We start from the raw sequence: 67,705 nt of genomic DNA on the forward strand, positions 1-67,705 counted from the left end.
GATATGCTGGGTCCCTGGTCTGGGCTCCAACTTTCTTTCCTTAATTGTTAGTCACAAAACCAAACCAAACCAAACCTAATGATGAACTCAGCATGCCTGTACTGAGGATGAGCATCCTCATATATATTCAGCTTCATAAACTTTTTATTTCTTCAATACTGTTGACTTCAGGAGACAACTGTCTTAACAAATCCAGGCAGGCTCTTGGGTTCAGTGAGACACATCATTCAAATAATATGCTTGTAGACATGTGGCAAGGCTGCTCTGATGTGCTATAATTACAGCACATCAGAGCTAATTAGTGCGTCTTCAGCAGCCTCTGCGTCTCATGTATCAGCAGCCCTGCACTTCATAATGGTGGTGGGGGTGCTTTAGCTAAAGCTCATTCAATAAGCTTTAGTTAAAGTGCCCTTGCTGTCATTTTGAAGCAGGGGGATTGAGATGCTGTGGATGTTTTAATTAGAATGGCTCTTGGAGCCACTCTAATTACAATGTCCCCTACCCAGGCACATGTAAAACCACCCTATAGCTTCCTATTTTTGCCATGCTCCATGTGAGATTATTGCATAGTTCAATAGTTTTGCCTGGTCAGGAAATGTTCTTCAGTCTGTAAGTGCATTTCTTGATGGGTTTTCTTGTATTCTCTTCTATCCCACTTGCTCCCACTGATACCCTCTTCCAAGCACCCTACCCTGTTCCATTCCCTCCTATCTCTTTCAATCTGTGCAATATTTTGTAGCTGGTTTGGACAGAACAGCCACTAATCAACTCCCTCCAAGTTTTCACCTCAGACTTGATGTTAAGCAAACAGCTCTTTGGGAAAGTCTGAAAAGGGATTTAGATGTGATTTTATCTGAGATATGCCAACTTTCATGCTCCCTCTACTTCTTGTGAAATACAAGCAAACTGCCCTGGCATGCTTGCCCATTGGCTTTTCACTGGACACAGACCACATGGTCTCTTCTGAAGGGAGAGGCTCAATGATATAGGTTTTTCCAAAGGCAGAAACTGCCTCAGATAACATGATAACCATAGCAAAAATTCCCCAGCAGAGATACAGTTTATGACTTTGTGCAGCAATTTAGTAAACAAGGCCATGGATGATGCCTGGCAGAAAGAGTCACCATCTTCTCCTCTCTTGAGTAGTGCTGGCTCTGCAGAGGGCTAAATGGCTGGGCAATCCATGTCTTCTCTCCAGGCAGCTGCTCTGACTCTGAGGAGTTACAAAGACCCGTGCCTAAAAGGGATATTCTTGCCTTGTCACGTCTTGCAGATCAGAATCTCTCTTCAAGGACCTGACCTGTCTTCAGCAAAGTAAACAGTTTTAGTTTTGACTTTCATGGGTGTGCCGCCAAGAGTGGGAACATGCATTTCCCTAGGGACAAACAGCAGCAGCATAGCTGGTGTTTGTCCCTGGGAAAGGCCCATGCATGCAAGCTCTAGCACACAGCATGTTGCCCCAGGTAGAGTAGGGGAAGTGGGGGCCAGTACCTGGGCTGGCCCCAGCAGAGTTACCTGGGGTCCTGAAAGCCTCCAGGGGCTGCAGCCACAGCAGTTCAGCAGCATGGAGCGTGGCTGGCAGCCAGTGTGACTCTAGCTGGCCAGGTTCTGGTTTCTGGCAGTGCATGCTGCCCTCTTTTTTTAAGGCACAGCAATCCTGGTGTCAAAACCCTCCCCCATGCTCAAAATGAGCATTGCAATGAATGCCTGTATGTGCAGCACGTGCGATGTACAGTGTCACAAATGGATCTGTAGTGCTGCATACCACACATCTGCGTTTGACTGGATGCACCCCATGAGGGCAGATTCTAGGCTTAAAATGGGTTGGCCAAAATGTTCAGACACAGCCACTTATTTTAGGTATGTCATTTTATTGGAGAACCAAAAATGACATGAATGCCTCTTTTTCAACTCTGAGATGAATGGCTGCTTTTAAAACATTGGCCTTAGTGTCAGAAGGGCTTGTAACCTCTGCTTTTTCCTGGTGTGATCCAGAGAAACCTTCACTCATAAATATTCCCCCATCTCCTTCCCCCAACATTATACAACTTCTAATGGGAGAGCACAGGAAATCAAGGCTCCTGGTGTTGGAAAGGACCTTAAGGCTGATTTAGTCCAACCCCTCAAGGACACAGGATATGCTCTTCCTATACTGTCCCAGATCAAAACCTCTCTCAGCTTTTGAAAACCATCAATGCAGGATATGCCACAACTCTCCTTTTGCTGTCCTAGTGTTCTGATAGGAAGATTTTTCTGAGCTTTAATGCTAAATCTGCTAGGGCTGCAGTGCAAGTCAAAAAGGAGGGTGACCTGCCCTCCAGCTACCTGGGATCAGCCTTTTGCCTGCAAGCCAGTGAAGGAGGTAGAACAGGAATTTCCACTTCCTGCTGTGCACAGAAAGGTGGGAATAGGTTTTGATTGCTATACCTGCCACAGGCAAGGCGAGCAAAGGGCTCAGGAGCCAGGCTCCCTTCAAGCACCTGTAGTTGCTATCCCCAGGCTGTTGCTAACCAGCTGTACTTTCCCTCTCCCCCCTGCACTCCCTAATAAGGTAATTCTCCTTGTTCTAGGATGGGAACTGGCCAATAGGAATGCCCCCTACCCAGGCCCCAGGTTTTCTTTAATTAGAGGAGAGCATCTATGCACCATAGTGCTTGGCTGCCTTTTCTTCCTGTTGTATCCTCTTGAGAGGCAAGCTGTTACTATGCTGAAGACAATGTTGTTTCTCCTGGCCTTGTTGGCTTCAGTGCTGGCTTTTCCAATGGGACCTCCAGGTAATTTTAATGCCTTACAAATAGGGTGGGGTGGACAGAAAGAGACAGGGTAGAGGTATAGTCTCAAGATAGATACTGGCTGACCACCACCTAAGAAATGGACCTGGATACTTAATAGATACTGCAGTCTCATCAGGGGCTAGAAACTTAGTCACCAGCATCAGGTTGCTGTTGAGTATGGAAGTGAAGCTGAGCACACGCAGAACCAGAGGAAGTGCCATGGAGATGCAGGAGAGGGATAGAGAAACCTGCAGAGACCCAGCTGGGAGAGGGGAACAGAAAAAGGAACTTGAGTAGGAAGAAAAGACACAACCAATGGAATTGGTGTGAAAGGCAAAAAACCAGGATGCAAATTAAACTTCTTCTAACATACTTTTCATCTTAACTATTGTAGTCCTGTTGCCTAGTGTATTTGGAACCATTTTGTCCATTTTCCATATGGAACCTGATCACTTGCTGCTAGTGTTTGACAAAGGGCTCATGTAACTAGATAGGGAGTTCGTTAACTCATGGTACAGAAGCACACTGAGAAACAGATATGTAACACTGCCCCAACAGTGTGTGACCATGGTAAAAAGACTCTCCTTTTGTCATGCATATGGATGAGGCAGGTTTAAATCTTCCATAGGAAGTAGTTCTGAGTGAGCTTTGTTTCTAAGGATTCACAAGTGACCCCCCCCTACAGAGCTGTGCTTTAAAACCAGGTCTGTTTTTATTGCTGCATTTCTCTTCTGTCTGCATTCTTTCTCCCTCTTACCTCCTGTGGCCTTAGCATAGTTGCAGTGTGGGATGGGAAGCAAGGCAGCCCTCAAAGAGCAGCTCTTTCTGTTTCTTCAGAGAAAGCAACATGGATTCCTAGAGCCTGAATAGGGGTGTGTGGGGAGCCCCCCATATTGCCCCCTTTCTCTACTGGCAGTTAAGTACAGTGTCCCATCCACCAGGGAGAAACTGTATTGAGTCCCAAACTGAGAAGGAATCTGTGCGGTGTTTTACCAGCCTTTCTCTTGCAGACAGCTGTGTGCTGTGTCTGACCCTACAACCTGTGTCTGTGAGAAGGGGATAGGACAGGGGGAAGATCTGGCATAGGAGGTGGTCTCTCGGTGTCCTCCTTAACCTTGCAGGGTTGCATGTTGCACTGTGATGTCAGTTCTAAAGAAGGGTTTTGAGACATGACTGGCTAGTGTGATCCCTACCTAGAGTGTGGGGTACAGTTAGGACATTGGTTGAAGATGGTGTGTTGGCCAGAGGTGATTTTAGCAGCTTTAGAAAAGGGAATGTAGCTGGCCTGTATTCTGCAAAGGCATATGTATCCCTATTACATCAGGGATGACTGGATGAGAGGCACCATGCTGTTTAGAAATGTTAGTGTAGACAGTAAAAAAAAATAAATAAAAAAAATCAATCTTGCCCCTTGCTGCCCAAGAACACTTCGTGTAGGCCCCTATTCCCTTTGCCTGTCCCCTTGAACACTGCCAATGTGGGGATGAAAAACCCACTATGTATTTAGTTGTTATCCATAGCCAAGGACTGAGTCCATTTTCCACACCCCCCATGAGGTCTTTAGGGGAAAAAATTTTCTGGTGTAGCCAAGTCATGGTGAATAAAGTGATGCATACCCTCATTGACATGGCTATGGTGACAATGCCCGCTGTAGACATAACAGTGCCAAATGGAGACGGCATAGTCCGCTTAGTGGATACTTGAAGGTAAGGTGAAGGAATAGAAGAAAGGCTTCTACAAGCATATGCTGTGTCTCCACTAGGGGTTGATAAGAGCATCCCTAGCTTGCAGTGTGATACAGAGCACTTCCACATGCATCAGGTAGGCAAGCTCTGAGTAAGGAGCCCTACAGGGAGAAACAGGTGATTTCCAATGCACATGGATGTCAGCTTGTAACTGCAAGGATATCCTGTTGGGCTTGGCATCTTCTGTACCTGGGTGCAGGTGGCCAGGAGGGGGCAGAATCTCTGTGCAGAGAGAACATCTTGGACAGCAGGTCCTTCACACAGAATGGGTCAGAAAGCCAGGCAACTTGCTGGAGCAATGATGCTAGATGGGAATGATTTCATCTCTCTCACACCTATGCCAGATGTGCAATGGCTTGTCTTGGTTATTTTTCCTAGATGCTGTCACTTCCACATGGGACACCACACCAGGTCCTACTGGTGAGTCCCATTCTCATGCTTAATGACCTCGGCTGTAGAATGGGGCAGAGATCCAGTGCGTAAGTGGTGGGTGGGTAGGAAGAGGGGAAGGGGTGAGGCATGGCTCTGCCTTCATGCCCTGAGTAGGCGATTAATCCAGGAAAGATTTTCTTGCTCTAAAGAGTAAGCAAGTGGGACTGGCAAGGTGCTCCACCCACAGCTCTTGGTCTGTCCTGAAGCATGCATGATGCTTCTACTTTGCCTCTCTGGTAGGGCCCTTCCTCCCCATTACTAGCCCCTCTGTGGCTGGTGCCCAAAGCTTTCACAGAGCCCTTGCCTTATGAAGAGTCTTGAGTTGTGGTTCCACCCACCCTGGAGAGCTTCTCTGTTAGTGCTTGGGGCTGGTGGGGGCATGTGCTTATCCTCTCTGACTGGAGCCAGTGCCAGGTTAGAAATTTGTTGGCTCCGGAGCACACCAGTGCATAAATTTAACCCCACTTCTGAGAGTTGAGGGAGGGCTGTTTGTGTGTCTCCATCAGGAGCAAAGCTGTTGCAGGCCAGCTATGCCTTCAGTGCCACCTGAAAGCCTTGTCCTCTTCAGTGAGTTAGTGCAGGTATCACAGAAGGAAATCTTGATTATATTGCTGATGCACACAAAGATGTAGAGTGTACCTCCTTCCCTCTGAGCCCTGTTCACTCTAAGGGTCTTATGTGATGCCAATCACTGCAATACTTTGCATCTTGCAGAAAGGATCTGAGGTACTGGAAGGCTAAATGACTTGCCTAGTATAGGAAATTGGTGGCGGAATAAGGAAATTGACCCAATATCTCAATTCCAGAATAACTTCTGGACAGCTTGCTGTGTCAGGCATTAAGACTAAAAAGATACAACCACATATATCACAGAAGTTGGCAAATAAGCTCTGAAAGCACCCAAGGAGGTAGCAGGCAGGGGAAGAAGCAGCCAGACTTACTTGGTCACTTAAAGCAGATCTGTACTTTAACAATGATGGTGAGACCATAAGAACATATCCTGGATCTGTCAGCAGGTAGCCATTATGGTGAGAAGAACTCCAGAGATGTGTATGTTTTAGGAATAAAAGCTGAAGGCTGATGCTAGTCAACTCACTTTGAAGTGAATGCTGGATCCATTAGATTCCAGGGCCAAAGTGGGTAGCCACGACGCCAGCCATATCACTACCTTGTATGTCAAAGGTTGTAGGATCTGGTGTGCTTTAATTGCACTGTTCCAGCATGCCATTGCACCTGGGGCAATCTTTTGGTTTTTCCCCTGTAGAAAGATCCCACTGCTCATTGGTGGCTGTACACAGCAACAGCACATTGTACTTGCACCCAAATTTTTGAAAGGGGTCACTTGTTTTTGATGCCTCATGTTGCCATGCCAACAACTGAGTAGTCAAAGCTAGCAATCATTTACATATTGGCTTTGCCATCCTCTGAACATGGTAAACATTACTCTAATGAATCTTCCCCCACAGCTCTTGAGGAGCTAAACCAAACAGGTGGAGTCTGCATTGAAATATTCAACAAAATCACATCTCTACAGTGATGCAGGTCTGTTCTCTGAGAGCTTCTTCAGCTCTCATGTTTCTGCCACTTGGTTTCTCCAGGTTTTGCCACATCTTTCAAAGTGGAAACAATATCACCGATGGAGGGAGAGAGACTGAGATATAGATAGATATACTATACCACGCACACACACGCACACACACACAATCCTCCCCCCCCATGGCTCGGATCGTCTGCTCATTTTTGGTACTAGGCCTCTTGTAAATTCCCAGGAGCGAAACAGTAGAAAATTTGATCTGAAAAAGACTGGCTGACCTCTGGTGGTCTGTCCCCCATGCTGGGGTTTGGATCACACAGGACAACTCAACTTTATCTTGTCCACATGATTTGAGTAACAAAGCAGCACTGCTTCTGCTGGAGACCTGTTTCATGGTCAGCTAGACACTTGCTGCTTGGAAGTACTCCTGAGACTGTCTTCTCTGTATTTAATTCTATTCTATTCACTCCTGGTCAGACTCAATAGGCGGATATGATGGTTACATTAACAGGGTTTGATTAAGAGGAACTGAGTGTAGTAATGTGTATTTCTGTTTTTTAAATCTCTTGCTCTAACTTTACTAGACTCTACCTGGTCTAACACTGAAGACACTACAGCAAAGATGGGAGGTGAGTCTTTGTTTAGATTACAGAAAATGGGTTTAATTTCCTACATCCCTCAGAGTCATTGCATCCTATAGAAGTGTACTGATATCCTGCAAGTACCCTACTACGCTACAAGGCCTTCAAGGAGAAGCTGGTTACTTCTTTCAACATAGCTGCAGTATCCTTGCAAATTGTCAGCTTACAACTGCAGGGATATCCTGGGTGCAGATATCTGGGAACAGGAGAGATCTTGAGAGGCCAAAATCTTTGTGGAGAGGGGTCACTTCAGATGGCAGGCTCTTCATAGTGAATGGGCCATGGAAAGCCAAGCAACCTGCTGTGGGGATGGAACTGGACAGGTGTGTGATGGAGATAAAAATCATTTGTTTCTATGTAATGCTCTGTGTTGTTGGTAATTTCCCCTAGATGCTGTCACTGTCCAGCAGGACACCACAGCAGGTCCTACTGGTGAGTCCTACTTCCAATGCTTGAATAACTGCTGCTGAGTGACCTTGCCTTTCCTGTGGAATGGGATGACCAGGGGGAGAGACCCAGCACATGTGACTTGGGGAGGCAAATAAGTCTGGCTCTATCCCAAGAGGACAATACTCTGGGAAGTGCAAGCTTCACCTCTTTCAATGACACAGCAAGTGTAACTGGCAAGGTGTGCCACCCACTGTTTTTAGAGGCTTCATGCACTCCAGTACAAACCTAATGCCTTCTCTTCTTGGGCTCTGCCCTCTTCTCCACCCCATACCTCCTACCTGACTCTGGTGCCCAGATCCTTCACAGCTTTCTTTAAGATCTGCCTAATGAACAGAATTGAAGTGCAGTCCCAACTGCACTGGAGAGCTGATTCTGTAAAAGAGCCCCTGGCTGTGGAGGAGGGGAGGGGGCAGGAGGTCCATGTGCTTATCCTCGCCTAGTTACTGTTGAGCCCATGACGGGTAAGACTTTTTTTCCCTCTTGAACTTGCCACCCCCTAAACTCAACCCAGACTGAGATTCAAACTGGGTTCCTTCACAGCCCCTTGGCGGCAACAACAACATCTGGAGGCGAGCTCTGGCCCTTGGTGGCACCTGTGGCAGCCTTGTCCGTCTCACTGACCTGGCACTGTGGGTGCTGAGAGAAGGAGCAATTTTTTTTTAATATGGTCACGCTTTCAAAGCAGAACTGTCCTTTGTGAATTATGGCAGATGTTTATAGGAGTGATTCTCAGCTTGGTAGGCACAACCTCACTTTGAAGGGTGTCTTGAGGTGAGGCAAGCAGTGTGTGAAGAGAAGTGCATGTGCAGACTAGGCTCTGCCTGGCTGCTCCTTCCAGCATCCCTGCTGCCTGGCCCTAGTTCCTCCAGATCAGAGGCTGTGGCATCAGCCTTGAGATGACTCAATACACTCTTAGAGACATTCAGACTTGGGGCCAATGCAACTTGGGCAAGCCTTTGCCTTTCCCTATAGAAACATCCCAGAGCACACTGGAGACTGCACAGCAATGGCACATAGCACTTTTGAAGTCAAATTTTCCAAAGAGAATTGCTTGGGGTATCTTCTGCTGGGCTATCAAAAACAGACTATCCAAAGATGGCAAACATCTTGAGAATACTTGCCTTTTCAAAACATTGTGAACATTGACCAATAAATCCCTCTGGCTCGTCTGGGGAGCTCAACCAGACAAGTGGAGTCTGCCATGAGATTCAAGAAAATCATACTTCTAAAGTGACATCCTTGTCTGAGGGTTTTCTCAGCTGCCATGCATCTGAGCCTTTGCTTTCTCCAGATTTCTCTACCAGTAACTTCTTTAGCTCTGATTGCCCAGAAACAAAATTTTAAGTTGACAACAATTTTGGTATATTTCCAGGAGTAAAGCGATAGGAAAAATTGATCTCAAAGATTTGAGCCTCTGCCTACCCACACTCTGGTCATCATAGCATTGGGATACAAAGGATATTATTCATGGCTTTATCTTTGTCTGCACAATTCAAGTAACGAAGCAGCCACTACTTTTGCTAGCTACTTGGAAGTACTCATGCAACAAACGTCTTTCATGTGTGTGGTTTTTTGTTTTTTGTTTTTTATTTGATCCCATTCACTCCTGCTCAGACTCAGTGGAAATATAATAGTTTCATTAACAGGGTTTAATTAAGAGACAGTGAGTGTCTTCACATGTGTGTCTTTTGTTTTAAATGTCTCTTCCTCTAGTCTCACTAGATTCTACCAGGCATAATGCTGAGGAGTCTACAGCAAAGATGGGAGGTGAGTCTGAATTGTAGAAGAATGGGTTTAATTTCCTATAACCCTCAGAGTTGTCAGACTTTTATAGAAGAGTACTGATATTCTGGAAATACTCCAGTTACAATATTGAGCATTAAAATGCTTCTTCAGGGAGAAGCTGGTGACTTCCAATACATCTGCATGGTCCTTGTGCATTTGGCTTACAGGTGTGGGGAATATCCTACAGGGTTTAGCACCTCCTGCACCTGGGTCCAGAGAGCCAGTAGCAGGCAACACTAGCTCTGAGGGCAGAACCTGTGGGGAGAGATCATCTTGGATGGTGGCTCCTTCAGAGTGAATGGGCCATGCAAAGCCAGGCAACCTGCTGCAGGGATGACACCTAGACAGGAGAATTTCTTCTCCCTCACTTCTATGCAAGATGTGTAATGCTCTGTCTTGGTTGTTGTCCCTAGATGTGGTCACCATCCAGCAGGAGGACACCACAGCAGGTCCTGCTGGTGAGTCTCCCTTCTAATGCCTTAACTGCTGCTGAGTGACCTTATTCTTCCTGTAAAATAGGAGGCCTGAGGGTGGAGACCTAGCGCATCACTGATTTAAGCCTGGGGGAGCAGGGAAAGGAGCAGCATAGCTTGGTGCCCTCATGTATTGAGTGGGCAATACTCCAGGTAGTGCAAGCTTCTTTAGAGAAGGTGAGTGTGACAGGCTGGGTGCTTCATCCATTACTTCTGGGGGCTTCAAGTATGTTTCACGACAGACCTAACCTCTAGCTGGGCCACTCTTCCCCATCGCTTGCTGCCTTTGGCTCTGGTGCCTAGAGCCCTCTTTAGGCCTTGCATAATGAACAGGTTTGGAATGCACTTCCATCCACCCTGGGGAGCTACTCTGTGAAGGAGGCCACCAGTGAAAGATGGGGAGGGTAGTGTAGATGCTATCCTTGCTGTCACTTCAGAGCCAGTGACAGGTTAGCAGGTTCTTTCCTCTAAAACCTGCTACCCCACTCACTCAACCTGGGCTCTGAGTGTCAATCGGGATGCCTCATAGCTCCTCAACAGTAGCAAAATTTTCTTCAGGCCAGCTCTGGAAATCTGAAAAATATTTGACTTGGCTCTAATCATTACAGGATTGGGTCACACAGGATATTATTCGTGGCTTTATCTAGTCTAAGTGACTTGAAGTAACAAAACAGCCACCACTTCTGCTGAATACCTGTTTCATGAACAATTGGGTATTTGCTCCTTGGAAATATTCCCTGAGACAATGCTGTGTCCCCTTTTTTTAATCGTACTCGTACCTAGTCAGATTCAAAGGGAGCACAAACCTTTTAATTAACAGCATTTAAGAGGAAATGAGTGCATTCCCATGCACTGTTCTATTTGTTTGTAATTATCGTGTTTTATCTTGCTAGACACCACCAGGATGACCACTGAGGAGTCTACAGCAAAGATGGGAGGTGAGTGTGAGGTTTCCATTTGATCTTCAAGAGGGTGTTTTTAAGGAAGCTCCAAGAGTCATCCAGTAGTACATAAGCATATTGATATTCCCTAAAGCACTCCAGTTACAATATTGAGTATCTGATGAGACATGTTTGGGGAGAAGCTTGCATGTTTGTGGCTTTAAAGCAGCTGCATGGTCCTCACAGGATGTCAACTTGCACATCTCCTGTAGAGTAAGGGTTGCAACACTCACGCTTACGGTCCCTACATGCCATCACTGTCCAGCAGGAAGAAATCGCAGCATGTCCTACTGGTGAGTCTTACTTCTAGTATCTTAACTGTCTGTAGGAAAAGACAATGCTCCACTGCATATTAATTGCTGAAGTCGGAGTATAAAACTGAATACACTCAAGGAACAGAAAGAGCTAAGGGGGCCTGCTCTACAAGATCACTTCTGAAAGCAGAACTGTACTCCTTGAATAATGTCAGGAAAGGTGGAGCATTGTAAGCACCTGGAGGCAGGTAACTAACTGTACGAAAGAGAGCTCCAAGGGCATGATTTGGAACCCTGCCCCAGTCTTGAGCTGAAAGATGATGCATTTACAGATGGGTTAACTGGCATCCAGAGTCTAAGTTTCTGTGCTGTGGTCCTGGCCTCATCACTCTTGTGTGCCATGGCCCACAGGATAGTGTTCTTCACCACACTATCCCTGTGTGACACTGAGACTTGAGCATACTTTTTGACTTTTCCTGTAGAAGTATCTGGCACAGTGCTGAAGACTAGAGCACTGATATACAGCCCTTGTGGCAAACTTTCAGAAGAGGTCACTTGTTTTGGGTACCTCATGCTAGGCTACCGGTTTTAGTATCCAACACTAGCAGTTATCTTAAAATATTGGCCTTGCAGATTGTGGAGCACTGTCAAAGGTTAGCCAATCTCTTTCAGGGAAGTGAAGCCTGTATTGGGAGACTTGACAAAATCACAGCTCCATGGTGACATGTAATGTTTCCCTCCACCATTTCTACAGAGACACAAGAGATGAGTTTGGCTTCTTGAGGTTCCACCACCTATCGCATAGATGAATCAATCTTCCCTCTTTTTTTGAATCTTTCAAGTTGGCTCAGATTTGTCTGCTACTGTTCCTGGGCATCTTGCAAATACCCAAGAGTGTAACAACAATAGAAACTTGATCTAGAAAAGATTGGCTTGCTTCTGGTCTGCCTTCACTCTGATTCATCTCCACATCTGGTCACTCATGGCTTAATCCAGTCCATGTTCTTCAAAAATTAAGGGCATTTTTACACTTGTATATGCCACAGTGCCAGGCATTTTGAAAAATGCTGGGCGCTGCAGCATCTCCAATTGTATAAGCTGCGAAATGTGTGTAAGAAAATGGTGGTGGTCCACTCTTAAACGCATAGAAGGTGTCATTTTGAAAGTGCACCGTTGAGATGGTGTTGTTTTTTTGTGTTTTTTTGGTTTTTGCCACTTATACAAGTCCAAGAGATGCAGCGCGGTGCATGTTGGTTCACATGCAGAGCAGACTCAGTTTAATTGAGTCTGTTCCAATGTGCTAGATCCCTGGCACGTTGCAGCATGAAAACGTGTGTATGTATGTGCCCTGAAATTCCTGAATACACCTGAAGAAAAGATGTGCTTGGGAAGGAGGAGCTTGTACTGCATAGTTAGTTTTCAAAGCTGAGCTGCACTTTTTATAAATGATGACAACAGTGGGAGCATCTTGTGCAGCTGCAGGCATGTAGTCGGCTACAGAGAGAAGGGCTCCCTACTTCAGAAGTATGCTCTGGCACCCGTGCTGGGGGTTGTCTGGCACGTGAAAGCATTTTGTTTGGCATGTGTGCCTCGGGGTGGATGGTGGGGAAGGGGTAGAGGCTGTGCTGTCCCAACAAGAATTGAGCCCCTCGCAGCTCTCCCACCATGTGCCCTGGCACATCAGCATCTTTAGAAGTTGAGGCTGTAGGTTTTTCTGGCATTCTACCCAAAAATGTTGCTGACCCCTGCCTTATGTGTTTGGTCCCTGCTCTATCATAGTATCATAGTAGCTAGAGTCGGAAGGGACCTAGGAAGATCATCTAGTCCGACCCCCTGCCTTGGCAGGAAAGAGCACCGGGGTCAGATGACCCCGGCAAGGTGCTCATCTAACTTCCTTTTAAAAATCCCCAGGCTAGGAGCCTGCACCACTTCCCCTGGAAGCTGGTTCCAGGCCCTAGCCACCCTGACTGTGAAGTAGCGCCTCCTAATATCTAATCTAAACCTACCCTCCGCCAGCTTGTGACCATTATTCCTGGTCACTCCTGGCAGCGCACGGGGGAACAGGGACTCCCCCAATACCTGCTGATCCCCCCCCCTGACCAGTTTGTAGCAGGCCACAAGGTCCCCCCTTAACCTTCTCTTGTGGAGGCTAAACAGGTTCAGGTCCCGTAGCCTCTCCTCATAAGGCTTGTCCTGCTGACCCCTGATCATACGAGTGGCCCTCCTCTGGACTCTTTCCATATCGTCCACGTCCCTCTTGAAGTGTGGCACCCAGAACTGGACGCAATACTCCAGCTGCGGCCTGATCAGTGCCGCATAGAGGGGGAGGATCACCTCCCTGGACCTGCTCGAGATGCATCTGTGGATGCATGACAGGGTACGGTTGGCCTTCTTGACTGCCTCCCCACACTGCCGGCCCATGTTCATCATGGAGTCAATGACGACTCCAAGATCCTTTTCCGTCTCCGTGCTGGCAAGAGGGGAGTTCCCCAACCTGTAAGTGTGGTGCCGGTTCTTCCTCCCCATGTGCAACACCTTGCACTTATCAGTGTTAAACCCCATCCTATTCTCATCCGCCCACCGTTGCAACCTGTCAAGGTCAGCTTGCAGCCTATTGCACCCTTCTAGTGCACCCACATCCCCCCACATCTTAGTGTCATCAGCAAACTTGAACAGGGTGCTTTCTACCCCCTCATCCAAGTCACTGATGAAGATGTTGGACAGTGCGGGCCCGAGGACCAAGCCCTGCGGAACCCACTGCCCACGTCCTTCCAGGTCGAGAAGAACCCATCCACTACCACCCTCTGGGTGCGGCCCTCTAACCAGTTGGCTACCCATTTGACCGTGTGGGCATCGACACCACAGTCTCCCAGCTTTTTGATGAGGACAGGGTGAGAGACAGTATCGAAAGCCTTCCGGAAGTCCAGAAAGACTACATCCACAGCAACCCCTGCGTCTAATGATTTGGTGACCTGATCGTAAAAGGGCACCAGGTTGGTCTGACAAGACCTGCCACTGATGAACCCATGTTGGTTGCCCCTGAGCATGCATTCCCCCGCAAGGCCCTCCTGGATATGTGCCAGGATAATTTTTTCAAAGAGCTTACCCGGGATTGAGGTAAGACTAACTGGCCTGTAATTTCCCGGGTCCTCTTTTTTTCCCTTTTTGAAGATAGATTTGAGCTGAAGTCTGATGCCATTAGTCCATCCATAAAATGAATTCCAGGTCATTCAGGAAGGGGGAGTAGGGGAAGGGAAGGCAGATAGAGATAATGCTGGCCTTATTGGTACTCCGCATAGCTTTGTAGCGACTGGTGTGCCTACACTACACTGTCCAGCATGCCACTGAGGTGTTACAATATTTTCTTCCAAAGTGCTGTGAACTCTTACTTAAGAGAAACTAGACATTTCACAAGTCCATGGGCCCGAACGGAACGTACCCGAGGGTCCTGAAAGAGCTGGCAGATGTCATTGTATCTGCTTTGGCAGGGATCCTGGGAAGGGATGACTATAGACCAATCAGTCTGATGGATCCCTTGACAGTTTTATCCAGGGATGGCCATCAATGCCAGACTAATGGAAGGCAAGCTTCTGAATGCCAGCCAACATGGGTTTGTGACTGGCAGGTCTTGCCTGACCAACCTCATCCCCTTCTATGACCAGGTAACCTATGCTCTGAACAAGGGAGATAATGTGGATGTCACTTATCTGGACTTCAAGAAGGCCTTTGACCTAGTTCCCCATGATGTCCTCATGGTTAAGCTGGGAAACTGTGGCCTTGATCATCATACGGTCCATTGGCTAGGCAACTGGCTACAGGGTCGGACCCAAAGAGTACTAGGTGATGGAAGGAAATCAACATGGTGCAGGGTTACCAGTGGAGTCCCTTGGGGCTTGGTATTCAGCCCAGTACTCTAACACTTTCATCAATGATCTGGATGTGGGAGTCAGATGTGAACTGGCCCAGTTTGCAGATGATCCTAAATTATGGGGGAGGGCCATCACACTGCAGGACAGGCTGGGAATACAGGCTGACTTGGATGCACTCTTGAGGTGGGCCCACCAAAACGGGATGGCCTTCAATGCAGAGATGTACAAGGTGCTGCACTTCCAGTAGAAAGAACCCTTGGCATACTTATGGGCTCGGCAATGCTATGCTTGCTAGCACCACAACTGAAAGGGGCTTGAGTCTTGATTGTGACCGCGAGTTGAGTATAAGCCACCAATGTGATGTGGTGGCAGGCAAAGCTAACCAAACTCTGGCATGCATCTCAAGCAAAACTAGGGAAGTCATCCTCCTGCTTTACTCTGCTCTGGTGAGACTGCAGCTGGAGTACTGAACCCAATATTTGGGGCCTCCCACTTCAGGAAGGATGTTGAGAAATTTGGGGGTCTAGAGGAGAGCCACTCATGATTCAAGATCTGGAGGGCAGGCCATGTGAGGAGAGGCTGAGGGACTTGGGACTCTTCAGTTTGGAGAAGAGAAGGCTCATAAGGGGACATGGTGGCAGCCTACAATTACATAAGAGGGGTACGTCAGATGTTCTCCCAGGTCCTGTTCACTAGAGCTTCCCAAGGGATAACAAGGTCGAATGGCCATAAACTTCAGGAAGGCCAATTTTTAGACTGGATATAAGAAAAAAGTTCTTTATGGTGCATGTGTCCAGGGTCTGGAATAATTAATTGGACTTTAATAATGGGGAATGGGGTAGGTTGCCTCATGTGTTTCAGTTTGTTTTTCTCTTAAGCCTCTCCTGCTTTGTTTTACTAGATTCTACCAGGTCTACCACTGAGGAATCAATGGCAAAAATGGGTGAGTCTCCAATTGAATTTTACAGGAGAACTTCATTTCTTAGAGACGGCCGAGTCCTCTAGTCCTCAAGAAGTGTAATGATGTCTCAAACCCAGCCCGGCTTATAATATTGAGCTCCAGAAGACCTGTTCAGCAGGTGACTTCTATTGTAGTCAGAAGGGCCTCATAGGATGTCAGCTTGCAATTGGAGGGATATTCTGCAGGACATAGCATCTCCTGCACCTGGGTGCAAATATCTGGGAGCCGGGAACAGATCTGAGGGGCCAGAATCTTTGTGGGAAGAGGTCACTTCAGACGGCAGGCTCTTCGTAGTGAATGGGTCATGCAAAGCCAAGCGACCTGGTGTGGGGATGAAGCTGGACAGGTCTGTAATGGAGATAAATCATTCAAGATGTGTAATGCTCTGTGGTGTTGGTAATTGTCCCTAGATGCTGTCACTGTCCAGCAGGACACCACAGCAGGTCCTACTGGTGAGTCCTACTTCTAATGCCTGAATAACATTATATTTTTTTTTTTTTTTTTTTTTGCTGAGAACATTAGCTAGTAAGTCCCCTTCCTCGGCTCTTCTGAGGAGCTCAACCAAATAGGTGGAGTCTGCATTAAGAGAGTCAAGAAAAAAATCACATTTCTAAGGCTGAACCCAGGTCTCAGTCGTGTTTGGGGGTTTCCTCAGCACTTGTGTCCTTTGAGCCTTGCTGTGAATTCTGGAAATATACTAATTGCCCAGGAACAGGAGTAAAGGAGTAGGAAAACTTTATCTCCAAAAGAGTTGACTTGCTTCTAGCCTGTCCACACTCTGGTCACTACAGGACTGGGCCACACAGGATATTATTTATGACCTTATCTTGTCCATGTGACTTAAAGCAACCACTACTTTTGCTGGAGACCAATTTTGTGGTCAATTGGACACTTATTGCTTCAAAGGACTCCTGAGATGATGTCTTCCCTGTGCTTTTCTATCCCACTTACTTCTGGTCAGACTCAATGGAAGTATAATACAGTTTCACTGCTGGGGTTTAATTAAAAGGAAGTTTTAATGTCTTCATATATGTATTTTTGTTTTTAAATTTCTCATGCTTTAATTCTTCTAGATTCCACCAGGCCTAACCCTGAGGAGTCTACAGTGAAGGGAGGTGAGTCTCTGCTTAATTGCAGAAGAGTGGCTTTAATTCCCTACAGCCCTCAGCACTTTTGTGGGATGCCAGCTTGTGACTTTGGGTATATTCTGCTGGGCTTAGCACCTTCTGCACCTGGGTCCAGAGAGCCAGTAGCAGGCAACACTAGCTCTGAGGGCAGAACCTGTGGGGGGAGATCATCTTGGATGGTGGTGCCTTCAGAGTGAATGAATGGGCCATGCAAAGCCAGGCAACCTGCTGCAGGGTTGACACTAGACAGGAGAATTTCTTCCCCCTCACTTCTATGCAAGATGTGTAACACTCTGTCTTGGTTGTTTGTCCCTAGATGTGGTCACCATCCAGCAGGAGGACACCACAGCAGGTCTTACTGGTGAATCTCCCTTCTAATACCTTAACTGCTGCTGAGTGATGTTATTCTTTCTGTGCAGTAGGAGGCCTAGGGGGCAGAGACCTGGTAAATGATTGATTATGGGGGAGGGGGAAGAGAAGGGGAGCAACATGGCTTGGTGCTGTCACTGAGTAGGCAATACCACAGGTAATGCAAGCTTTGCTTCCTCTTCAGAGAAGTGAGTGTGATAGGCAGGGTGTTTCATCCACTACTGTTGGAGGTTTAAAGCATGCTCTGCGACTGATATAACCCTTGTACCACTCTAGCTGGGTCCCCACTCCCCTGCACACACTTCCTCTCTGGCTCTAGTGTCCAGAGACTTTGCAGAGGCCTCTTTAGATCTTGCATAATGAGCAGATTTGGAATGTACTTCCACCCATGCTGGGGAACCTCTCCATGGGAAAAACAGGCCCCTAAAGGAGGAGGGAGGCAGAGTAGACTTCATTCCTTGCTGTTACTTTCAGAGCCAGTGATGTGTTAGCAGGAACCTGCCACCCCATGCACTCAACCTGGGCTCTGAGTGTCAATCAGGCTGTTTCACAGCCCCTCCACAGTAGCAAAGTTTTTGCAGGTCAGCACTGCTGTCAGTGACACCTATTCTGGCTTCATCCCCTTTGCTGGGTTCATTCTCTGGCATCACAGATGAGAATTTATTACACTGGTGATGTGCATGGAGGTGTGGAATGCACCTCCCTTCTGAGCCTTGTTCTCACTAGGATATTAATGGGACCCCTATCACATTGCATGCCCCGTTAGCAGATAACTGAGGCACTGGAAGGCAAAATAACTCAGCCAGGATCACATAAGAAATCAGTGCTGGAGCGACAAAATGATCCTTGCTGTGTTAGGTCAGTGAGAGGGAATAGAGGAACCAGCACGTGTGAATCTAAAAAGTTGGCAGATAAAACTCTGAATACACCCAAAGAACAGATGCCCTCAGGGAGGAGGCGGCAGTTCTACCTGGTCACTTTTGAAAGCAGAACTGCGCTTCATTAATGATGGCAGAACAGTTGGAGCATGACAGATTTGCAGGTAGGTAGTCAAATATAGAGAAGGGCTCCCTTCATGTTTGGTCCCTGCTGTAGGCTTGAGCTGAAGTTTGATGCCATTAGTCCCTTGCTAAAATGCATCCAGGGTCACTAGGACTTTGTGAGGAGAGGAGGGAAGGGATGGCAGGTGGACATCATGCTCACAACATCACTTCCGTGTATCCTTGAGAGAGTATATACGTGGCTTTATCAAATCCAAATTTGTTGAAGTATCAACACACACACGGGTAGAAGTGGTAGCTGTGTATTCATGGTCAACCAAATGCTGACTGCTTAGAAGTATTCCCTGGGACAATGTCTCCCCTGTGTCTGTTCCATCGCATTCGCTCCTGGTCAGAAACCATGGGAATATAAAACGGTCTGATTTTAACAGGGTTTTAATAGTGAGGAACTGAGTAGGATCCCCTGTGTGTCAGTATTTTTTCTGTAAGCCTCTCTTGTTTTGTTTTTACTAGATTTTACTACGTCTACCAATGAGGAGTTGATGGCTAAGATGGGTGAGTCCATTTGAATTTTACAGGAGGGTTTCATTTCCTATAAACCTCAGTATGCTCCTTTAGGACTAGAGGATGCTGATGTCCCAAACCAAGCCCAGTTATGATATTGAGCACTTCAAGACCTGTTCAGCTGGTGCCTTTTGAGTGCAGTCACAGGGACCTTGCAGGATGTCACTCTGCAATTACAGGGATATTCTGCAGGATTTTATATCTCCTGCACCTGGGTGCAGAGAGCAGGGAACGGGTCTCTGAGCAGCCAGAATCTTTGTGGAGAGAGGTCACTTCAGATGGTGGGCTCTTTGGAGCGAATGGACCATGCAAAGCCAAGCAACCAGGTTACCAGATGACTGGACGTGGATGTGTGATGATGAAGATGAAATCATTCACGATGTACAATGCTCTGTCTTGGTAATTGCCCCTAGATGCAGTCACCGTCCAGCAGAATACCACAGCAGGTCCTACTGGTGAGTCCCACTTCTAATGCCTGAATAACTAACTACTGCTATGTGACCTTACCTTTCCTGTGGAACGAGAGGACTGGGGGAACAGAACCAATACAATTGACTTGGAGGAAAATGGGTCTGGCTGTGTCCCAAGAAGATGACTCTGATAAATGCAAGCTTCACCTTTTTTTTTTTTTTTTTTTTTTTCTTCAATGAGGCAGCACATGTGACTGGCAAGGTGTTCCACACACTGTTCTTGGAACAGGCTTCAGCTGAAGCCTACAACAGGGACCAAACATGAAGGGAGCCCTTGTCTATATTTGACTACCAGCCTGCAGATACCTGTGATGCTCCAACTGTTCTGTCGTCATTTATGAAGCGCAGTTCTGCTTTCAAAAGTGACCATGTGGAACTGCCGCCTCCTCCCTGAGCACATCTGTTCTTTGGGTGTATTCAGAGTTTTATCTGCCAACTTTTTTTAGATTCATATGTGGTGGTTCCTCTATTTCCCCCTCTCACTGACCTAACACAGCAAGGATCATTTTGTCACTCCAGCACTGTGGTTGTTTTTTTTTTTTTTTTTTTATCTTGTGTGATCCTGGATAAGTCATTTTGCCTTCCAGTGCCTCAGTTTATCTGCTAACGGGGCATGCAATGTGATAGGGGTCCCATTTAATATCCTAGTGAGAACAAGGCTCAGAAGGGAGGTGCATTTCACACCTCTATGCACATCACCAGTGTAATAAATTTTCCCTATCTGTGATGCCAGAGAATGAACCCAGCAAAGAGGATGAAGCTGGAGTAGGTGTCTACTGACAGCAGTGCTGACCTGCAAAAGCTTTGCTACTGTGGAGGGGCTGTAAGACAACCTGGGCTCTGACGAGTGTCAATCAGGCTGAGTGCATGGGAGGGCAGGTTTCTGCTAATGCATCACTGACTCTGAAGTAACAGCAAGGAATGGAGTCTACTCTGCCTCCCTCCTTTTGGGGGCCTGTTTTTCCACGGAGGAGCTTCCTGCATACTTCAGTGCATACCCAATTCCTTCACCTCTTTAGCAGTGCCCCTTTCCCCATTCCGACCTCCTTCCTGACTCTGGTGCTGAGAGCCCTCTTTAGAATATACCTAATGAACAGAACTGGGATGCAGTCCCAACCATCCTGAGGAGGTGGGTTGTGAGGCTTTTTGTTTTAAGAGCCTGTGGTTGTAGAGGAGGGGGCAGGAGGCCCACATGCTTATCCTCTCCCATTTATAATACAGCCTATGATAGGTGAGAATTTCTTTCCTCTAGGGCTTGTCATGCCATAATCTAACCCCGACTAAGGTTCAAGCTGGGCTCTTTCACAGTCCCCTGGCAACAGCAGAGCTTCTGGAGGCCAGCTCTGCCCTTGGTGACACCAATAGCAACCTCATCCTTCTCAGTGGGTTGGCACAAATAGCACTAGAAATTTGCATTTATCTTGGTAAAGGACACCAAGGAGTGTACTTCCTTTCCTCTGATCCATGTTCACTTTCTAATGTCTTTTAAGCAAGGTCACTTGAAGTGACTGCAGTTGCTGTAGCCCTCCCATCTTCTGGTTGGGACCTGGGGCATTTGAAGGCTAAATTATGAATTGTCAGGGGTCACAAGTTACAGAGCTTCTTGGTTCCAGGCTGCCCACTGAACTGCCTACTGTACTGAGCTATTTGGAGTAAAAAGACATGCCTTCATATAAGTCTCAGAAGTTAGCCAATAACTCTGAATACAAGCAAGGGGCTGATGGGCTAAGAGAGAGAGCAATTCTTATATGGTCACCTTTCAAAATGGAAGTGCTGTTTGGATGGTGGCAGGACCGTTTTATTGGAGTGACTTCTCAGCTTGGTAGCCACAACATTGTTTTGATTCATTCCTGGTCAGATTTAATAGAAGTATAGCAGTTTAATTAAGAGGAAGTGAGTGCTTTCATATATGTGTGTGTGTTTTTTGTTTTTAAATCTTGCTTTTGCTTTAGTTCTACTAGATTCCACCAGGTCTAACATTGAGGAGTCTACAGCAAAGATGGGAGGTGAGTCTCTGGTTGAATTGCAGAAGAATGGGTTTAACTTTCTATAGCCTTCTGAGTCATCAGGTCCTAGAGAAGCATACTGGAAGTACCCCAGTTACAATATTGAGCAGAAAAAGACCTGTTTAGAGGTAAGTTGGTGATTTCCAACACGGCTGCAGTATCTTTGTGGGATGTTAGTTTATGACTTTAGGTGTATCCTGCTGGGCTTAGCACCTCCCACACCTGAGTCCAGATAGCCAGTAGTAGGGAACACTGGCTCTGAGAATTAGAATCTGTGGAGAGAGGTCATCTTGGATGGTGGCTCCTTCAGAGTGAATGGGCCATGCAAAGCCAGGCAACCTGCTGTGGGGATGATGCTGGATAGGAGTAACTTCATCTCCTTCACCTCTGTGCAAGATGTGTAATGCTCTGTCTTGGTTGTTGTCCTTAGATGTGGTTGCTGTCCAGCAGAAGGATACCACAGTAGCTCCTGCTGGTGAGTCTCTTTTCTAGTGTCTTGACTGCTGCTGAGTGATCTTATTTTTCCTGTAGAGCAGGAGGCCTGGGGTGCAGAGACCCAGCCCATCTGTGATATGTTTGTGGGGGGGAGGAGGAGGAAGGAAGAATGAAAGTGGGAGAACTATGGCTTGGTGCCCTCATGCCCTATGTGGGCAATATTGCAGATGGTAAGTACAACCTCTACATGTTTTAGAGAAGGTGAGGTGTGATGGGCAGGGTGCTTCTTCCACTACTCTTGGAAGCTTTAGGCATGCTCCAGAAAAGACCTAACCCTTCACCACTAATTGTACCCCTCCTTTTCCCCACCCCTCACATTCTCCCTGGCTCTGGTACCCAAAGCTTCCCAGAGCTCTCTATAGGTCTTGCATAATGAAGAGACTTGGAATGAACTTCCATCTACTCTGTGAAGGAGATACTCAATGAAGGAGAGTGAGGAAGAGTAGGCATTGTTTTCGCTGTTACTTCAGAGCCAGTGACAGGTTAGCAAGTTCTTTCCTCTAAAACCTGCTACCTGACACTCAGCCTGAGTGCTGAGTGTCAATTTAGGCTGTTTCAGACCCCCTCAAAAACAGCAAAGCTTCTCCAGGTCTGCCATCAGCGACACCTGTACAAGGCTCGTCCTCTTCAGTGGGATGACTCGCTCTCTTGCACTGTAGATGGAAATTTGATTACACTTGTACTGTGCACAGAGGTATGGTGTACACCTCCCTTCTAAACTAGGGTATTAATGTCATGCCTGTCATGTAGTATGCCACATTTGCAGCTGGCAACTGAGGCCCTGGAAGGTTAAGTGGCTTGCCTGGGATCGTGCAAGGAAGTGACCTTCTCTCAGTTCTAGTCTAACCACTGGGCAGTCTACTGTGTCGGGGGCGGGGTTGGAAAAGATGCACCAGCAAATGTGAATCTGAAAGGTTGGCAGATAACTCCTGAATACACACACAAACCCAGATGTGCTTAAGGAGAAGGTGTTAGTTCTTTGTGGTCCCTTTTGAAAGCAGAGTGGCACTTTAAAATAATGGCAGAACAGTTGGAGTATTGCAGGCATCTGTAAGTGGGTAGTCAACTGTACAGAGAAGGCCTCCCTTCATGTTTGGTCCCTGTTCTAGGCTTGACAATCTGATAGTCCTTCAGTAAAATGTATTGGGTTAATAAGACTTGGAAGGGGTGGGGTGGGGGGGGATGACAGGATGGAGACAGGTGGATGTCATGCTGGCTACATTTTTCTTCTCTGTGTACCTACACTGCACTGCTAAGTATGCCACTGAGGTTCTATTTTCCTCAAAGCACTGTAAACCATTAACTAATGAATACCCTTAGCAGCTCTTGCAGGAGCCCAACCAGTTTCCTCATCGTCATGTGCCTCCAGTTAGGGCCCAAAATCTAGAAACTTAAATCCCATAGGCAGACTTCTAACTTCTGTCTCAGATCAGTTGGATTGTTATCAACTTTGTTGCTGGACCATTTACAATGAGACGGGGACAAAAAAATAGACTCTTTCCAGGTCACAAAAAAAGAACAAAGATTTACCTTTGGTCTGGTCTGCCACTGCAGGATTGGTCTGCTCTGGAAATTATACATGGCTTTGTCTAATCCAAATGACTGAAGTAGTGACACAGCTATCACTTCTGCTGGAGACCTTTTTTTGTAGTCAACTAGATGCTCACTAGTTCATCCCTGGGATGCACAACATCTTTGTGTCTATTCTATCTCTCACTCCTGGTCAGAATCCATAGCAGGAGTATAGAACAGTCTGATTTAATTGGGATTTAATAATGAGGAAATGGGTAAGTGGCCATGTATGGTTTTTAATTTGTTTCTCTTAAGTCTCTTTCTTTGTCTTACTAGATTCCAACAGGTCTACCACTGAGGAATTGAGAGCAAAGATGGGTGAGTCCCCATTTGAATTTTTACATGGGGTGGGGGGGTGTTGCATTTCCTAGAGACCTTGGAGTCCTTTAGTTCTAAAGAAGTATGCTGATGTCCTAAACACAGCCCAGGTACAATATTGAGCTCCACAAGACCTGTTCAGCTGGTCACTTCTAGTGCAGTTGCAAGGGCCTCCCAGGGATGTCAGCTTGCAGTTGTGGGGATTTTCTGCAGGGTGTAGCATCTCCTACACCTAGGTGCAAATATCTGGGAGCAGGGAACAGATCTCTGAGGGGTCAGAATCTTTGTGGACAGAGGTCATTTCAATTGGTGGGCTCTTTGGAGTGAATGGGCCATGAAAAGCCAAGCAAGCTGGTGTGGGGATGACACCTGGGCAGGTGTGATGGAGATGGCCAGAAGGAAGGAACAATTCCTACGTGGTCACCTTTCAAAGCAGAACTGCCCCTTGTGAATGGTGGCAGAACAGTTACAGGAGTGTTTCTCAGCTTGGTAGCCATAACATTGTTTTGAAGGGTGTCTTGAGGTGAGATGAGCAGACCCTGAAGTTGAGTGTTATCGGCCTTGAGCTGTCTCTAAAGTGTGTATAATCTTCTTCTGAGGAGCTCATCCAGACAGGTGGAGCCTCTATTGAGATATTCAAGATGATCACACTCCTAAGGTGACATCTATGTCTCAAGCATGTTCAAGGTTTTCCTCTGTTCCCATGTCTATGAGCCTTGCTTTCTCCAAGTATTTGTACCTGTAACTTAACTTTTTAAACTTGGATGGTTGTCAACTTCGTTCCTCAGCAATTTGGAATATTACTAGAAAGTAAAGCAATAGAAGACTTGATCTGAAAAAGATTTGACTTTACCTTTAGTCCACACTCTGGTCCTTGCAGGATTGGGCCATACGGGGTATTTTATCTAGTTCAAGTGATTTGAAGTAACAATGCCACTACTTCTTCTGAAGACCTGTTTCGGGGTCAACTAGATGCTTACTCCTTGGAAATTTTCCTTGAGACAACACTTTCCCTATGTTTGTTGTTTATCCTACTCACTTCTAGTTGGATTCAAAGGGAGCATAAAAGTTTAATTAACAGAATTTATTTAGGAGGAAGTGAGTAGGTTCCCTTGCACATCTTTTTTTTTTTTTATTATTATTATTATTATGCTGATGATGTCTCTTGGTCTATCTTGCTAGATGTTACCAGTTCAACCACTGAAGAGTCTACTACAAAGATGGGAGGTGAGTGAGGTTACCATTTTGAATTTCAGGAGGGTTTTGTCTTCTAGAGGGCTTCAGGAGTCCTCCAGTCCTATATAGGCATATTGGTATTAGAGGTGCACCACTTATATTGGATTGGCACTGATTGGTGTGTGTGTGTATGTATGTATTTTTTTTTTTTTTAAGGAAAGCTGACATAATCAACTTTTTGGGTTGGTGTAGCCAATAATGTCACCAATTTTTAATGAATACAGCATGCATGTGGCCAGAAATGCTACTAGGCAGTGTGGAGAATGGCATCCAGCTGTTAAGTCCATGTGGCAGGGGGAGGGAGAACAGGAAAGAGGCATAGGGGAGGGATGGGGTGTTAGGGAGGGCAGATCAAGGTCCCCCATAGTGAAGAAGGGAGTGGGGGGTAGGGGGCATGGGATGGAGCTGCAGACATACCAGCTGGACACAAGCTGCTGGGCTGTATATCGGCTATTGGATCGGTATCTGCTGATAATTGGCCATCAGTATCTGCCAAAAAAACCCTTTATTGGTGCACCCCAATCATCCCTAAAGCACCCCAGTTATAGTACTGAATGTGACAAGCCCTGTTCAGGGAGGAGCTTGTGTGTATGTATCTGTGGCTTGTGGGTTTTTTTGCATGGTCCTTTCAGGATGTCATCTTGCAGGGACATTCTGCAGGGTTTAGCATTTCCTGCACTTGGGTATGAATAGCCACTGGCAGGAAGGAGGGAACAGACCTCTTGGCAGGTGGTGGCAAGGGATGGTTTAAAATCCTTGTGGAGAGAGGACTTCTCAGATGATGTGTTATTCAGAAAGAATGGGCTCCTCACAACCAGACAAACAGCTGAGGGGATGATGTGGGTTAGGAATGATTTGGTCTCCCTTAAGCCTATAGGGGTTGTGTAACACTCATGATTATTGTCCCTAGATGCTATCACCGTCCAGCAGGATGTCATCACCATAGCAGGTCCTACTGGTGAGTCCCCCTTCTAGTACCTTGACTGCTGCTGCAGAATAATATTAATGCAGTTAATATTAACTGCATATTAACTGTCAGAGTACAAAACTGAATACAGCCAAAGTGCAGAGATGGCTGCCTTAGCTCATTCTGTTAAGTCACATCTCAAAGCAGGAGACTGCACTTTGAATTACGTCAGAAAAGGTGGGGCATTGCAAGCTCCTGTGGGCAGGTAACCAACCTCCCACATAGTGGACACAACATAAACAGACGAATCTTTCTATTTCTTTGATCCTTCACATCAGCTCCAGGTGATTTGTCCACTTCTGTTCCTGGGCCACTTGTGAATACCTGGGAGTGTAATGACCATATAAATTTGATAATACAAGCTTGCCTCTGGTCTGCCTCCGCTCCATATCTGGCATTCATGGCTTTGTCCAGTCCACATTATTTTATTAATAAAAACTCTGTACACACCCACAGAAAAAATGTTCCTAGAAGGGAGCTAGTTCTGCATCATTACCTTTCAAAGAAGAGCTGTACTTCTTAAATGATGGGAAAACAGTTGAACATTGCATGCATCTGTAGGCAGGTAATCTGCTGCAGAGAGAAGGACTTCCAATGTGTTTGGTCCCTGCTCTAGATTTTTGAGCTGAAGCCTGATACCATTAGTCCACTGGTGAAATGAATTCCAGCTTATTCAGAATTGGGGGGCGGGGCAAGGCAAATTGAGAATGTGATAGCCACATTGTTCCCTTATGTGCCTTGGGCTGTAGGAACTGGTGTGCCTACATTGTGCTGTCCAGCATGCCACTGAGACTTTACAATATTTCCCTCAAAGCCCTGTCAACATTAACTAATGAATACCCTTAGGAGCTGTTTCAAGAGCCCAATCAGTTTTCTCATCTTCACATGCCTACAACTTGAGGTCCCCAGATTTGAGCCCCTTTTCCATAGTGCAAATCCCATTGGCAAATCTTCAGCTTTTTGTCTTTTTAAAAATCTCTCCAATTGTTATCAGCTTTGTTCCTGGACCGTTCACAAGAAGTCCGGAACAAAACAAATAGAAATGTTTTAATCTGGAAAAGGTTGACCTTTAAGTATAGTTTGCCCCTACTCTAGTCATTGCAGGGTTGGTCTACTTGGGAAGTTTTTTATACATGGCTTCTCTATTTAATGCAAATGATTGACCTAAGAATGCAGCTGTGACTTCTACTGGAGACTAGTCAAGTAGATGCTCACAGCTTGGGAAGATTTCCTGGGACAACATATCCCCTGTGTCTATTCCACCCCACTCCACTCCTCGTCAGAATCCATGGGAGTATAAAACAGTTTTAATAATGAGGAACTGGGCAGGTTCCCTTTTGTTTCAATCTCTTTTCTTTCTTTAAATCTCTAGTTTTTGTCCATTTAGATTCCACCAGGTATACCACTGAAGAATCTATGGCAAAGATGGGTGAGTCTCCATTTTTGAATTTTACGGGAGAGTTTCATTTTCTAGAGACCCGAGTCCTTTAGTCCTAAAGAAGCATGCTGATGTCCGAAACCCAACTCAATTATACTGAGCTTCACCAAACCTGTTCACTTGGTGATTTCCAGCACAGTCTTGGGCCTTGAAGGATGTCGGCCTGTAATTGCAGTGATATTCTGCAGGACCTAGCATCTCCTGCAACTGGGTGTAGATATCTGGGAACAGATCTCTGAGGCTCAGAATCTTTGTGGAGAGAGGTCATTTTGCATGGTGGGCTCTTTGTAGTGAATGGGTCACACAAAGCCAAGAAAGCTGGTATGGGGATGATATTGGACAAGTGTGTGATGGAAATGACAATTCAAGCTGGGTAATGCTCTACCTTGGTTATTGCTCCTAGATGCAGTCACTGTTCAGCAGGACACCACAGCACGTCCTACTAGTGAGTCCTGCTTCTAATGCTTGAAAAACTGCTACTGTGTGACCTGTATTTTTTTTTTTTCCTGTTGGATGAGAGGACTTGGGGAGGAAAAGAGGCCTGGTTCTATCTTAAAAGGACAGTACTCTGGGAAGTACAAGCTTCACCTTTTCAGTGAGGCAGCCAGCATGACTGGCAAGGTGCCCCATCCACTGTTTTTGGAGGCTTCCTGCATATTTCAGTACAACCCTAATTTCTTCATCTCTCTGGCAGTGCCCTTTTTCCACCGCTGCTTCCTCTCTGATCCTGGTGCCCAGAGCCATCACAGACCTTTTTTTTTTTTTTTTTGAGACCCTGCTTAATGATCAGAATTGAAATGCAGTCCTAATTGCCCTGGGGGGGGTGATTCTGTAAAAAGAGCCCATGGTTGAGGATGAGGAGGCAAGAGGTCTATGTGCTTATCCTCTCCTAGTTACTGTAGAGCAGGTGGTAGGTGAGAACATCCTCTCCTCTAGAACTTGCCACCCCACAGATTCAACCTCCGGTCTGAAGTTCAAGCTGGTATCCTTCACAGCCTGTGTAACAGCAGAGCTTCTGCAGGCCACTTCTGGCCCTTAGTGACATCTATGGTATTCTCATCCTTTTCAGTGAGTTGGCACAAGTAGCACTTGAAATTGCATTTATCTTGGTAATAGACACCAAGATGTGGAGTGCGTCTCCCTTCCTCTGAGCCTTGTGCAGTCTAATGTTCTCTAAGCAAGGTCACTCGAAGTGGCTGCAATCACTGTAGCGCCTACCGTTTTGCAGTTGGGACATGAGGCACTGGAAGACTAAATGCAACTTGCCTAGGGTCACATTTGTTAGAGGTACTTGGTTCCAGGCTAACCATTAGACTGCCTACCGTATCAGGCTAGTTGGTATAAAAAGACTCGCCTTCACATATATGAATGGAAGAGGTCAGCAGATAAAACTCTGAATACAGGCAAGGAGAAGATGTTATGAAGATAAGAAGCAATTCCTATAGTCACACTTCAAAGCAAAACTACATTTTGTGAATGGTGGCAGAACAGTTATAGGAGTGATTCTCAACTTTGGTAGCCACAACACTGTTTTTGAAGAGTGTCTTGAGGTGAGAAGCAGGGTGCGAGGCGATTAAGTGCATGTGCAGACTGGGCTCTGCTTGGCTGCTACTCCTTGCATCCCCACTGCCTATTCTGCTTCTCCAGATCTGAAGTTGCTATCTGTCTTGAGCTGTCTCTGTGTGTGTATTGGCTCTTTTGAGGCGCTCAACGGGACAGGTGGAGTCTGTCTTGAGATATTCAACAAGGTCACCTTACCTCTTTCTTTTATCCTACACCCCCCTAGTCCAGCTCAAAGGGTGTATTAAAAAAACAAAACGGAACTAAGAGGAAGTGAGTGAGTTCTTTCGTGTGTGTGGTTTTTAATCTCTTGCTTTGTTTTCCTAGATTACACCAGTTTGACCACTGAAGAGTCTACAGTAAAGATAGGAGGTGAGTGAGGTTTCCATTTGAATTTCAGGAGGGTTTTATTTTAGGCATACTAATATTCCTAAAGCACCACAATTACTATATTGAATCGGCTGAGGCTTGTTCAGGGAGAAGCCAGTGTATATATAGTTTCATACCTTCCAGGGTCGGAAGGGACCTGAGTAGATCATCTAGTTTGCCCCCCCGCCCCCGCCGCCATGGCAGGAAACAATACTGGGGTCATACAACCCCAGCAAGATGTTCATCCAACATCCTCTTAAAACCTCCCAGGGTAGGAGCCAGGACCACCTCTCTTGGAAGTTGGTTCCAGACCCTAGCTGCCCTGACTGAAGTAGCGCCTCCTGATATCTAGCCTAAACCTGCCCTCTGCCAGCTTGTGACCGTTATTCCTGGTCACTCCTGGCAGTGCACAGGGGAACAGTGACTCCCCCAATGTCTGCTGGTTTTTTTTTTTTTCCCCCTCCCCCCTCCCCCGACTAGTTTATAACAGGCCACTAGATTTCCCTGCCCCCCCCCCCATATGTGTTTTTGTGTAGTTTTTTGAAGCAGTTGTATGGTCTTCACAGGATGTCAACTTGCAACTGCAGGGATATTCTGCAGGGTTTAGCATTTCCTGCACTTGGGGGTGGATAGCCACTGGCAGGAAGGAGGGAACAGACCTCTTGGCAGGTGGTGGGGAGAGATGGTTTAAAATCTGAGAAGTCTTCTCTCCACAAGGATGGTGCGTTATGCAGAAAGAATGGGCTCCTCGCAACCAGACAAACAGCTGAGGGAATGACATGGGCTAAGAAAGATTTGGTCTCCCTTAAGTCTATAGGGGATGTGTAATACTCATGATTATTGTCCCTAGGTGCTATCGCTGTCCAGCAGGATGTCATCACCACAGCAGGTCCTACTGGTGAGTCCCCCTTCTAGTACCCTGACTGCTGCTGCAGAATAAGACCCCACTGCATATTAATTGCCAGTCGGATTATAAAGCTGGAGTTTTCTCTTCAAGGTCACTTCTCAGAGTAGGACTGCATTTTTTTTTTTTTTTTTTTTTTTTTATTAATGTGGAGCACTGAGGGTGGGTAACTAATTGTATGAAGCTCTCCAGTGGCATGTTTTAGAACCCTGCCCTAGGCTTGAGATGAAGGCTGATGGATTTACAAATGGGTTAACTGGCAGCCTAGATTATTCAGCATCTAGATATGGTCCTGGCCACATCACTTCCTTGTGTGCCAGGTGCAGCATTCCCTCTAAGCCAGGGGTGGGCAATTATTTCAGACAGAGGGCTGCTTACTGAGTTTTGGCAAGCTGTTGGGGGCTGCATTCCCCTGCCTGGTGCCAGGAAGCAGGAACAGCCCTATGGTCCCAGGCCAGAAACCTCTGCTAGGCAGGGGCTTCTGGTTCGTGGGGGGCAGGGCTGGGCAGGCCTTGCTGCTGGGTCCTGCCACCAGCTTCCTCTGGGTCCTACTGTCCCTGGTTCTTGTTATCTTTGACACACAGCTAGGAACAAATAAATACTAATTTTCTAAATTTTTAGCGGCCTTGCAGGCCATATTTGGCTCTTGGGCCATATGTTGTCCACCCCTGCTCTAAGCTGTGTGGCTGCATAGGCGTGCTCATGCCACAGTCAGGTGCAGCTGCACACACCTTAGAGGGAATGCTGGCCAGGGGCTACAGGAACTGGTGTTCTTCACTATACTGTCCCAGTGTGACACTGAGACTTGGCCTCACCTTTGACTTTCCCTGTAGAAGCATCTGGCAGTGTCAGAGACTCCAGAGTAATGGTATACAGCCCTTTCAGAAGAGGCCACTTGTTTTGGGTACTTCATGCTGGGCTACCAATGACTGAGTATCTACCACTAGCAGCCATTTTAAAATGTTAGCCTTGCAGTTCTCAGAGCTCCAGAACATTAGCTCTGGCTGAGCTCATAAAAGAGATTTCTTAGAAGTGAAGCCTGCATTGAAAAAATCAACAAAATCACACCTCCTATGGTGACACACAATTGTTCCATCCACCATCATTTCGGAGAGATGACTGATGAGGAAGCCCTCTGCTTGAGTTCTTTAGACTCCACCACCTCTCATGTAGTAGACACAACAACATAGATGAGTCTGCCTTTTTTTAATCCTTCAAATTGACTCCAGATGATTCTGTTTCTGGGCCATTTGCAAGCATCTAGGAGCACAACAACAATAGAAATTTGATTGGGAAAACATTGACTTGCCTCTGGTCTGCCTCCACTCTGCTCTGTCTCCACATATGGTCATCCATGGCTTAGTCCAGTCCATGTGATTTCAAATAATGAAGCAGTCACCACCTCTGGAGACCAGTCTTATAGTTAACTGCACATTCACTACTTGGAAGTATTCCCTGAGACCACATCCTCCCTCATTCCTGGTCCAAATTACATGGGAGTTTGAACAGGGTTTTTAATAAAGAGGAATGGAGTGCGTTCACATGCATATTTCAAAATTATTTTAAATATTTTCCAAACAGCTTTTGCTTTGCTGTACATTCCTCAGTATTTGATCTGGTGGAATCTAGTAAAGACAGGAGGTAAGTCTCCATGGGGAGTATAGAACAGTTTAATAGGGTATTTATGAGGAACTAGCTGGGTTCCCTTATGTGTCTTAATATTTCTTTTTCTCTTGTTTTGAATCTCTTGCTCTTTCACTAGACTCCACCAGATCTAACACTGAGGATTCAGTAGTAAAGAAGAAAGGTGGGTCTCCACTTGAATGACAGGGAAGTCTCATTTCCTAGAGACCTCAGTCCTGTAGTCTTATAGAAGTATAACAAACTCATGAAACCAGCCTTGGCTGCAGTATTAAGTACTATAAGACTTCTTCAGGGAGAAGCAGGTAACTTCCAGTGCAGTTGCAGGGTCCTCGCAGGATGTCAGGTTGTAACTGTAGGGGTGTCCTGCAGGGCTTAGCATTTCCTGCATCTGGGTGTGTGTGCTTACTGGCACAGGGCAGAATCTGTGAATGGTGGACATTTCAGATAGTGCGTCCTTTTGGGCAGAATGGGCCACCCTACTGTAGGGATGACACTAGACAAGATTGACTTGAACTCCTTTCCCTCTACATGAAATGTGTAATGCTCTGTCTTGGTTATTGTTCCTAGAATCCATCACTTTCCAGCAGGAACATACCACAGCAGGACCTACTGGTGAGTCCCTGTAGAAAGACCACAGGGTTTCCTCTGGTGTCATGTCTCCTGCTGGTTTGGTTTCTTCAGACTCCTTCACCTCCTCACATAGCATAAACTATATAATAGATTAATCTTCTCTTTTAAATCAGCTTGGTCCACTTTTATTCCTGGACCATCTGCAAATTCTTAAGAGCAAAACAATAGAAATTTGGTCTGAAAGATTGTGTTACCTCTGGTCTCTCTCTACTCTAGTTATTATTATAGGAGTGATCCACAAAGGATATTTATTCATGGCTTTATCTAGTGATTCAAGTAAGTGGCCACCACTTCTTCTGGAGACCTATCTCATGGTCAGCTACGCATGCAGTGCTTGAGTTATTCCTCAAGACATTTTTCCCTGTGTTTTATTCCATTTCAACCACTCCAGATTCTATGGGAGTATAAAACAATTTGATTTAACAGGATTTAATAAAGAAGAATTGAATAGATTCTCTGATGTCTTTTTTTTATATAAAAGAAAATTTATCTTGCTTTATTTTATCAGTTTCCACCGGGCCTAATACTGAGGCATCTACAGTAAAAATAGGTGAGTGTGAGCCTCCATTTGAATTTCAGGAGCGTTTCACTTTTTTTTTTCTAAAGAGCTCCAAGAATCAACTAGTCTAACAGAAGTACATTGGTATCCCTAAAACACCACAGTTATAATATTCAAACAGTAACTAGTGAACCCCCCCACCCACCCTTCAGGAAAAGGAGTAAGATTTAAAATCTTGCTGCACTGATATGCAATTGACCTCCAAGCAATGAGAAGGGGGAGGTCAATATGAAGAAAGCTTCACTCTGCTCCATGGACACAGAGGTTACATTTATTGAACTAATAATTAATATCCTTTTGTTAGGAAAGTAAATTTTAATGCTGGAAGAACACAATGCTGGCCTGGGAGAGCATGGAACTTAATTCTATCTCATCAGAAAGTTTTAGCTAAATTCTCAGTACAAAACTGCTAGAATGAGTGATGTCTGATGTAAAAGGAACCCTTGGGGATTACCCAGAAGGTGTGGGGGTGGGAGGTGTGTGCGGCTTCTTTGGAAAGTCCCTAATTGATATTGTGGCTGGATTCCCTAGATATCATCACTTCTAACTCTGAAAACTCAACTGTGCAGACAACAGGTGAGTTGATGTTCTTGCCTCTCATGTTATCTTAGTCTTTTTTAAAGGCAATTTGGGCCAGATTAAACAACTGATTAAGTAATCACTTGATCAAAGAACTGATTCCTACTTTTCTCTGTGTGTCTTTACCTGCCCCCACTGTTTGTCGAACTCCTAAACCACATACGCAAGTGCATTTTGGGAAAACTTCTCAAGCTTCCTTTTATTTTCAAACTCCAGTATTTCCCTCCTGCCCCCCACACCCCCCGTCATAGCATCATCCAGCAAGTACCTCTGCAGGCTAATGGGAATCAGATTACTGTACCCTATAGTGGGAGCAAAAGTTAGTCTCCATCCACTTTGGAAGGAAAATGTTCACAACATTTTAACTATGCTACCTAAAGTAGACTGGAGATGACTGAAATATAGTGTGGTTTTCTCTCTCAAATTTTTATTTATTGATTTTTGTCATTTACAACTGTTCAAACTCTTGTCTCTACACAGCTCTGCCTATGTTCCTTGGTCACACCGCACAGCCTTCCTGCCATTCCAGTTTGATCCATAGCAGCTCCATCCTTGTAACTTACCACATAGCAATTCTGGCACCCTCTAATCCAGGGGTGGGCAGTTATTTTTAGGCAGAGGGCCACTTATTGAGTTTTGGCAAGCCAGAGGGCCACATGACAGGCAACCGGGGCAGATAAATATTAATTTTTCTAAATTTTTTTTTTTTAGGGGCCTCATGGGCTGGATAGAATGACCTGGCAGGTCACATTTTGCCCACCCCTACTCTAATCCTATAGCAACTGTTCCCTTCCTTAAATTTCTATTTGCTGGCCCTCCTGGAATCATATATTGCTGTAATATGTCCTGTTACATGCAGATGGAAAGCTGCTCTTTTAAAGCATACCTTGGGTGGGGAGGAGGAATAAGAATGGCTAACCAATTCTTCCTCTTCATAGGTAAATGACATGGGTTCACCTAGAGGGGTAAGGAAGAACCATCTCTTTCATGGCTGGAGGAGAGCACTGAATGACTTCTGCTTTTACTTGCCATTCCTATCCATTTGGTCTTTGAAGCCTATAAGGCTTTTTTAGTTTAAGGGAACCCATGGGAACACTCAACTGAAACTCATCACCTCCGTTACGTGATTGTTTCATTTTAGAGAGAAGAATTTGGAACAAAGAGTGCATTCTTTTAGGCAAATCCGCTAAATTCCAGGTCCTAGAAACATTTTGGCAAATGGATAGTAGTTACCAGAATATTCATGCATATGACAGTGCTAATATCAGCCTCTCTACTACCTTAGCCTTGGACTCTCCATACAGCTCTGCCAGTGCTTCACAATCCTGCCCAGAAGCATTATTTATCCATGAAGTCTTTTCTCATCTATAATGATGATGAAAAGCCATACTGAAAATAACTAAGTTCAACATGAGCTCATGGATGAGACCAGGAATCTATTCTGTAGCTGTGTTGCTCTGAGAGAAATGCAAAACTCTTGGTTCAGAGGTCTTTTATTAGACCAACTAAAATGTAGCAAAAAATTCCTTGCAAGCCTTTAGGCATGTGCACACCCTTCATCAAGCTAAGGAGAAATCAAAGATAGTACAAGTCATCCTTGGGTAGAAAATAGACTTCATTTTGCACAAGGGAAGTTGAGCTGGCAGTGTATTCCCCTGGGTATATAAGAGGCCTTTTGTGAGAGCTGCACTCTGATGTGCAGATGGATGAGACCAGGGCTTCCATTTAAACTTTTGGCCAGATTTTTTTAAAGAAAACTACTCAAGACTAGATTGCCCGGTGACTTCTAGCACTAATACTTCTGTTTTTTGTCCTTGCACTGTGCAAAAATTGAAAGCTTTTTGTGAAAACCAGGTGGTGCAAAGAGTCATTTGAATGGTGCTGCTACCTTCTAGAGAGTGCAGGCTGCCACAGCTGACAACCATGTGGAGTGCAGGCTGCACTATTCATGCCTGAAATGAGATGGCTGTTTTTTCAGACAGCGTTTGTTCTTAATTATTTTGTTTTTCAGCTGTTATGCAAACATGCAGATGCACTGCGAGGTAGAGGAAAAATTAAGGGAGAGGGCACTGGCATACTGTTCTTCTCCTTTCCTACTTTGTGGTCCAAGTTTGATATTGAACCTGAACACCTGGCCCTGTTTGTTAGGGGTTAAGGTTTAATCGGGAAGACTCTAGAGACCTCTTGATTTGGTTAATGTTGGTGGGGTTTTCTGCAGTGGAATGCAGCTCCTTTGCAAATAAAGGCAAACCAGTTGGCACAACCAATAAGAGTCCCTTTTTTTATGTCGATTGTTTTCACTTATCTGTGCAGTGGTTGCTATTAATCTTGCTCATAAAGTTGCCCTCAGCAGCTGCTTTTCAAATTAAAAGACTGTTGTAAGTCTGCTTTCAAAGGTATTGACTTTTAGCTGTCTTATCTAAGAGAGAATGAGGGTCTGCAAAAGTAGGATTTTTCCTGGTAAATAAATAAAATGTGAGACTGATAAAATTGGAAATGTGTATCAAGAAATTCATCTGACTTTTTTTTTTTTTTTCTAGTTTTGCTGTAGGTTTTCCTAGGCCTTCTTGGGAGAAGTGTATTTTCTTTCTTTTCAGTGTCTGGGTATGTGAAGATGTTGTGTTTTTTAGATTGGCCCAACTATTGATTTAATTGATCAGTCAGCACTTACATCTACTTAAGTGCTGATCTATGCATTCATGGAGGCTAAATTTGAGGGGGGGTGGGGAAATATTGTTGGACCCTGTCTAAATTAGTTTCACCTGAGGAAGGGAACTGTTGAATCTGGGCAAGGTTAAGCTGATCTACTGAACATCTGCACATGTTCAGAGCATAGCCCTGGGGCTGGGAAAGCCTAGCCACTTGCCTCAGCCCTGTGGTTGCCTTCTTCCTACTCCACCCTCCCTGCTCCCAAACCTGATGGGGCTAGTTTTATGCTCCCTGCCCCAGGTTACTCTACCAGGTTCCTGGTGTACGCATTTGCTGGTGCTGGAAGCTACAAGCCACTTCCTATCTATGGTTGCATGGCTTTAAGCTATGTGACTGTAGATGGGGTACATGCAGATGTTTACTGCACCCATTCAAGCTCCCTATGAAGGCGAAAGCTCTCTTCAGAATGGATATCAATCAAGCAATGAAGTTGAAATGGATCAACAAAACAATGTTTTTAGTCAGCCTGAATACATCTCAGCCACACATCCTGACTCTTTATGTTACTAATACTCTGGACATTGAGTAGATAATTAATCATTTAGACTGGATGTTAATTTCTTGCCTAAAATACATGGGGTTGTGGGGGTGGAAATATTAACATTCCCCTGACATGTGAACTGCAGAAGGAGCTCTTGAAGAGAAAGGGAAAAGAATACCTGTTCAGTTTTTATCTGCCATGATGGATGTCTGCAATAAGCTGACTGTTTTAACGGGAAATGAGTTCAAGTGGCATTCTGCACAATTTTTACCAATGCTTCTTAGTCATGTCCTGCTATTCTTTTGGCTTTTTTATAAAGGATTTTATTGCAAAGATAAAGTTTCCCTCAGATTATCACCTCTTCCCCCCACCCCCAACTCTTCTCACAGACTCTACTTCCCTCCCCACTGAAGTATTCACAGTGAGTGGAACAGGTAAGAAAACTCTTTTGGCATAACTTTAATTTATTTGATAAACAACTGTAGTCTCTGTCCATATTATTCCCTATGTGGGGTAATGCACTGGTACCTTCCACGTCTTTTTTTATTGTGAAGACCAAGAGCCACCAAAATTGGCTTTTTAAGAGACCTCCCTGATGGAGCACCAACTGTGACTTTTTTACCCTCCTAATTCCATTAAAGATGGATGCAAAGCTTATAAATGGGGACAGAGGAAAATATGGCAAGGACCATCTTTTTCTTGTTTGTTCTGTAGTGCCTCTTCTATGACTGGGATTCCTTGATGCTAGAATAATATAATCGCTAGTAATTGCTATAATAATATGAACTGAAGCAACCACAGAAGAGGTGTGTGGCTCTTATTCAGAAGATTAGGAGGATTACCAGAGAGCTGGCTTTTAGGTCCACACAGCATCTTGCAAACCTAAAACATGCTCCACTGTCCTGACCTGTTGATCTTGCAGTGTCTCAGCCCTGGTTTTTTCACAGTGTTGATACCTCTTCTGTTCAGCACCTCCCTTGCATTGTCCTTGTGGCAGAGTTGTTTTTGTGTGGGGTTTTTGTTTTTCCCCCCTCTGGGTCCCTCTCTCACTTGACAAGGAGTCACAACTATGGTCTAAGTGAAGCCACCCAACAAATTGTAGAGCAGTTTTATTGTGAGTTACTGATCTGAGCATATTTCTTTTGATTGTCCTCTTTCATAGCACAACCCAGCAGCAGTTTGAATACAGAGTCTACAACTGGGAATACACGTGAGTTTGGCTTCTGTCGTCTTCCTCCTGTGGTTTTTTGTCCCCCCCCCCCCCCCCCGCTTCCACATCAAGGATGCAGTCCCTAATTGTTCCTTTAAACTCAGTATAGCAGGGTGGTCTTTTGAGATTCAGTGCTCTGTGCCCAAATGAGTCCTGGGGGGGAGGGGGGAGAAATCCTTTATGGAACGGTTTGGGGAAGGTTCTTACCTGAACTTCGGGGTGCTGATGCACCAGTGATGATGAGAAAATACCCAGCCTGTTGGGAGACTCAATGTGTTTGGTAACTAGGGGCTTGTTTTTTTGCTTAAAAGGAAATGAGCAGCACCCTCAGATGGGTTAAATTTTCCGTTGGCCAGGCTGGTGCTCACAAGCACATGGGGTATTATAAGACCTCCCTGGCCACTCTCTTGGGTCAGCCCTGCTTCCAAACCTCTCTCCTTGAATCTTTGTCTTGTCAGGGCCCTCCTTCCTACCTGTGTCCCTAATATCTTGTTCAGCTGATTCAGGCCTCTGAACTTTTTTTTTCCTGGTGAGAAGAATAGCGAGGGAGTGACCAATTATTTTTTCTTGTTACAGAAGGAACCACCAACACCACAAAGTAAGGGGAGCACAGATCAGCCCTGTAAGTAAGTTCTGTTTTTACTTCAGTTCCACCCTCACCTCTTCTACCCTTTGGTTATGTGTTGGATATGAACAAAGGACACCCTGGGCTCCCTGATTTTTTTTTTTCTAAATTCTAGGATTCTGCACTAAGCAAGGAGTCACTTCCAGGCCTGGAGAAGTAGCTTCTTCTCATAAAGCATTAAAGCCACAGTCTGCAAAGGCAATGCCTCACATGTTGTGGGGTTTTTTTTGTTTTGTTTGTTTGGTGGAGGGTTTTTTGTTTGTTTGTTTGGGTTTTTTTGTTTTTTGTTTTTGTTTTTTAAGACTACTAGATTTCATGATCTGGTAACTTCAGAATTGAAGTTTCTCAAAACAAGTGACCTAATGTTCTTTTTAATCCATCTATGGATACCTCCAGATTTGTTGTAAAAATGCCAATTTGACACAGGCTTCTAAAACTGTGCAGATACTAATAATACATAAATAGGATCATGAGGAAGGTTGATTTAGGATGCCTCCACAGATGCACTCGGTATTCATCTCTTGGGAATCTCAGTATAGTTCCAGCCCTCCCCAGTATAGAACTGGAATTTTATCTCATAGCAGCTACATAATTTAGTAGTCCTTTCAGACTCTCTAACATTTTCTCTTTCCCTTTTAGAAATTAAGATGCACAAGTGAATCCAGCCTTAAGTCCCAAGGCTCGCTGTATGCTGACCTCAGCTTGTCCAGAAATATCTAAACCTTAGATCTCCATAGCTTCTACAAGTAGTTTTGAAGGTTATTGGTGTTAAATTCTTAAGTTTCCTTGAAGGTTCCAAAACTGACAACATCCTGAACAAAACCTTTGACTTGCCATTTGTCTTTTTATATCCTTATAAATGATTATCTCTGTAGAAAAAAATTGGATCCTGAGTTGTCCCATCCTTGCTCTTGCAACTTTCGTTGTTTCCAAGTGGTATGCCCAAGGAATACAGTACTTCCCCAGTTATACAAACCCTTTCTGGAAGCTGAATTCATCTGGATAAGTGAAACTGCAGCATCTTGAGAGAGTATACACATTATGCATTGGCATGTATCACAAAACCATATCACACCTCCCAGGAGAGAAACTAAATGAAGTGGAGCATAAAAAGAAAGCTGTGTATACGATATAAACAGCTACAAGGTATTTTAAAAAAAGAAATCTGTTCAGATAACCAAGGATGTGCTGTAAAGAGAAGAGATGGCTTCAGGGTAAAAGAAAGCAGTTGTTCTTCAGGGACTTGAACACGAGTCCCTTTGTGACCCCAGTACTCTGTGACCTTCATTCACAGCTACTTCCCCAGGGCTCTTTGCCTGTCATAGGGAGATGCAATCTCATCGAAAGAATTATGGCAACAATCTTATGGGGAGGTTGCTTTGTCATCCTCATGCATCTTAATCCGTTAGGGAAGTGGCTGGTGTTCTGTAGCCAGCCTTGTATCTAAGGCTGCCTTTATGCTACAGAGTCCTGTTGGCCTCGCTGCCTCAGGCAGCAGAGTGAAACAGGTGTGTAGTCCAGGCACAGCAGTGAAAGCAGAAGTATCTTGTGCAGATGCAAATACACTAGCAATGTGCTTTTCCTGTGAGGCTTGTGTCACTTGTGGGAACAAGGTCACCTATCCTGCTACTAAACAAAGCTGTGCTGGTGTAAGCTGAGCTTCTACTAGGGCCTTATACAGATGTTACCCTTAGGAGTTCTTGAGGTTAGATTTGGGTTAAAAATGCCCAGCCCTGAGGCTGTACTTCAAATGCATGAAGATGATCTGTCTAACTGTGCCCAATCTAACTTACTGTACCTTCGAGTTGCTGTTTAAATTGGATTGAGTCAGCCAACTTTTTGACTGATCTAGCCTTCTTGGAACTTCTGTACAGGTTGCATTTAGGTTGACTTATCTAGGGGCTGAATTGTAAGGTTTGGGTGGCCATTTTTAATGTGCTCTAACCTTCCTAAAGGTCTGTACACACTCTAGGAGAGCTTTACTGAATGAGAGTACAGCTAAACCTGTGAAACAAGCCTGCATACCATCTCCATGCATGGAGTGTCAGGGCTGCTGGGAAGTGCCATCCTGAGGAAGGGAGGGTTTATGCCTTCTGGTAGATTGTGTTAGGGCTCAAGGAATATCTCCTAATCTGCCATCCTCTGTGCTTGAGGTTTGAGTGTCTAGCAGGATATTTCCTCGCTGCTGCCTGTTCCTGGTTCCCGTCTTGGGTTGAAAGAGAATTGAAAGGGAAGTATTTTATATTGGGAAACCAGTATGTGAGTGAGGAGGACTGAAAAAACATGAGGATGTGAAGATGTGGGTCCTGTAGGTGGTACTCTGCCATCTTCATACCAGCCAGCACCTCTTTGGCAGGATGTTTTATTCTGTTCAGGGATTGAGGGAGTTGGTGTGGGACAGAATCTTCCTGTGCCTTTCTGTTGGAGGGGGATGGTGATTTTGAGAGCTGGGAGTTGGGACTCCTATATTCTACTCCATGTCCAGGAGCAGAGTTAGCCATGCATTTGCTATGTGATCTTGGGCAGATTTCCTTGGCTGAAGGAGGGAGAGGAATGGCTGGATTTGTTTAATCCAGAGCAGAGGGGCCATCTCTGTATTGAGCTTGTCCAAGAATTCTCAGAGTTGTCTCCTTTTTGGCTGTTGACATAATGCAAGTGCTGTTTCCTCGTGGCTGCAGCAATCTTTGTTTTAAAATTAATGAGCCTTGCATGATGAACTTTTTATGATCAGTATTATCACCGTTGTAAATCTGATTTTGGCTGGGTGCTAACAAACAATCTCTATGGAATATATTCCAGCTCCCGCTGAGTATGTAATGCCTTCTTCCTTTTTTTATTCTTAATTTCTTACCATAAAGTTCCCATTTGATTAATGGAGCATCCTTTGTAGGAAAAAATGATGCACTTAATTTATTTATTTCATTTACTTCAATGTCATCTCCTCCTTGGGTGAAGAGCTGTCTTCACTGGAAAAACAAATGTGCCAACAGCAGTGTATGAACCAGCTTACTTCACGGCTAAGGAAAAGATGCACACTTCATCAGGCTAGGGAGTGGGGGTGCTCTTGTCACTATACAAAAAGAGGTAGTGTGTGTGCAAGCAGCCATGCTCACAGGGATGTGCACACATACAGGGGTGTGTCTATGCATGTGAGCCCCTGTTGGGGGCCTGCATGTATGTGGGGGCACGCACCTCTGTGGGAGTGTGGCAAAGTGCATTGGGGGAGGGGGGCTTGTGTGCATCTGTGCCTGTGTTTTGTGCAGGCATGCAAGCCCCTGTTTGTATATGTGCATGCACACCTATGTGCACATGTGGGGGCACATGTGTGCCTCAGTGGATATGTGTAGTAGGCACCTGGCCTTGCCTTTCTACCTTTTGGACAGAAGGGAGTGCTTCCAAACTGGGCTGGAAGACAGGAATCCCAGTCTTCTGCATCCCTGAAGCCATGCCCTGTCACCAAAAATTCCCTCAAAACAGTATATGAACACATACAATTTTAAAAGATTCTAGCATTTTAAAGCATTTCTAATGGTATTTCAAACACAGCTTTCTTTTGAAAGCATGTCTGATTTATCCTGCTCAATAGAACTGAGGCAATTCATAAAGACAAAGAGAAAAGACTGAAACATTTCACACACTTCAGCCTGCGCAAAGTGAAACAGCACTTCATTTTTTTTTCCCCCTGCAGTCTCTGTTTTGCAGGCTAGGGTTGAGCAAATGGGGAATCCCCAGCAACAGGGAGAAAACCTAAAGCAAAATTCCAGTTTTGTTGCCACAACAGGAGTACCCGCAGTAAAAACAATCACAAGATGGAGAACTTCTGGTATGCCCCAAATAATGTGTATTTCATGGTTACTTCAAGTGCTTTGGCTGCTGACTCTGCTGCTCCATAGATTCTTTTAAACCTGTGTAACAAAGGTCTCTCTACCCACTCTGAACAACAGTCCTGTCCTTTATGAGACTTTGACCTCTTTCCAGATTCTCTATTCCCCTACATCCAGTACAGTGGCAAGGAAGTTTGGCACCCAGGGCAAAGCCCACAGTGGCAGCCCACCCTTGCCACATGTGCAGATGTGGGGGGCACATGCCTCTGCCTTCTCCCCATCCCCTTGCCCCCCCGGAACAGACAGCTCACAGCTCCGTCCCACCCCAGCTGGGTAGTGCCTGCTGGTGCCTACGTTGCTTGGGCTCCCTGGCCAGCCGGTCACTCTGCTTGCTCCTCCCCTTGCTACTGCACTGCCTACATCAAGCTCCCCATACAACAATAGCCTTGCTGAGATCTATGGATGCGGAGAATGAATGACATCTGATTCAGCGTGCAGAACAAGGTACAAACATTGGACTACCAAAGTGCTAGAACAATGAGTCAGTGGAATATGTGAATCGGAGAAGCTGTGGGATCTCATTCATTGGAGGCTGGATAAGGACTGGACAAGGTTAGTTTATGCATAGTATTCTTACATTTGTGCATGGATTTGGACTAGATGATACTTTAGGTCCCTACCAGCCCTACAGTTCTTTGAAAACAGTGGCAAACTGTGTCACTAACCAGATAGTTTTGCAATAAATATGGGGGCAGTGGCAATGATGTAGATGCAGATCTCCTTGGTGGGTGTTTTAAAAAAAACAAAACAAACCCAAATGAACAAACAACATTTAGATGTAAAAGTAAATTTCAACTATGGATATTTGCTCTGATTCTGTAGGGCATAACTAAGAAAAGTTAGTGACGGTCCACTGTTAACTTTTTAGAAAGAAACTTCACTAAATGCCCTACACGTTCTTTTTCATCTCAAATGTCTATTACTTTCTGCAAGATATAATTTATGTCTGACCTACCTGGTTTTACTAAACTGACTTAGTCAAGCCTTGAGTCCAACAAGGGCTCCCTTGAGGCTAAAGAGATTGAGAGCCACTGATTATAAGTGCACCACACTAGAGGGCTGTACCACTTTAGCTAACCCGGTATACTTGACTATATTTGAGAAGTAAATATACTAGTTTAAATTACCACGGTTTAATATTTAGACATCCACTCTATGGGCGGAAAGGGAAAAATAAACAGCAAACTAAAGGAATAAGGTTTTAAAAAGAAGACTTGCTCAGTGGTGGTAAAATTGTTTGTACATGTGTAAGGACTGTAGAGAAACGAGCATGGAAGTGGGGCAGAGAACTCTCTTGTGGTTCTGGGAAAGATGTTTAAAGAGACTCAGGGTAGGCAAAACCAAAGAGGAGGGTGGGGGCAATAAAGGAGCTTTCTCAAGCAGAGTGACTAACTGGACTGAAGAGAACCTGGTCATTTTTAAGAACAGCCCTACATTAGGCCCAGAGGAGAAGAGTGGATGTCCATGTGAACATGGGTAGGGGGTAATAGGAGAATGGGGAAGATGGAATCTAGCAAGCCTCATGCAGTCCCCACATTCTTCTCTGTGCATACTGCTATTTTGTGCAAGCAAGCCTGGCGGGAGAGGGAGGGGGAAAAAAAAGCGCTTCACTGCTTTGGGCAGGGAGATTTTAATGGATTAATTCTAACATGTCCAAGTACAGAGGTACATTACATAATAAGAAGTTTCTTCACTGGAAACGGCAGAAACCTCAACCATGCAGTCATTTTCAAGCAGGGTGCTCAAAACTTGGGAGATCTTTTACGAAGGAATTGTTTCAACATGTTTGAGTCCAAAGAGACCCTCCCAGGGACCCACCTTTGCCCTCTATTTGAGAATTGGCCTTTATGCGGGGCAGTTTTCTCTCATTCAAGCTGGGCAGTGTTCTGTCTTTCATTTCAGTGGGTACGGGAGCAAGCCTCTGAGGGAGAGGCCTGCCATGCCAAAGGTGAGAAGGAAGCTGGGTGGAGCATAAGTTTCACAGTTTTTTTTCCTTGCATCTCATTGCTACAATACAAACCTCTTCAGGAAGAGGAATTTTGTACAGACAAGGGAAATAAACTGGACAATAGCAACAGCTGGTTAGTTGGAGGCAAGGGAAATAAAAAAGACTCACCATCTGGCTCATCAGTGAACTCCTCTGAGCTGGAAAATCCAGAGGCATCTAAGGAAACCAAGAATAAGCAATGAGAAGAGAGCCCTTAGCCACACCTGGGAAGGCAGTTTCAGTGAAAAAATTTAGGTGGTTTTGACTTCCGATGAACTGGGCTGTACAAAAACGGCTCCCATGATAAACAGAAGAAGCTCCAGGCCTTCCTTAACCTAAGGGAGTTCAAACTTGTATCTACCGCGTCCCAGGAGAGTGCTTTAACCAGGACGCTATAAGACTGAATTGCTTCTACTCAGTAGCTGGGTAGCTTGGAGCTAGTCACAAGCTGCACTTGGGCTATCTGCTGGCTGTAACAGGACATTGCTAATTGAAAGTTAATTTGCTATTTGCCTTTGCAAGTAGCAAATTTACTTGTGATGAGGGAGGTTTACTACATAGTAAGTATGTGCACATGGTAACTTCACAGTAAGCTAAGCTACTGTGCAGTTAAGTGTCTCATTGTAACAGCAGATGCACATTTGTGAGCAGGTGATTCCATCTCCCTTTCAGAAGAGGTTGAAAAATCACAGTGGTCCTTACCCAAAGATGGCATTTTTAAGTAGTTTGTGAATGGATAAAGGGATTTGAAATGTATTTTACAAGGTCTCACCAAAGGCAAGAGATTTCTAGTTGGAGAGAAGCGAAAAATTGTTACTTGACTTTAAGAGAGGGAAAGAAACTACACTGCAGAAACAACAGACCATCTCACACAGTTGACTGGACATGCCATTGTTGGTACTTCTATTGTATTTGGATAACTTATGCACATTCCTTATAGGAATTAGCTATTTTATCATACAAAAGTCTTTAGCAATATAACTAGCATATGAAGGGAGTGTAGCACTTCAAGTATGCTGGTATAACATATTCCATGTTTGTCTGCACTATGCTTGTGGGCACACAAACCTTAAGGCTGATGGTGTCATTGGGAAGGCTTCCATGACCACAGCCTGCTCTTTGGAGAAAGAGGCAGTGAGCTGCTGGGAAGGGATGACCTCCACCTTTCTCCAGTGGGGAGGAGGCTGTTCTCAGCCAGACTGGCTGACCTGCTCCACCGGGCTTTAAACTAAACCTGTGGGGGGATGGGGGACTACTGCCACTGCTGGCCCACCGAGTGGCCCTTGCAAAGCCAGCAGGCCAAGGCACATAAGAGACCCCACCCCAGCCCCAGCCCTGGAACAAAATGTAGGAAGGGCAAGGGCCCCCAAGGGGACACTTGCGTGTTTATACACAAATGGCACGAGCCTGGGGAATAAACAGGAGGAACTTGTTCTCCTGCTAAACGTGCATAACTATGATGTCATTGGGATAATGGAGATCTGGTGGGACTCCACCCATGACTGGACCACGGGTGGAAATGGCTACACCCTGCATAGGAGGGATCGAGTGGAGAGAAGGGGTGGGGGCATAGTTCTCTATGTCAAGGAAAGCTACGAGTCCATGCAAGCTGACATTGACACCCAGGGTGGACAACTTGAGACGCTCTGGGTTAAAATCCGTGGGGAACACGGTGCAGGGGATACTATGATGGGGGTCTACTACACACACCCTACCCAGAGTCAAGACCTTAACCAGGAGTTCACCAGGGAATTGGTTTAGGCTGCACAATCCCGGTGCATGGTTGCCATGGGAGACTTGAATTACCCAGACATCTCGTGGGAGGAGCACTCGGCCAAATCCGAGCAGTCGCAAAACTTTCTCTTGTGTGGACGACCTCTATCTGATGCAGGAAGTCTATGGGCCAACAAGAGGTAAAGCACTCCTTGACCTCATACTGGCAACTGGGGATGACCTAATCAGTGACCTAATGATCAAAGGGAAACTGGGTGACGGGGACCATGAGCTGATCACCTTCACCATCTGCTGTAAAGCTGGCAAGTCAGTCAGTTATACAGAAGCACTCAACTTCAGGAAAGCTGATTTTGACAAGCTCAGGAGGCTTGTTAGAGATGCCCTAAAAGGCCACAACCCAAAGGAGAGGGGAGTTCAGGATGAGTGGTTGCTCCTCAAGGGAGCAATCCTGGATGCGCAACCTAAGTCCATCCTGTCTCAGAGGAAAGGTAGCAGGAAGGCACAGCAGCCCCCTCTGCTCTCCAGGGAACTGGCAGACCTCCTGCTTCTTAAAAGGAAGATCTGCAAAGGATGGAGGACTAGAGCCACCACCAAGGAGGAATACTCTGCTCTGGTCTGGTCCTGCAGGGAGCAAACCAGGAAAGCCAAAGCTGTGATGGAACTCCAGCTAGCTACAAATATCAAGGACAATAAAAAGTCCTTTTTTACGTATGTGGGGAGCTAGAGGAAAAGCAAGGGCAACACTGGACCCCTGCTAAACCAGATGGGGCAACTGACAACCGATGCCCAGGAAAAAGCGAACTTGCTAAATGGGTACTTTGCATCAGTTTTCCATCAGCCCCATGGGACGGCCCTGCCCACTATGGATCAGGGAGGCCTGGGTGAGGGAGACTCCTTACCCTCCATCGAAGCTGACCTTGTGAAGGAATACCTTGACATGCTGGGTGCCTTCAAGTCAGCTGGCCCTGATGAGTTATACCCAAGGGTACTCGGGGAGCTAGCAAGCATCATAGCTCAGCCCCTGGCATGGATCTTTGAGAGTTCATGGCACTTTAGTGGAGTGCCCGAAGATTGGAAGAAGGCCAATGTGGTGCCTATCTTCAAGAAAGGGAGGAAAGTAGATCTGGCAAACTACAGGCCCATCAACCTGACCTCTATGCTGGGTAAGGTCTTGGAAAAGATTATCAAAGAGGCCATCCTTAACAGACTACATGATGGTAATATCCTAAGGGATAGCCAGCACGGGTTTGTGTGGGTAGGTCTTGCTTGACCAATCTCATCTTCTTTTATGACCAGGTATCCTATCACCTGGACAAGGGGGAAGAGATTCATGTCATATATCTTGACTTTAAAAAGCCTTCGATTTGGTATCCCGTGATCACCTTTTGGCAAAACTGGCTAACTGTGGCCTCCACCTCACCACGATCCGCTGGCTGGGGAATTGGCTCCGTGGTAGGACCCAGAGGGTGGTGGTTGATGGAAGTCAATTGTCATGGTGCCTTGTGACCAGTGGGGTCCATCAAGGCTCTGTCCTACGACCTATACTTTTTAACATCTTCATCAATGATGTCAACATTGGAGTCGGAAGCCGGCTGGCCAAGTTCGCCCATGACACCAAACTCTGGGGTTAAGCATCCACACCTGAGGACGGGAGGGGGATCCAGGCAGATCTTGACTGGCCCATGAAATGGGCGAATGAGAACCTGATGGTGTTTAACATGGAAAAATGCAAGGTTCTCCACCTTGGGAGGAAAAACCTGCAGCATGCTTATAGGCTCAGCAGTGCTGTGTGATGCTGCAGCTAGTAAAGCGAGCAAAATGCTGGCTTGCATCCATAGATGCTTCTCAAGCAAATCCTGGGACATCATTCTCCCCTTGTACTCGGCCTTGGTGAGGCTGCAGCTGGAGTACTGCATCCAGTTTTGGGCTCCACAATTCAAAAAGGATGTGGAGAAGCTTGAGAGAGTCCAGAGGAGAGCCACGCGCATGATCAGAGGTCAGGAAAACAGACCTTACGATGACAGGCTGAGAGCCTTGGGATGCTTCGGCCTGGAAAAGCGCCGGCTCAGGGGTGATCTGGTGGCCACCTATAAGTTTATCAGGGGTGCTCATCAGGATCTGGGGGAACGACTGTTCACCAGAGCGCCCCAAGGAATGACAAGATCAAATGGTCACAAACTTCACCACAACCGATTCAGGCTGGACATAAGAAAGAACTTCTTCACTATTTTGGAATAGACTGCTGCTGGAGGCAGTTCAAGCACCCACTTTGAACACCTTCAAGACACATTTGGATGCTTATCTTGCTGGGATCCTATGATCCCTGCTGACTTCCTGCCCCTGGTGTAGGGGGCTGGACTTGATGATCCTCCGGAGTCCCTTCCAGCCCAAATGTCTATGAAATCTATGAAATTTTAGCAACACAAAATAAGCTTTCACACTACCCTCTCAACTCTACTTTTACTTAATTTTGTTTTACTTGGTAGAGAAATTTTATTTGTAGCCATCCCTCCATGAAGGGAAACAAAGGGAATAAATAACATATTAAAAATAAGTTTTAAAAAAGGAGACTCGCCATTTGGTGGTTGCATCATCAAAATAGGAGAAATAGAGGGAAACACACATGAATGAAGAACAGAACACCTTTGATAGTTCTGAGAATGAAGTTTGAAAGGACTATTTTTAACTACTCTTAACAGCTTTCCCTTGCAAAATGGTGGAAACAAAAATCAGATAGACTTTTTATATGTGAGTTGAGAGCCCTGCACTTTTAGAAATAACTGTTCATTGAACCCTGAGGATGGGAGTCTGTGCTCACATGTATGTATCCAGGGAAGGAGCCCCCCTGCCTCATGCCTCCTCCCCCCAACCTCTCCTTTCAGCTCTGGCTGGACAAACCCCAGCCCACAGCTTGCTCCCCTCCCATCTTCCCCTCCCTTCCTGCAGACAGCATTGGGGCTGGAGGTGGTCGGGAAGCAGGGTTGGGGAGAGGGGTGACTCTGCCGTAGAGGTTCCGTGGGCTCCTGTAGCCAGGCTCAATCCCCACCACTAAAGGCCAAACATCTGTTGAGGAGCAGTTAACTCATGGTGCTTTATGTAAAGTGTCATGACTTACAGATGTGCAGGCCCCCACTCTAAGCACCTTGAGAGGATGAGGCCAGTATGGAGTGTAGAGCATTTTATTCAGTGCAGACTGAGTATTCCTACAGGGGCTGTGCTATAGAAGGCTTTGTTTTGAAAAAATCCTATAACTAATGCTCCTACCAGTCATGCTTATTCAAGATGCCAGGATATTTCTTGTCAGACTACATATGCCCTGGACAGACTCCTCTCTACTCATCACTACTGTGTGAGAGAGTCTCCTTCACTTCCTGAGCCCCACTGTTGTTTAATTTTCCCAGGCCTATATTGCAGGTGCCCTGTCCCATCCCTGGCTTTCAGCAGTGCTTGTGGGATCCTGCCTATGAAACCTGGACTGTGCTTTAGAAAACTCCATGTGAAAGGCTCCCTCTTAGGGTCAAGTGTGAAAAGGAGAATTCGCCGCCTGAATCTGTTGTTTCTTGAACATCCAGAAAATGAAAAGCTAGGGAGAAAGAGGTCATGAGATGGGGAGGAAACTGTGGTAAAGGTCCCAAAGGGTTCTTTGGAGTATGTCAGACTAGTTTTCACAGCAATGTGCACTGGACTATGGAAAAAGAGTGCTCCAAGAGAAGAGAGGAACACTGCTAGGTTTCCACCCCACTCAAAACTTGCCTGCTCTGTTCTCTTTCCCTGGCTTTTACTGTCATCTAGTGGCCATTCTCAAGCATTACTACCATCATCCTGCCTCCCTTTAAGATGTGTCTTTTTTATTCAGGGAGAGGTAGCTATGTGAGCCTGAAGTCAGGCAGAAGGCAAGGTAGAAATGCACTTTATAGATTAAAAATCAGAGATGCATAAGCTTTTGTGAGCCCACACTCCAGCAGATGCTACAAAAGGACACACACAGAGCAGTCTACCAGCTACAACAGTTTTGAAAAACCTCTTCCCTCCTGTTCTGGGTGGTACTTGTTCATTCTTTTGTTTTATTTTTTTGTTCCTTGTTAACCTGTAGAGGGACAAACTGCTGAGAGAGGCTGTAGAATCTCTGTCCTTGGATGTCCTTAAGTTCAGGTTAGACAAAACTTTGGCTAGGATTGTTTAGACCAGAGGTGCTCATCGCCTAGCCTGTGGGCCAGATCCAACCCCTAGTGTTATGTCTCCTCATGGGCCTGAAAATTTGGCAGCAGGAAAGCTGTGGCACTGTTCCCTGGCTGCCAAATTTCTGAACCTGTGGAGTGCTCAGTGGGCTAGATAGCATGGCTTTGTGTGCTGGATTGGATGTGTCCGGAGTCACGGGCCAGGCAGGGTGTACAGAGCCGAAGCCTAGCAGGTGTGTGGACAGCGGTGGCATAGGACTTGGCGGGGGTACTGCAGGGGCTGATCCTGGCCCATGGGACTGAGCAGCATCAGTGTGCAGTCCCAGGGCCCAGTCTGGGTGTGAGGCCCAATCCCATTGCATGGAAAAGGGGTGACACACAGTCCTACTGTGTAAAGGTCAGCCAAGGTCATGTGGGCCCAATCTAGGCATGCAAGGCCCAATCCCAGCATGCATGATTCAGCCTGCCAACTAGCCTGTCTGACGGTGGGGCCAAAAGTTTGAGCACCACTAATTTAGACCAGGGGTTCCCAATCTTGTTAGACTCAAAACACCCTTAAATACATTTAATTATTTCCCTTCTCACTCCTAAAACCGGTACATCCTGGATGGAACAGAAGCAGCTGAAATAAAGACATTTGCACTTTACTATTATCCTTGCCATGCCTATTCTAGGCATAGGCAAGAGGAGATGGCAGTCCCAGAGTTGATTTTCTGCCAGCTCCCATAGGGGCAAAAATTCTCTTAGAGGATCAATTGCAAAAGTACCTTAGTTTTGTGGACTTACCTGAACACAGGGCCAGCAAGGCGGCCACGAGCAGCAGTTTGAATCTCTTGCAGATAGGCAAAGGAAGCTTTCTTTTCAGAGTGGTGAGGAATCTCTTGGTGTGTGTCTAGATATGTGCATTATTGGACAATAACACCCTTAGAGCTGTCACTCAGAACCAGTGAATTGCATCACTTCAGGAAATTGGTCCTTTGTACAAATATTTATATTGGCTTTCCCAAATACTAATATAATCCCCTAAATGAGTGCACTGTGAATTATTGGTTGTGTTAAATAAGCACTAATTGTGTACCAACTTCAAGAGTGTAATCTTTTGCTGCTGGCAAAAACCCCCCAATGAATTTTAAGTAAGGCTGGAAGGAGGGACTGGCTCTTGATGGACTTCTTCCTGGTTTCTATCATGCACAACCCCAAGATAAGCCCCTCTGAATACAGCACTGATTTCTGAGTGCGTCATCTGTGTGGGCAAAACATATGGCGGCATCTCTGAACAAGCTGTACTTGCCATTTCAGTATGTTCATCCACCGGGAGATATCATGTGTACCAGGACTCAAACTCCTGTTAGCAGTCTGACTGGAGCTTTCCCAAAGCATGTGCATCTATCTTATAGGATCCTATGAATGGGAAGGAAATACCACAATGTTTGGTTATACTTTTCCTTTTCAACTCTCTCTCTCTCTCTTTCTCAGAGCAGAATTACTTCCCACAGTCTATTCTCCGGCACTTAAAACTTCATTTTGGTTTTAAAAGACACAAGTATTAGGGCTTCTACCACTTTCTTGGACCAGTTCCTTCACTGTGATACACAGATGCCATATGCTTTTTTTGATTCTTACCCTACTTGGATCCTTTTTTTCTCATTTTAAATGATTTATTTTTAATCTTATCCCTTCGTACCACCTTGAACACGGCCTCTTTTCTACTTGGCATTCATATCCTTAGAAACACTTGTAGATGGTTGTTATAAAGTCCACCATGACCTGGGCCCAGTTTGCCACCCAGAACATTTATAGGCAACTGCACACCTCCCACACACTATGACTGCTGGAATCTAGACTGAGGGGAGCAGGAGGAAATAGCTTCGGGACAGTGGGCCTAAGACTGTGCAATACCATCACAAAGGTGGCCCTACTGTTTCCATATTCATACTTTGAAACCCTCTCCTTCCTCAACAGGGCACAAAAAACAGAAGGGAAGTCAATGGCATACTCAAAAAAGAGACAGCCCAAATGTGGTATAGGAACCACTCTGTCACAGGTAAGAGGATCTTTAATTACATTCAGGAGAGACAGAGAACGAACTATCCTAGACTGATCTTAGGACTTTTTTAAGCTCCTTACTGTCCTAACATAGGATGGTAAATGCACTTTACGAAAGCCTATGGCAAGATGAATAGGTCTAACATGTCTAGCAGCTAACTGGGTGAGCATGGTGAAGGTGTGGCAGAATCTGTAGTCAACAGCACACAAGGCAGTGATGCAACTAGCTGTCTTAAACTTCTTAGCCTGAATGACTAGGCTAGTTGGCCCCGCCAACTGGGGGAGCCTTCAGCTAAATGCCAGTGTGGCTTCATCTCACACTACAAGTAGCTACAGCAGAATGTTGCACAATTCTACAACCACACCCCAAGAGACAACGAATGAGGCATATCTATATATTTACTCTTTGGCATGTCTCAGTTCATATTTTTTCTATACGTACTTACTCTTCATCTCCAAGTTCTTAGCTGGTATTGAAGTAGAACATATTATGAAAGGAGCCAACATTCATGTCATTAAATGGCATGTAAATTCATGAAGCATTCCATATGGTTGGCCCTGGGTCAGACTGGCACAGTCTGCGTGGTTTTTGTCTCCCTCTGTAGTGTAAGGATCGGTCCTTTTCCTAGGCTTCTGAGCATATAAAAACCAATATCTTCCCTGTTGTTTCAATGGCAGGGCACTGGTAGTGCCCTCGTCTCCCTTGCTTTAACTTACTGCATGTTATAGGGTGTTTGGGGTGTTGTGTAGTGCTGGGTGAAACAGCACTGCTTTGTTTCGACTTCTGTTTTGATGACAGAGTGCTTTGTTTTGAGTTTCATTTAATTTCGAAAGCACTGTTCCATTTCATTTTGTCAAACTGTTTTGACGCTCTTTTGACATTTTGCCCATAAGCTATAATGGCGAAGCACAAAATGGCCTATAACTTTGTCATTTCATGCCTGATTTGGATGAAGCTTGCAGAGATGGTATGCCCTTCTGAGGCCATGAGGCCTGCCAAGTTTCAAGGAGTTAGGTGCAGGAGTTTCTGGGAAAATGCACCTCAAAGTCTTGAAAGCAAAACTTTTGTCGTGTGTGTGTTAAGGCACAGCAGGGTGAAAACTGCAGGTGTGGTAGGTCCTGCTGAGGCCATGAAGCCTACCACCTGTCAAGGAGATAGGTGCAAGGGTTTCTGGGAAACTGCACTTCAAGCTGATGACAGGCAAAACTTGTGAAGTGTGACTTTGTGTGTGTGTGTGTGTGTGTGTTAAGGTGTGCCCTCACTGGTGCTGGGGCCTCTACATGACATGGTAGTGTGCCTCAATGAGGTCGCCTGCTCTCCTACAGCCTCAGTCCAGTCCACCACTTCAAATAACAACAGGTCATACTAATAATAACTTAGTGAGCAGTACAGTAACACCAGCAGCATCTCAGGCAGCCAAACTGTCACAGACCCTTTCTTTCCTCTCCTGCAGGAGCTTCTTTTCCAGCAGCTGCCAGAAAACTCTCCCTGCCAGCCCCAGCCCTGGGGCTTAGATGTGCCCAGGGCCCTGCATCCTTCCAGTCAGCTGACCAGGGATAGGTGCTAGAGGTGTTGGTTTAAGGACATGGCACTGGCAGACAAGGTCCTTTGGGTCAATCTAATCTGGTATCTTTTAGCAAACCAAATGAATAGTTACAGAAATATATTTTAGCAAGCTTTCAGGTTGAAAAACCCTTCATTAGGCTGAGGAAGCACCTGTAGTTGGTGTGTGTGCTGGTCCTGGATGGAAGGAATAGTAAAGAAGCCAGAGGCTGGCATGCAATACAGGCAAGAAAGCCAGACAGTGAAAATGGAAATGGAGGTGTCAGGCACAGGCTGGGGTGGGAGGGAAGGGGGATGTAGCAGTGCAGCTAAAAATGCAGAGGTACCTGGGAGTCAGATGTCCAGCAGATTGTAGTGTGTCAGAATTCCAATGTCTATATTGAGTCCGTGACTTCCTGTACCTACGAGGTTGATGAAGTGCAATTCACAGGCTCGTCTATGAAAAGTAGTTTGTCAACTCAAACAAGCACTGAACCTCGCTAACCTCATCACCAGAAGCCAACTTCTTACAGCCCAAAACACATTGAATGCACCAAATGACCTGATGGAAAATATGTGGAGACACCAAGCAACAACTGCACACTGGAATGAGCGCACACTGAAAATCTATCAAAGACAACAACACAACACCACCTGTCTCCAATCTCTCAGGCCTGATCCTCAAAGGGAATTTATAAACCACTTTTCACAGATGAGCCTATAAAACTGCACTTCATCAGCCTCCTAGGTACAGAAAGTCATGGACTCAATATATACACAGTCAATATGAGAGCAGTCCTTCCTCCCTTTTTCCCCCCTCTCTCCTTACTTTCTGTTTCCCTGCAGGCAAGCCCAGCTTCAGCTTTGAAACTCAAAACATTTTGAAACTTTCGAAATGTTTTGACTGCCCTTGTTTCGTTTTGATGCTGTTTCGAAAAACTTCGTTTCATTTTGATTTTGCTTTTCAAGCTTGAAACAAGCTGAAACAGTGTCAAAATTAAACAGCTGGAGAAATTTCACACCGCCCTAGTATTTTGCATGTTGTGCTCTGTAGTCAGAGCTGTCTCTGGGGTGGATGGAGGTGAATCAGGGCAACCACCCCAGGCCTCATGCTTTGGGGGGTCTTACGGAGCCGGGTGGAGTGGCACGGTGATTCCGCGTTGCCGCTGGCTTCACATTTGGCCACTTGGCACCCCCCTGCCTGGCCGCCAAATCCACCACCGGCTTCCTCGCATCCGGGGGTGGGGCTTCACACAGGTTAATTTGCCCCTGGCCCCACACCCTGCTCAGGTTGTATATCATCTGTAGCTGTGGGTCAGGGTTTATAGTGGTGATTATGGGGTTTCCTTTGGTTATTGGTTGCCTAAGAACACAGAGGACTAAACTCAATAGCCCACCAGGCCCTTCTGGTTTTATGTTTCTAAAATACTTAATGCCACATGAGGCAGATTGTATTTGTTAGAGAAAGGCTGGAGGACAAAATGAGGACCTGAAGGAATATGGTGAGGTTTGCAGCTGTCAGTAACTTTTCTTGCATCATCCCTTGTGACTACAGTGCTGAGATCCTCAAACAACTCCCTTAACGCCCCAAAATTTTAACCTACAGCACCCTCTACTAACCTGGCTGTTGCCTCCCAATGCACCCAAATCCTGACTCACTTTACCCTGTTCACACCCACTCCAGGATCTCTCTTGAGCATACAGCCAAGGCCATGAAGGATTATGGCAAATAATATTTGGGTTTTGTATTGTACATCAATTAATGTTAACTTGTAACTTGTGGAGGCAAAATGTTTTAAGGGTTAGCTACTTCTGCTGTTGGGGTATGGTGTGTAAAGGTGACTATCTGTATGTGTGGTTTGTGGTGTGTGTATGCAACTGATGGTGGCTGTGGCATGGTTTCATGACCTTACAGTCAGGTGTAAGTGGTCTCGTTTTGTTTGCTGCTAAAACCCAAACTATGTCTTGTGATATCCTTTGTAAACAGACAACTTGTTCCTTTGACTCTGCCATTTAACACAGGGCCAGAGGCTGGCTTTAATCCAAACTTTCTAAATGTTAAAGAAACAAAGATAGTGAATGGAGTTGGTGTGAATGTCACTACATAGTCTTGCGCTCTAGAGAGCAGAGCACCCTTATCTCAATAAGCTCCTAGTTTATACTCCATTGGAATAATATCACCCATTGTGCATTCATCTAGTGTTGCATTAACCCTTCAGATATCTCCTAATTCCTAGTTGGATCAATGATGCATGAGAATTGGGAAAACTGGGACAAATGAGGATCAGGGGTAGCAGTGGGGTTTGATCAGGGGCTACTAAACAACTGTTTTGGCACTTGAGATGCAAGATCATTACAGGCTTGAGAAATGTGACTTATGAGGAAAGGCTGAAAGAACTATAATTATTTAATTTAGAGAAGAGGAGACTGAGGTGGGATTTGATAATTGTCTTCAGGCAACCTTTTTTTGGCCAGAGTGCCTACCTACCTTGGAATACCTACCTTGGAAGGTGCTGGAGTGCTGGCATACCAGAAAAACAAAAGGATGCCCTGCTTGTGCCCCTTGCCCCCCACCCAAAGCCCCTGCCCCCCAGCCCTACTTCGCCTTCCCCCCACCCAAAGCCCCTGCCCACCCCAGCCTGGGCGCTATGGCTGTCAGCAGCTACCTGGGCTCTGGGTAGTTGCTGGAGCCCAGGCTGCTCCCAGCACGGGTTGCAGCATCCCAGCTGCCTGCCGGCTGCAGTCAGGAGGCTCCAAACAGCTGTGCTGGGCTCTGGGCTCTGGCATCAGCTCCATGGTGGTGGCAACTGCATGGGCATCTCATGGTCGACAGTGGGGCAGCACAGCCCACCCCAAGGTGCCTGTGTAGTTGCCACCAGCGTGGAGCCGATGCCAGAGCTATGGAGCCCAGTACAGCAGTTTGCAGCCTGCCCGCAGCTTGCTGCAGCTGCCCAGAGCCCAGGCTGGCTACAAACAGCTGCACTGGGTTCTGCAGCCATCACCAGCTCTGTGGTGGGAGCGGGGGAGAGACTGGAGGTGCACTGCCTTAGGCCTCTCCCCCACCACCAGCTCCGAGGCATGGGTGCATACACTGGTACAGAGCTGATGCTGGAGCCCAGAGCCTGGCACAGCTGTTTGGAGCCTCCTGCTGCAGCCGGCCCCCAGCTCTGGGTAGCTGCTGCCAGCAGGCAGCTGGGATGCTGCAAGCCCTGCTGGGAGCAGCCTGGGCTCCATTGCTGGCAGCAGCTACCCCGAGCCGGGGCTGGCCATGGTGTGCCAAATAAAATGGCCTTGTGTGCTATGCTCAGCATGCGTGCCGGGGGTTGCCAACCCCTACTCTAAGGCATAGGGCTAGAAGCAATGGCCTGAAGCTGCAGCAGAGGAAATTTAGGAGATTAGGAGGTACTGTCTGACTATGAGGATGATCAAGCACTGGAATAAGGCTACATAGAGAAGCTGCAGAATCTCTACCTGTCTGGGATGGTTTAGCCAGGGATGATTCTACCTTGAGCAAAGGGGCTGGACTACATGATCTTGTGAAGTCCTTTCCAGCCCTACTTTTCTATGATCCTATAAGATTGTCTGAACAAGGATTTCAGCAGCAGAGAGGAAGATTAGTTAAGAGCCCAGGTCCTGAGAGAATGCATAAGGGCTCCATAGTTGCAGTAGGAGGAAGGGCAGGTGATTTGTTGTAGTGAATAGCAAGCATGGTGGATGTCTGTGAAGTAGTAGGGGCAGTGGGAGTGAAAGTCCTGTTGTAGGTTAAGAAGTGTGTTTAGCAGCTACTTCCATCTGCAGGCGCAAATACTTGCTGCAGCATCCTAAGGGTGAGAGAATGAGGTTTGCAGGTCACCAAAAAAACACTATCTGATCATTGAATAAGAGTCTGTGTGTATATATTTAAGTTGTACAGTATTTCCTACACCAGGGGTCAGCAACCCCTGGCACGCATGCTGAGCATGGCATGCAAGGCCATTTTGCTCGGCACACCACGGCCAGCCCCGACTCGGGGTAGCTGCTGCCAGCAATGGAGCACAGGCTGCTCCCATGGCTGGGAGGCTGCAAGCCCTGTCTGCTTGGGCTCCGTGGACAGGCTGCAAACAGCTGTTGGCACACTGGCATCTTCCAAGATAGACACTGTGGTTTTCTTCTGCACTCTGGCCAAAAAACGTTGCCTACCCCTGTACACTGATGGCTTGATTTTGTAATGCGTATAAAGTTATTTTGAATTAGGAAGGTTGTGTGGTTACTCCGTGTTTTTTTTTTGTGGGGGGTGCTTTTTTAAGTCGATTCCTTAAGTTCTATTTAGAACAAAGCTGGGTGTGTGGGGTGGGGTGAGGTGAGGGGCAGAATTTAAGAGGTTCTCAGAGGCTGTTGCCTCTACATCAGGCCTCAGAAGCAGGGCTTAATTCCTGACACTTTGTGTCAGACCACCAGTTGAGCTAAAGGCCAGATAGCAGTCAGTAAGCAGTTAACAGAATTGCTCGAGGGAAAAGTCAGGAGGGGAAGTAGTATGGCCATCTCTCTGCATTGCCCAGTTGGTACCAGCAGAGGGCAGCACGGACTACCAGGGCCGTATGCCAGGTCTGATGACTCTGACTTTCTTGCTCCTCCCTGAAAGCTATTCTGGCAGCTCTCACCCGCTCCCAGTGCAGCGCGAGTAGTGGTGGCTGCTGCTGCTGTTGCTGAGGCATCAGAGGCTGTATGAACTGGGCGTGAGCATGTTTGTGAGCTGAGTTCCTGTTTTGGCAGGCTGTCAAAATGTTCCCGGGGAAAGCAAGACGAGAGGGGAAATGACCATTCTGACCACTTTATTTCTCAGCAGAAAGGGAAGAGAATTTCATCAGGCCAGGAACAGCCTGAGACTCTTCTCACAGCTAGTGCATGCTAAAGGCCTGCCACCAACAGTGGAGACACAAGGGCTCCGCAATAAAAATGCGGAAAGATTCCTTTTTAATGGAAAGTGATAAGGAATTAAATACCGTGGGGAGGCATTAAGCTCCCCCTAGAGTGGTGAGGGCTGGTGTTTTCACAGAATGTTGTCCAGTTATTTCATCACACTTTATAAAAGTAAAGTTAAAGGTATCCCGTTTACAGTCCATTGAGACCCACTGGAGAGGCAGGGCTTCACTGTTTCTGTAACCTCGGTATGAGAAGGTGGTGATGTGGTCAGCACCACCAGGCTGCAGCTTTATAATGGGGGAAAAAGTAAATATTTTCTCAGTTTTAAAGATGGGGAAACAGGATCACAGAACAGTGCAACAACTTGCATGAAGTGACAGAGGAAGTCAGCAAGAGACGTATGACTTAGAGGCCAAGTCTTCTGGTGGCTTTACACCTTAATTGACATCCATAATGCAACACTGACAGCTGAGAGCTCTTGCCTCTTACTCAGCCTTGCCCATTGCAGGAAATGAACAGCATTTGACTTCACTTGCCTTCTATGTCTCCTATTTTTGTAATTTCTTGATGTGATGGTAGTAGTTGAGTGATAGGACTTGTCTAAAGTAGGGATGGCTTTGCTATAATGATGCTGCCACAGTTAACTCAGTAGTTCCCTCTTGTGGAGACTCAGTGTCTGCTGACAGAAGGAGTTTTTCTGTGAGCAGAGCTGTTCAACTTCTTTGATTCTACAAGCAATCAACTTCTTTGATTGCTAAGTGGATGAAAGCAATCTCCTGTCAGCATAGTGGTTCCTGCCTGCCCCTAGCCAACATAGTGATGCCAAAACTTTGCGGTGGAGACCCATCCTTACCAGGCATGACTAAAATGTGTCACTGGAAACTACTACACAGGGTAAAACTCTTTCTGTTCTGCCCATGAAGAACTGGGACTGATTATTATCACTTATATGACAATGGCACTGAAAATCTCAAATTAAGATCATGTTCCCATAGTGCATAGTACAAACAGAAAGGCAAGTATGGTTCTTACGCTAAAGATCCTATTGGCTAAGAAGACAGAATAGACTCAGCTGGATTCACCTTCAAGATGTCTGTTTTCTCATTGAAATTTGCTGTAGTACATGGATAATTGTAATAAAAATCATGAAAACTGTTCACATGGATACCAAGCCCATTTCCAGGGGCTTCATCACCTTACTCTTTGCCTCTTTCAGAAAACAAGTTGTTTTTGTCTGCCAAATCTTACCCTGAAATGAAAACACTTCCCATCAGGGACCTATGGTGAGATCTATACAGAGTAATGTTAGGTGCTGCTACACCAAGTTTTTAGGCACCTGCTTGCCTTGTGGACTCCAAGGATCTGTGTGAGGTGCTTCACTGGCCTATGCTGTGCACAGGAGTTTGGAATTCACAAGAGACACCCTGCTGAAGTAGGAGCTGGCTAATCTAACTGATGGGCAACATGGAGGAGATGGGTATGGTTTATTAAGCCCCACACCTGGAATGATCTAGTTTATGCTGGTCCTGCTTTGAGAAGGGATGTTGGACTAGCTGACCTTGTGAGGTCCCTTCCAACCCTCATTTTCTATGATTCTACCCCAAAGAGTTACGGCTCTAACGCTAAGCTTTAGGGAGGTCATTCTTTCCAGTCCACATTCTCAGACAGGAAACATTTCCCAGAGTAAGAGGCCTAAACCAGCCTTCTCTCAAAACACAGCTGCAGACCCTGCCATCTGTCCTAGCACCCAAGAACTCATCCATTAGATCACTCACCCAGCTGTGGGAGAGTAGGGTTCACATCACTCTTCTGCCTGAAGGGATTTGACTTCATATCATCCATCCCTCAGAGTGCCCTGACTACTACACTACAGGTCAGTTTGGGTGCAGATGGGCCTCTTCTGGTCATGTTGTTCCTCCCTGCATGGAATAATTTAACATTTATTGGGTCAGAGAAAGGAAGGAGGGAGCAGGCAGAGAACTCCAGCCTAGTGATTAGGGCATCTACCTGACAGGGGAGAGGCCTAGATATCCATCGCTGTTCTTATGAATAAGTATTTTATATTTAAGTCAATGCTTTTGGAGTGGGCCAACCAGCCGCTTCTGAACACTGGACTTTCAGGGAAGAACCATTCACAGGCCTTTTCAGGATGTCGTAAATTAGACCATCCTATCCTACTTTCAAATACAACTAGTACAGGTAGGTGACTTTCAACATCTCTTGTCCATTTTGCATGAGAGACTGGGAAATGCATTGTTTCTTTTGACCCCTTCATCTCTCCTCATCTTTGGGATAGAATGCACAGTGCTAATAAAGAATCTTTTCCAGAACAGCAGGAGGGATGCACTGGATTGAAGACTTACTTTAACAGAGGAGCTGATTGAGCACGTACAAATAATAAGGGAGCCTGGAACCAATGACCACAAGGCACTTAAATTTAGCACAGGAAGGAAAGCAGCTGCATGAGGGCAGCTGATTCCTGGAAAGCTAATTCTAGAGTATTAAGAAATCCTATGAGTACAGTGTGGTGATGAAGAAGTATTCCCATCGAATAGTGTAGAAGAAAGCTTGAAACCTGAACAGAGATCTGTTTTATAGCTTTTAGACACTGATCCATATCTGACACATTGTAGCTGAAATCCCTGCACTTGTATGCATCTTGCTTCAGCTTGCACAGAATTGTGTGGTCAACTGCCTTTGAGCAGGAAAATTCTAGGGATATTGGAGGTCCTGGGCAAAGTACTGAGTGGGGGCCTCTAGGTATTTAACTATGAGTCTGATACCATGACGATCATGCAGATATATGTGATGTATCATGTGACTAAGTATTTGGATGTCGGTGTGCTTACATGATTTCACTTTGCTTCTCTCTTCATGTTCAGCCCCTGAACGTTTGCTTTTTGTGGGGAATTGTGTCATACACACCATAAGATAGCACTGCCTCTGACACCCTGTCCCCTTCCCCCAGCTCCCTATGAGAAGTGGACTGAAAATGAAAAGTAGGGGCAGTATGTGGGATGGAGAGGATTTATTCTCTCCTCCAACCCACTGGGAATCAACTGGGGAGTCCTGACTCCCTGAGGTGTGGATTCCAGGACTAGTGGGGACTGGAGACATCATGGACTGTTTTAGAGGCACTTTACTGGAAGAAGGGAGGCCAGCCTGTCAGAGCGCACAAAGAGAAGCATCAGAGACATGAACAATGCAGAGGCTGGGGGGGCATGGTGACTGCCCACAGGCGGCGGTGGCGGCATGGTGGTGCGTGCAGATGCCACTGGCAGTGCCAGTAGCATGGGGGGCAGGGGTGGGGAGGATGCAAGCAGCAACTGCCCACAGGTGCCGCGGGCAGCATCGGTGGCGCTTCTCTCGGGGGGTGCACAGCCAATCTCAGAGGGTGCACGTGCACCCCTTATGCATCACCACTGATCAGAGACACAGAAAAGTAAAGCATGACTAGATGTCAGCCCAAGTATGTAAGAGGAATGAAAATATTTATATTTATATTAGACATAAGACCCATGATTTGAAGATCTTAAGGAGCAGGGAGAACAAGGGCTCAGAGCTGGAAGAGAACAGAAGTTCAGAGGCCCCATAGAGGAAAGAGCCCTCTTCTGGTGAGCGAGGGGAAATGCCTTAACAGTTTGCTGGGAAATAAAAGGGCAGGAGAACTATTCCAAGTACGAGAAGGATGAGATGTCACGACTTTGTGGTGTGGGTGGGTGGCAGAACCCTGCCCAAAGCTATAGACAAAAGGAGAGCAAAGGCCAGAGGATGTGTCTGGTGGTAAGTTATACTAAGGGGCCTGCCTGTTACTCATCTGTGAACAGTCATGTAGCTATACATTTGTAATGCAGTAGGTGGTAGGAAGGTGATATTTGGTTAAGTTTTAACTGCTGAGACCAACACAGCAGCAGAAGAGTTAAGATGAGACTCTATTCTGAAAGCAACAAAAGCTGTATGGTAATTGCTGCTTCTGCTGGGTGGTGGGGTTGAGTGCCTGGAGCAGATGAGGCAACAGAGAGTAGAGAAACACGCTGTCTCCGACCTTCAATGCCAAGCAGTAGGTAGGGATTCGGTGGTGGGAGAAAGCTAGCAAAGGAACACAGTGTCTGAACATTTGCAGCTTCTGGTGGAAGAATGAATGCAAGACTTTCACCAGCTGGTGGCTGAGAGTTTTAATTCACTGAAAGATAGTGGTAGTGTTGATCCATTCTTACTCTTTCCCAAATGTATTTAGTACCTATTCATCCCACCTCTGCATCCCTAACTTTTCTTTCACAGATACTGAGTTTAGTGTTTGTGTAAGGGAAGTATTGCCTATCCAGGCTGTTTAGGAAGATAATGAATTTACTATGTTTCTGGTTACGGGCTCAAGCCAGTGTCCCCTACTATGAGTTCAAGAGTCCCCAGAAATGGAGCCCACCCCTTCTTCTTGACTGAAGGGTTACAATTGTATTTTAATGCTTATATAATAAAGGGCCTAGTCCATTTGTCCTTAATGCTCTTGGAGCACTCTGATCCATTAGTGAAACAACCAATCAGAGTGTGGAGTGCCGCCATGATGGCGGGGACAGAGCGGGGGACAGGGAGGCCAGCAGTGCTGGCCCCCCACCCCTGCTCCATCCCTGCTGTCATGATGGCACTCCACCGCTTCTGAGGACCAGCAGGGGAAGGGGATGTGAGGCCGGCAGTGGTGGTGTGTGGTGCTGGTTGAGGAGGATGGAAGCGATGGTGGGGCAAGCTTCCCCCCCATACACACACTACTGGAAGGCGGTGGCAGTGCGGGGTGGTAGGTAGCTGCGCTCGTTCTTGACTGGTAATTCACTAGCATGTATATATATATAAGGATACAAAAATCAAGCTCTCAGCACTAGGAAATGCTACAATCAAGATGGCCTGTGCAACCTCAGTTCAACTCAGGGGCACATGCATTATGATGCAAGTCTTTAATACCATTACTCTGATCCTTTTTTTTCTGCAAGACCCCTACCTCTCATTGTGTACAAGATGGACTAGACTGAGGGAACTAGTCAGAGCACTGTAGTGAATGAAGCCTTTGTCTGTAGAATCCCTGACTTACCTTTTGCAGAAACTGGTACAGCAGAGTGAAGAAAGAAAGTAGTAAATTATGGGAAGAAAAGGCTGTCTGTTGTTCAGGCAGTCAAGTGCTGCCCCATAGAACTGGGTCCTAACTGCCACACAGTGAGAAGCTTGGCAAATCACTTGAACCACAATCGATCACTAATTGTTTATGTCTCAATTTTTGGAAATTCCACCTGAGACATGCAGGGCCAGATTCACAGCTCCCATGAAATTGCTACAGCTGCACCTTGAATACACAAGTTGTTATCAAAAGTCTCAGTCCTTTTGCATTCCATATTGGGCACCTAGAAGGAGCAGACACTCAGCAATGTTAGCCTGACTCTCCAGGTGTCTCTGTTCCCCATCTGTAAAATAGGGGCAATCATTTCAGCTACTTTCACGTGGGTGTTGTAAAGATAAATGGATTCATGTTTGGGAAGCATGTATTTGCTTTGGCAAGAGTGCCTTAGAAAATGCAGGAGGTGATACAAACATTTTGTATTCAGTGAAAGGTTTGAATACTAGGCATTAAATGTAGCTTGGGCCTGACTGTGAAATGGGAAAGATAAAAAGGGCTATAGAAAAGCAACTTGCTTATTGAAAGAAAGAGAAGTCCTGCTGAAGAAAAACATAATGTGATCCTCTTATTTAAAAAAACGTATATGCACAAGGGAGGGTAAATTAAAAATGGCACAGATGCATTTCCCAGGTTTTTTCCTTACTTTTCTACATTTGACTTTGCAACCTTAATGTTTTCTCTTAAAGCAGGAAACATATAACTTCTTCCATGAAGAGGAAATGAAATGAGAAACACAAGCTGAAGAACAGAAGTTCTGCCGTAGGGATGTATTCTGATCTCCAAATTGAATGAGGAGTGGGGTTTGAACCCTCCTCAGACCTCTGCCACTGGGTGTAATGGTAATAATTACAGGTTAAGTGTGTGGGGTTGGCATACGTTGAATCCATTCAGTAGAGAGGTGCTGCAAGGGCTGGAGCCTGCTCAGCCCAGCTGGAATGATCAGGGGTTTCAGAGAGTCCACTGAATAGGTGCTCAGGGCTTTTTTTCCCCTTAAGGGGTCATAGCTTGGCCAAATTTCCTTGATTTCCCCCCTACCTCCATTCTTCCCCCCAAAAAAGGAATTGTAGAAACTTACTTGCCTGACATCTAGGTGTGTCCCCCACACCCACTTCCAAAGTTCAGTTACCTGGTCCAAAACTTGGAAGCCCCGGAGCTTCTAAAATCAATTCTCACACCTAATTCATTAATGTGTGTGTGGGGGAAAACTATATTTTCCTCAGAAACAGCTGAACACATTTCGCTAAACTTTCCACACCTATTCAGCATGAGACTTGTGACATTTCAGCCCAATCAGGTAGTGTTTGGTAAAGATGTAAACAGGTGAAAAGAGGGTTACAGAATAGCAGATGTTTGCCAGCCTTAGCTATAGAGGTTGCTATCCGTGGTGTTTCTAATATCAGAAGACAGTGACGTACTATTGACAAGATAGGATGACTAATAAATAAGGAGAGTCATGAAATTAATTAGTCAGAATTGCCTGATGTACCATTTTTTACTGTAACTTCAACAGGAAAAGAAGAGTTTTCCTGTACCACCCTCCCCCCTGAATTTTCTAAATCTTATCAAATAGGTACTAATTAAAAAATATAAAGGAGAATACTTGGAAACTGTAAAGATTGAAAAAACAAATTTTACAAAAGAAATCTCATGAGGTTCAACAAGGACAAGTGCAAAGTCCTGCACTTAGGACAGAACAATCCCCTGTACCAGTACAGGCTGGGGGCTGACTGGCTGGGCAGCAGCTCTGCAGGAAAGGACCTGGGGGTTACAGTGGGCAGTAGTGTGCCCTTGTTGCCAAGAAGGCTAACAGCATCCTGGGCTGTATTGCCAGCAGACTGAGGGAAGTAATTATTCTGCACTGGTGAGACCACATCTGGAGTAGTGTGTCCAGTTTTGGGCCCCTCATTATAAAAAGGATAGGGACACATTGGAGAGAGTCCGGAAGAGAGCAACAAAAATGGTTCAGGGGCTGGGGCACATGACTTGTGAAGAGAGGCTGAGGGAACTGGGTTTATTTAGTCTGCAGAAGAGAAGCCTGAAGGGGGATTTAACAGCGGCCTTCAGCTACCTGAAGGGTGATTCCAAATAGGATGGAGCTGGACTGTTCTCAGTTGTGGCAGATGACAGAACAAGGAGCATGGTTTCAAGACGCAGTAAGGAAGTTCAGGTTAGATATTAGGAAGAACTTTCTCACTAGGAGGGTGGTGAAGCACTGGCACAGACTGCCCAGAGAGGTGGTGGACTCTCCATCCATGGAGGTTTTTAAAAACTGGCTAAACAAAACCGTGGCTGCAATGATCTACTTGTTGAAGTATTGCTGTTAGGAGTTAACTCCTGTTTCACTGGTCTTGTCAGCTGCTCTGGTACTGTAGGTGCAGGTTGCAATTATGGGAGGGGCTTAGTTAGAGCACTGTTGTCTTTCCCTTACAATGACCTGTGTTGGATTCAGAGGCTTCATCAGGGTTCAAAAGACATTTTCAATACAGTAACATTTTGAACAATTCATGCCAATTCCCAGGTGCTCCTAACAAGGAATGTCCTGTCTGGGCCTCTTCTGTTCTAGAGGAATGCTGTGACTATCACGGTGCTTTTCATCAGGGGATGCTCTTAAAAGAAAATTAAGTTTCTATTTAGCAAAGTCTTGTGTGAGTAACTGTGAACAGTTAAAACCCGGGGGGCAGAAAAGAGTGGAAGTTAGACAGGGCAGCCTGAACAGTACATATCTGGGGTGGGGTGGAGTGGTTTATGGAGGCTGAGGACAGTTGGCAGCAAGATCTGGGTTTCGGCCCACTTCAACTGTACAGCTCTTGGAGAAATGGGAAAGGGAAGCAAGGGGGAAAGACGAAGGAGACGGGCAGGAAGATGGTTAACACACAAGAGAAATGCAGGCAGAGAGGAGGAAACATGAGGAGGGGCAGTGGTGAAGCTGCTGAGATTGGCAAGATGCAGAGGAGGCAGGAAGGAGATGGATACCAGGTACTGGAGCTGCAAAGAGGGAAAGGAGACATGGAAGGAGGAAAGGGAAATAAAGCAAAACATTGTCAAGGCGGGGTGATATTTAATAGTAATACTGTAGTACAATAGGGAACCTCTTTGTGCTACTATAATACTAGGGATGATATTAAGGTAAATGTATAACAATTTATATGAATACTAGAACATGTAGTATAGCAGTTGGTGAGGGCCCCTTTCTGCTACTCTAATGCAATACCATACCTAGACTCCTGGTGGCCCCAGGCAAACTTTTAGTATCGCCCCTCCTCACCAGGGATGATACTACTACTACTACTTTTCACCTGTTTTGGGTCCTGTTTCTGTCCAGGCCCTGGGCAGCTGCCCATTTTGCCCATGGCTGTCTCCAGCCCTGCTCTAATGCCATTAATAGTAGCAATCATTCACCTCAAGTATATGAATGCTAGTAGCCAGCATTATTATTTAGGTGTGGCAAGCCCTTTATATATATATATATATAGGCTATGTTCCCAGGAGTTTGTGAGATACTGTTAAAGAGGGCAGGGTAAGTCAATGTGCTGAAGGAGGCCAGATCCAGCAGCTTTTCACATAACAGTGGAATTCAT

General features: G+C 45.9%; 1 protein-coding gene across 7 annotated transcripts; it reads left to right on the top strand.

Moving 5' to 3' along the window:
• Positions 1–2,641: 2,641 nt before the first annotated feature.
• On the top strand, positions 2,642–40,001 carry LOC149866588 (uncharacterized). Of its 7 annotated transcripts, none has more exons than XM_090041130.1 (29): positions 2,667–2,774; positions 4,898–4,939; positions 7,070–7,114; positions 7,517–7,558; positions 9,290–9,343; positions 9,775–9,819; positions 10,728–10,772; positions 15,800–15,841; positions 16,270–16,311; positions 16,933–16,974; positions 17,303–17,347; positions 18,870–18,911; positions 19,334–19,375; positions 21,343–21,396; positions 21,827–21,871; positions 23,740–23,781; positions 24,964–25,008; positions 25,928–25,975; positions 27,357–27,413; positions 27,826–27,867; positions 29,310–29,354; positions 30,202–30,249; positions 32,467–32,511; positions 33,038–33,079; positions 33,620–33,664; positions 37,247–37,291; positions 38,020–38,067; positions 38,644–38,693; positions 39,332–40,001. In XM_090041130.1, exons 1-28 carry the CDS (start codon positions 2,705–2,707, stop codon positions 38,667–38,669), a joined length of 1,275 nt encoding a protein of 424 aa, XP_089897256.1. In that variant the 5' UTR covers positions 2,667–2,704; the 3' UTR covers positions 38,670–38,693; positions 39,332–40,001. The 7 variants fall into 7 exon arrangements, with proteins under 7 accessions (XP_089897263.1, XP_089897256.1, XP_089897257.1 ...); XM_090041131.1 differs by having other exon boundaries at positions 38,644–38,689; XM_090041134.1 differs by having other exon boundaries at positions 37,271–37,291.
• The last annotated feature ends 27,704 nt before the right edge of the window (positions 40,002–67,705 follow it).

This window comes from Crocodylus siamensis, chromosome 4 (genome assembly GCF_052110815.1).
Source record: "Crocodylus siamensis isolate JL-2025a chromosome 4, ASM5211081v1, whole genome shotgun sequence".
In the NCBI taxonomy this organism is placed as follows: Eukaryota; Metazoa; Chordata; order Crocodylia; family Crocodylidae; genus Crocodylus; species Crocodylus siamensis.

What these genes read in the sequence shown, in the direction of transcription:
- LOC149866588 (XM_090041130.1), top strand. Translation starts at nt 2,705, where the DNA reads ATGCTGAAGACAATGTTGTTTCTCCTGGCCTTGTTGGCTTCAGTGCTG. An exon ending in CACCACAGCAGGTCCTGCTG is followed by an intron (nt 9,820 to 10,727) that starts GTGAGTCTCCCT and finishes TTATCTTGCTAG; the next exon opens with ACACCACCAGGATGACCACT. An exon ending in GGCATCTACAGTAAAAATAG is followed by an intron (nt 33,080 to 33,619) that starts GTGAGTGTGAGC and finishes TGGATTCCCTAG; the next exon opens with ATATCATCACTTCTAACTCT.